This window comes from Leucoraja erinacea, chromosome 1 (genome assembly GCF_028641065.1).
Source record: "Leucoraja erinacea ecotype New England chromosome 1, Leri_hhj_1, whole genome shotgun sequence".
Classification (NCBI taxonomy): Eukaryota; Metazoa; Chordata; class Chondrichthyes; order Rajiformes; family Rajidae; genus Leucoraja; species Leucoraja erinaceus.
Genome location: NC_073377.1, coordinates 110,469,235 through 110,541,323, shown reverse-complemented (window position 1 = coordinate 110,541,323; position 72,089 = coordinate 110,469,235).

The following is a 72,089-nucleotide window of genomic DNA, read 5'->3' as shown; positions in this document are numbered from 1 at the left end:
ATAGATAGCCTTTATTGTCATTCAGACCGAAGTCTGAACGAAATTGCAGCAGTCATACATAAAATACAATAAAAACAACAATAAACACATATTAACATCCACCACAGTGAGTCCACCCAGCATCTCCTCACTGTGATGGAGGCAAAAGTCTTAGGTCTGCAGTCTCTTCCCTCCTCTTCTCCCTCTGTGCTGAGGCGATACCTCCCGGGCGATGTTATAAATCAGTCCCGCGGCTCAAACACCGCGGCCCGGGGTGGTTTAAGTTTGTGCAAGTGGTCTGTGGTTTCATACATTGCTCTGAAGATTGACACGCATGCGGGATGGCGGGCTCTTCACATAATCCCTCACTTCAACTTTTCATAAAATAAAGATCAAACTTCACACGGTAAGTTTTCGTTTAATCTTTCTATTAAACTCAACTCAAACAAAACTCTGATCATTAATAGCCCATTGCACTTTATCTGTTTATTTATGTGTGTGTATATATATATATATACATATATATATACATACATATACATATACATACATATACATACATATATATATATATATATAAAATATATATATATATATATATATATATATATATATAAATTATATATATATATAAAACTCAAATCAGTCCGCCTGCCTTTGACGCTCCGCAACTCCGAAACCGGACGCAGAATCTACGAGATATTTTCCATTTCGGTAGAGATTTCGCTTTTCTTTCTAAGTATCCGCTCCTCATTTCATTTCGTCGTGTTGAAGTACATGTTTTTAATCAAATCCTTCCCCCCCCCCCCCCAAGTATTTCAAAAATAAACAGGCTTCTCCATTTACATCAGCTTCCAACACACTTCCAAACAAAGTTGCAAGAGAGGAACACTGAACTTTTCACTGCTGCAGCAGGCAGGGATTTTTTTTAAAGAGGCAGGGCAGTGCTGGAATCTTACTTTTGAGAACGGCTTCAGTTCCATTGGAGGAGACGGGTGCATGGTGGAATATTGGGTTGGGGGATCACACCATTGGGGGAGCAGACCCAACGGGTCTGCACTTGGTCTAGTATATATCTAAAAGTCTGTTCTTGACCGGTTTTGGCCATCTGTGCTGCGATTTCCGAGAGAACGCCGCCACCTACGGCCGTCATTTTTGGCCACCTTGCTCAGAGCCCCCCTCCGCCACATGTGTGCCGAGGATTTTTATCGTCGATGAAAAATGACAGAGATATTAATGTTTTTACAAAATTCTCCATTCTCTCTGCTGCCCCCGCTGGCTATAACACCAGGAAGTGGTGCCTCACAGTCTCTTCAAGATGGAGAAAGGGTCATGTTTCTCTGAGCTGTCAATAACACAGAACACATGTCTACTCAAATGTAATTGCCCTTAGTGGTTCTAAAATGCTTGCAGAATGTGTCTATTGGTTCTAAAGCTCCCAAAAACAGTGTCTATTGGTTCTAAAGTTTGCAAAAAAATGTCTATTGGTTCTAAAGCTTGCAAACAAATGTATATTGGTTCTAAAGCTTGCAAAAAATGTCTATTGGTTCTAAAGCTTGCAAAAAGTGTCTCTATTGGTTCTAAAGCTTGCAAAAAATGTCTATTGGCTCTAAAGCTTGCAAAAAAATGTCTATTGGTTCTAAATCTTGCAAAAAAAAATGTCTATTGGTTCGGCTCTAAAGCTTGCAAAAAGTGTCTCTTTTGAGATCTTCCGTTTTCTCCCACAGGCCAAAGACGTATAGGTTTGTAGGTTAATTGGCTTGGTATAAATATATAATTGTCCCTGGTGTGTGTGGGATAGTGTGAGTGTGCGGGGATTGCCGGACGATGCAGACTCGGTGGGCTGAAGGGTCTGTTTCCGTGCTGTATCTCCAAACTAAACTAAATGCAAGGTGTGGTTGAAAAACGTAAATTAAAGGAGCCAGCGAGGACAACTCCATCAGTGAGATGAAGTTCCACAATATATTCCACAGCCTCATCAGTCAATTCCCACCTGTCATTAGGGAACAAAGATGGGTCTGAAGAACTGCTTTATACGATTCACGTCACAGAGCCTAGTCAAACAGAAGAGACTTCATCGACTGTCAGTGTCAATCGCAACCTGATTGATTGCTTTGCTATCTAACGGCAGGAATTTCTTCACTTTTGTCTGTAGTCAGCTGAAATGTTGCTCTGGATGCAGAATTGAGCCAACTAGAGAGAGGTCAGATCTGCCATCTACCGCAATGGAGACCCTCGGACTATATTTAATAGTAAGATTAAACGAGAACTTACCAGTTTGAAGTTTGATCTGTATTTTATGAGGAGTTACGATGAGGGATTACGTGAAGAAGCCCGCCCCAGGACGCATTGCGGCATACTTCAAAGCAGCGGTGTGGAATCACAGATAGACACAAGTATTTGAAGTAACATAGTAAAGACAAAGAGACATCAATTTATCAGTTTGATCCATATAATGAGGGTGGGAGCGGAGGGCACGTAATCCCTCATCGTAACTCCTCATAAAATACAGATCAAACTTCAAACTGGTAAATTCTCGTTTAATCTTACTATTTTACTTCGGAGTCACGTGAGTGACTACGTGAAGATTTCAAAGCTTCTGTGATTTCAAACCGTGTAACAGCTTTATATCACTCGCTGCCGAAGCCTTTGAGGGAGGAAGCGTGTTATCATAATCAACCAATGAATCTGTTTATAGAAAAACAATGGTATTTTTACAATAACACTGAAGAAATTTAAATGCTCCCCTTGGCTAATTTAAATATTTGCAGATTGGAATCTTTCCTGCAAATAAAAACAGGTTTTGTCAACAGTTTATAATAAATTATTTCTCTGAACGTTTTACCCCCACCATTCTGCTGTAGCCAGGATGTGGTTTACAGGCACGTCCATTCTTTTGCCGTTGACGTGGAAGCTTGTCCTGTGGAATGAAAACTTTGTACATGTTAGTTTTATCCCAGGAGCTTTAATACCTGCTTGAGCCATCTCAAAAAAGGCTTGTTACCCGACCACAAGGTTTTTTGTGACCAACCCACAAGGCTTTTCATCTCCCTCGCATAATTAGGTTGTGTCTATGTAAGGTAATAGGGTCATGGCACATTACCGTGTTTTCTGGCGGGTAAGCCCCGGTTTTATGACTGGATAAGGTGTTCCTGGTCTGGTTTGACCATTCCCTGGACAATGATAGAGATCTGGTCTGAAGCTATGAGCATGGTGTCCAGTTGTAAATAGGAGTAGTGACTGGACCCTCTGTGCTGCTCCGTGTGCCTTCAACATATGTGTTTAGTGCATAGAAGGTTCAGGTTGAGGGATCTGGCTGGTGGGTATCCCCTGAAGTATGGTTATACCACTGTGACATCCCATATATGGGTGTACCTGGTCTAGGGGTTTAGAGTTTTAATACCCTTCAAAGATTTACCACCAGCCAGTGACCCCATGGCCTGTTGTCCTGTAGCTGTTTTGAAACAACAGGCAGGGCAATTCTAGCTGTGTTGATGGTACTGTAGCCGAATCCTTCATCGTGATGAAGGTTCTCCAGGAATTCCAGTTCGTAGTAACTGTATCGGATGAGTAGGTTATCCCTGTATCCTTGCAGTACTTCTCTTGATGCTGGACAAGTGTTGTAGTCCAGTGGATGTTCAGAAGGATGCTGACATGGTGTCGATGGTTCAGTATAACAATCCCAGTCCCAGATGAGGCTTGTGCAGAATCTGCAACTCAGGAGCTTGATTTTCCCATGGCACAGTTGACTTGTGCCCGGCTCCGATTGTTAATAATTCTGGGTACTGGGAAATACCATCCAAGTTTCAACAACCATGTCATGGCGTATAGTGAACAATGGCTGCGTAAGTCCGTCAGGTACTATCAAATACCTGAAGCAGAATCCTTTTGTACTGTGCGTTGTCCTCGATTGGTGAGGCAGAAGGGAAGAAATACATAGAATTAATTTCACCAATGCAGCGCGAAACGCATTTGTCTATCAATATTATAAATACATTGTAGTGCGTGGGTCTCAAAATGAGGCAAGTAGTCCGCAGTTTGAGAAGCACTTTACTTTGTTTCCTCCCGGTTCAGGGGAAGACGAAACCAGGGAAAGATGGCACCCAAACCCTGCCTTTTATACCCTCCGGCTAAGGACCGCCTCTGGACTGCACCACTCCTGTGCCGAGGGGTTTGGCAGTATAATGGGACGACCCTTAGGAGCCGCCACAACATTCTTGAATGACAACATGACCTATAGGTCAGAAAAGTTAATATATATAGCTGACGAGTTTTCTGCTGGAACTATCTGTCCCAGAGAAATTTTTCAATGAAGATTCCACTGCCCCAGGGTCTGGTTTCCCCCGCGACATACATAGGACATCCCCAAACACCTGGTGATATAGCGTTGATGCAGATAATCAATATCAGATTCGCATTCAATTTTAATTGTCATTGTCAGTGTGCAGTACAGAGAATGAAATGCATTAATATCTGGTGCATCATATAGCTTGATAGTTTTGTTAAAACTTTATATGAAAAACATCTAATTGATGTTGTCCTTAAATTTATGTGACCTGGTGTCTGTCACTGTATTTTGCTTACCTGGCAGGTAAGTTGCTGATAGTCAAATACATCTTTGGACATACCATTGCCAAATTGTTTTGACCAACTTGTCATATGATACCGACTTTATGCTGCCCATATGGTTAATATAGGCCACCTCCGTAGTGTAGTCTATTTATACCCGTACATGCAAGTGCTTTAAAACCCATAAAATTCACCCGAACATTTTTTAGATAATTAATGCCCAGTATAAGTGGTAACCCCACCACTGTCTTTCTGATATTACTTCAGTGGGTAACTTCATGAGATGCTCAATGACAACCTATATGTTGTTTTTGATACTAAGATCTGAATCATGTAGACAGAAATGCTACCATTTTTCCCAATTACTCTGTTACTTGTCGAGTAGTTGGTAGTTTGTTGACCATTAATTTGTTGCTTGTTTGTGCCAATTCAACTATGTTGTCTCTTGGCAACATTATAGTTACGTGGACTGAATTAATATGAAACCCAAGATAGTCCAGGAAAGCGCTCTATATGCTGGTAGGAACCAGACCCACCTACCTCCATGGTTATTGGCGGTTTTGTCTTTTCTGTTTTCTGAGTGCTTTTGTTCTGACGACGTGCTGGCGACGTTGGGGGGAGGCGCATTTTCCAGGGGGTCCGCGGCGGGCCCTGATCTAAAAGATCTTTGGGGATAATGCGGCCCCAAGCGTTCACCAGTCCCATATTCTAGACGTCGACTGGTGGATGCCGTGGGGTGCTGCTGCTTGGGTATCGGAAGTCGTGGTTTGCTCGTCCCGGGGCCTGCCCTCATGATGCCGAAGGTTTTTGATGCCTCTTCCATCTCCTTCAGCTTTTTGTTCAGATCTCTCCCAAATAGCAGTGAGTCTGCCTCCGCAGCTGGGGCTTTGCTCAAGCCTGCAAATTTTGAGATTGAGGGCAGGTCTTATATTTCCCTCCGGAGATTGTTTAGTTCGAATTGTGTGGTACACCTTAATACCAGCACTTTCTGCTGGTATGTGTTCATCTTCGTTGTCTCCACAGAACGAGCATAGACTGTGATAGCTGACGTCAGGAGCCTTCGGATCCGCTGTAGCTTGAGTTTTTATGCCCGCATAAGGGCCCCCACATTCGCAGATTTTGCTGTTGAGGCTTTTTCCCCTTAAGGGCCTCACAGTTCTCTGGTGCTGTATATTCTTGCAGCACCTCGGCGAGCACCTTCTTCAGTAGAGGTTTGTGCTGGCTGCCATTTTTTGGCTCCGGCGGTGCTCCAGCCCGTGGGGTTGCTACGAAGCGGTCCACCACACCCAACAGCTGTTCCTGATCCTGCACCCCATGCATACTCCCGATTTTGTCCGCCTGCCCCATTTCCAGACCAGCCCTGCCCTGGTCACCAATGCTAGCCTCCTGCTCCAACCCGTGGTATGAGGGTAGCAAAGGGCAGTGCCTGACACGACACTATGGAGGAGGTGCCTGTCCTGTCTCGCCGGGAGCGCTGCTGTTCCCGGTGGACCTTCTCCTCCAGGAGCTGCTAATGGCAACTCAGTCGGCTTTCTCTCTTCTGTTTTGGTAGAGACATGTCGCCCTCCGACGAATCGGAGACGACCGGCCGTTTGGCTTCTTGGCCGCTTTCCCAGTCCGCCGTGCAGGCTCTGGCGAGACTGGCTTGGCTCGGTCTCAGGGATAGCGAAAAACGCTCTGCGTGCGACGCTGCCGCCGGTTGCTGCCCCGCTGGTAGAGTTGGAGCGGGGCAGTTTCTCTTTGCGAGTTTTTTGCGTTGTGTTCCTGAAACCTGCAATAAAACACAACTGCAAACTCACCTTTCCAATGCCCAAGAGCCGCTCCTGCAGCTCAGGCGGCTGTCTCTCCCCCTCCTGGGTGGAGAGACGTCCCAGTCCGATGTCGGCTCCACCGCCCGGTTTTACACACATCCAGCCCGCTGCTCAGGCGCTAGCGGGCTGGCTCGGTCGCGGTGTCGGGTTTAGCGGACCGCCCGCTAAGCGGTCCTACCGCCTGTTGCTGCCCAATGACGTTTCCTTCGTCGAGCGGGCAGGTGCAGCATTTTCCCCCCAGCCCGCAGCTAATGCTGACGGCTTGGTGCAGTGTCGGGAGCGGGGCGCTGATTAGCGGTCCTCGCTCTCTCTCTCTCTCTGCACTCGGGCTGCTGCTCACCTGCACTCGGGCTGCAGCGCACTCCACGCCAGCACTGCATAGTGGGTCCCCTTACCGGCTCCGAAATGTCGGAAGCCTCCGCCCGCCCGCCTGCCTGCCTCACCTGGGCAGTACTCGAGGGCGAGCGAGGACTGAGGGGAACCTCCAACGCAGTGCAAGCGCCGTCTTCCTGCGCTCTCTTGATGTCGCCCCTGTGGAGAGTTACCGGCACCGGCACAGCTCCCATCCATGGTCCGCCGTGAGTGCGGTCCTGGTAGCGTCTTTCCTCCCCTCCCGCGAACGGAAAAAACTCCTCCCGGAGTCCAAGGGGGCCGCTTGCATGCCCTGCGGGGAACAAGCAGACGCAAAGGGGCTGTAAAAATAAAGGTAAGTACTTACCTAAAACTTAGTTTTTCTCGTTTCTGCGGGAGCCCTGTCTCCCGCCTGCCGCTGTTGCCTGCTGAAACGTAATGCCGCAATGCGTCCTGGGGCGGGCTTCTTCACGTAGTCACTCACGTGACTCCGAAGTAAAATCAGACTTTATCTTGCACAAAATGTTATGCCCTTGATGCTGTATCTGTACACTGTGGACAGCTCCATTGTAATCATGTATAGTCTTTCCACTAACTGGATAGCACACAACAAAAAGGCTTTTCACTGTACCTCACTGCATGTAAACTAAACTAAATTAATCTAAGGTTTCATTATGAAAACTCCGTACAGACAGCACCGGTAGTCAGGATCGAACCAGGGTCTCTGCCGCTGTAGGGCAGCAACTCTACCACTGCGCCACCGTCGCCCTAGTGCAGTATAGATGGAGTCAATGGTGGGGAGTCTCGCCTGTGAAATGTACTGGACTGGGTTACAACTGCAACTTTCTGCCTTAAACCTTTGCCCTCTAGTTCTCGATTCCACAACTGAGGGATAAGGACTTTGTGCATTCACCCTGTCCATTCCCCTTGTGGTTTTATATACCTCTAGAACATCATTTTGTTACCCTTTACCCAAAACCAATACTCTTTAGTTTTATATTCCTCTGTTTAGTTTAGAGATACAATGTGGAAACAGGCCCTTCGGAAAACTGAGTCCACGCCGACCAGCGATCCCCATACACTAGCACTGTCCTACACACTAGGGACAATTTCATTTTTTTACATAAGCCAATGAACCAAACCTGTACGACTTTGGAGTGTGGGAGGAAACAGGAGCACCCGGAGAAAACCCACATGGTCACAGATAGAACGTACAAACCCTGTACAGACAGCACCCATAGTCAAGGTCCAACCAGGGTCTCTGGAGCCATAAGACAGCAACTCTCTCGCTGTGCCACTGTGCCACCCTATGCTAATATTTGTCTCATTATAATCTTTTGCCTTATGTTGTTGCCAAGGGAAATGCCAGCATAGTGGTTGAGTTATTGAACTGGAGGTTTCTCTGTGATTGATAATGACCCCATAATTGCTGGCACAGTCAGGAGGGCAGTTTGAAGGAGATGTGCGGGGCAAGTTTTTATATACAGAGAGTGGTTGGTGCCTGGAACGCACTGCCAGGGCTGGAAGCAGCTACAATACAGGTCCACCACTGATTTTCCGGCAACTCATAGTTCGGCACTTCCTTTAATCCGGACAAAATCAGGAGGGCGAACTTGAAATCCCCCTCCAAAGCCTCTCAAAAATATGACGCCTAGGTGGGGTGAGGCGGCCGATCCAGACCTCATCGGGATCTCCGCGGCCAATCGGCGGGTCGAATTTTCCCCCTGCTGCCGGGACTCTGGAACTCCGGCCCGGCCAGAGCCGCCAGATCCGTTCCCATAGCCAACGTCCCAGGCCTACTTCGTGGGCCGGCCTCTTGGCTCCCCGGCTGCCTAGGCAGAACATTCCAGTACCGTTGGACTCCTCGCGGTTGCCGTGACCTTTATTGGTCCGGCAAAATGGATAATCCAGAAAGACACTGGAAACAAGGGTGCTTGGAAATTGGTGGTGGACCTGTAGTGGTGTTTAAGAAGCTTTAAACACGCACATGGATATGCAGGGAATGGAGGAATATGGGTCACATGCAGGCAAAGGAAATTAATTTAACCTGGCTTCATGGTCAGCAGAGACATATGGGTAGAAGGACCTGGTTCCGTGCTCAACTGCTCTGTGTGTGTGCATTTAGAAACATAGAAACATAGAAAATAGGTGCAGGATTAGGCCATTCGGCCCTTCGAGCCTGCACCGCCATTCAATATGATCATGGCTGATCATCCAACTCAGTATCCTGTACCTGCCTTCTCTCCATACCCCATGATCCCTTTAGCCACAAGGGCCACATCTAACTCACTCTTAAATATAGCCAATGAACTGGCCTCAACTACCTTCTGTGGCAGAGAATTCCAGAGGTTCACCACTCTCTGTGTGAAAAATGTTTTTCTCATCTCGGTCCTAAAAGATTTCCCCCTTACCCTTAAACTGTGACCCCTTGTTCTGGACTTCCCCAACATCTGGAACAATCTTCATGCATCTAGCCTGTCCAACCCCTTAAGAATTTTGTACATTTCTATAAGATCCCCCCTCAATCTTCTAAATTCTAGCGAGTACAAGCCGAGTCTATCCAGTCGTTCTTCATATGAAAGTCCTGACATCCCAGGAATCAGTCTGGTGAACCTTCTCTGTACTCCCTCTATGGCAAGATTGTGATTCTGGGCGCATACAATGGTCTATGTGTGTAAGTACAAATGTATTTAGTTTTAGAGGTACAGGCCCTTCGGCCCACCATGTCCACGCTGACCAATAATCACCAGTAAACTACTTCTATTCCACATACTATGAAAAATTTACAGAAGCCAATTAACCTACAAACCCGCAGGACTTTGGAATGTGGGAGGAAACCAGAGCACCCGGAGAAAACTCAGGTTGTCACAGGGAAAATGTACAAACTCCGTATAGATAGGATTGAACCCGGGTCTCTGGTGCTATGAGGCAGCAACTCGACTGCCGCACCACTATGATACTGCATGTGAGTGAATTCAAGCAGGCCTGTAGATGAATCACCTAAATACCACGCATGTCTCAGGTCATCTCCACATTATCACTGCTTTTCCATTCTCATCATTCTCACAAAGAAAACAGAAAAACACTGAAACATTACTGGTAATACAGATCTCCCAGCAGCATCATCAAGGTAATGAAAATGAGTAGCAACAATCATTGCATTCCTGGATGTGTGGAGATTGTCAGGAGCCATTAACCAGCTCAGAGCAGTAAGTGCCCCTTGCAGTGTCCTGTCAAGTTGAGACATTGGGTCACTGTTACACAGTCTCTCCTGCCGCAGCTTAAAAGGGTCACGCTGAAAGTTTGATCAGGAATCTCATTAAGAAGGCAGTAAACAAGGTCAAAGAAGCCCTGTTCAGGCAAGATCCATTCATTTTACAAATTAGAATCCATGCCCCTCTATTCCACAGCATTTTATTTGCACTGTCTTTGTGTGTAGCTGTTTATTAATCATGATAAGCATGGACTTCTTTCTACATCTGTGCATGAGGCATACTGGAGATTCTGTGTGTGTACAAGTGTGCATGCGGGCGTGTGTGCCTACATGCATGCATGTGTGCATGGGTGCGTATGTAAGGGAAGGTTATACTAGGTTGAGGTTATACTAGGTGTGCGAGGTTGTGAATCAGTACGGTTTTAGTTGTGAGTGGTTGAGTGTCAGTGATAGAAAGAGAATTGTAAGTCTGTGCATTTTTGTCTGTGTGCACTGTGTCCATGTATAGAAAATAGTATGTTTGTGTGTGTGTGTGTATGTGACATGTGTGTGCGTGTATGCATGTGTATGTGCATGCGTGTGTGCCTAAGTTTGTGTGTGTATGCGTGCGTGTGTGTGAGTGCGCATATGTCTGCATGTGGATGTGCATTTGTGTGTGTGCAGTTGCGTGCGCATGTGTGTGTGTGCAAGTGCGTGTGTGTCTGTGCCTGTTTGTGTTTAGGTTTAACAGATGCTTCCAAGATGGCGACCAACCCAGGCAACTATTTGCGTGCTGGCCACAGAAGCAGATTTACAATTACATGTTACAATCACTTCACACTCATATCTATACACTGGCTCGTTTGTAATCATGTACTTTCCACTGACTGGTGAGTATGCAAAAAAAGCTTCTCAATATACCTCGGGACATGTGGCAATAAACTAAACTAAACTAAACTAGGCTCTGTTTAACACTTCATCTGCACTGAGATCATCGCAAGCATTTGACCAAAGAGGAAGCCTTTCAAATACCAGATAGCCAAACGTGAGATAAAAAGTCCTTCTAAAGTTATGGATGCAGTTCCAGTCTCCTTAGATGGAACGAGCTGCCAGGGGAGGTCTTTGAGGCAGGTACTATAGCAACATTCAAAAAACATTTGGACAGATATATGAATAGGAAAGAGTTTGAGGGATATGGACTAAATGCAGGCAGGTGAGACTAGTGTAGTTGGGACATCTTGGTCAGCATAGGCAAGTTGGGCCGAAGGACCTGTTTCCATGTTTATTAATCATTATGTGTAGACTTCTTTGTATGTCTGTGCATGAGGCAGAGATTGTGTACAGGCCCATAGGAAACTTTTCAAAAATGGAGGTGGCATGACAGGATTACAAAAAATGTGAAGTGAAATAATGTGCGCGCTGCACACATCACGAGCTCGAAGCGTGAAGTCCCTCGATGGCGGGGTCCAGGGCCCGCTTATGGGCCCCTGGAAGCTCAGGGGTTTTAGATGTTTTCTGATGCATTCTGAGCCTTATTTTGGAGCATTTTTGCATCAAATTTATGACCAATATTTCAGAAATTAATAGGAATCTGAGAGGTAGCTTTTTCACACAATGGTGGTGGGTGTATGTAATGAGCTGCCAGAAGAGGTAGTTAAGGCTGGGACTATACTACTGTTTAAGAGACATTTGGACACGGACATGGATAGGACAGATTTAGATGGATATGGGCCAAACGTGTGTGAGTGGGACTAATTTACATGGGACATGTTGGTCGGTGTGGGCAAGTTGGGCTGAAGAGCCTGTTTCCACACTGCATCATTCTATGACTAAAAAGTGAAGAAGAAAAATGCATGTAGATAAGTAAAGCATATTTGAAAGAGGAGTGAAATGTAAAGGCAGAGAAAGGTTTATGGGTGGAAAGGAAGATAGGAAAGGAGGGGAGAGAGTAGGCTTGGGCAGATGGGTGAAGGGGAAATAGACAAAACGTGCTGGAGTAACTCAGGCAGCATCTGCAGAGAATATGAATAGGTGACGTTTCACAGTGCTGGAGTAACTCAGCGGGTCAGGCAGCAACTCTGGAGAGCATGGATAGATGACATGTCACAGAGTGCTGAAGTAACTCAGTGGGTCAGGCAGCATCTCTGGAGAAAAGGTATAGATTATAGTTCGGGTCAAGACCGTTCTTCAGTAATATTCATGATGTGACATGGATAGACATTCCTGAATGTTACCCAAACCATCGTGAGCTACTTTGTTACGGTGCTTGCCATCTCCTATAACATCTCTGCTGCCTTGGGTGATGCAGGACAGGACACAAGCTTTGGGACACGGTGTGAAGCTGTTGCCATCTGTCCCAGCCTGGTAAAAACCTGGATGGAGTGGATGTGGAGAGGATGTTTCCACTAGTGGGAGAGTCTAGGACCAGTGGCCACAGCCTCAGAATTAAAAGACATTCCTTTAGGAAGGAGATGAGCAGGAATTTCTTAAGTCAGAGGGTGGTGAACTGTGGAATTAATTGCCACAGACAGCTGTGGAGGTCAAGTCAATGGACATTTTTCAGGAGGAGATTGATAGATTCTTGATTAATACGGGTGTCAGAGGTAATGGGGAGAAGGCAGGAGAATGGGTTTGAGCGGAAAAGATAGATAGTCATAGAGTGATACAGTGTGGAAACAGGCCTTTCGGCCCAGCATGTCCCATCTACACTAGTCCCACCTGCCCACGTTTGATCCATATCCCTCCGAACCTGTTCTATCCATGTACCTGTCGAACTGTTTCTTAAATTTTGCAATAGTTCCTGCCTCAACTACCTCCTCTGGCAGCTTGTTCCTTACACCGACCACCCTTTGTGTGAAAAATATACCCCTCAGATTCCTATTAAATCTTTCACCCATCACCTTAAACTTATGTCCTCTGCTCATCGATTCACCTGCTCTGGGCAAAAAACTCAACCATATCTATTCAAATCATGATTTTATACACCTCTATTAGATCATCCCTCATCCTCCTGTGCTCCATGAAATAGAGTCCCAGCCTATTCAACCTCTCCCTATAGCGCTGGCCCTCCAGTCCTGGCAACATCCTCGTAAATCTTCTCTGTACCCTTTCCAGTTTGATGACATATTTCCTATAACATAGTGCCCAGAACTGAACACAATACTCTGAATGCGGCCTCACCAACTTCTTATGCAACTGCAACATGACCTCCCAAATTCTATACTCAGCCCGACCCACTGAGTTACTCCAGCACTCTGTGAAACGTCACAGAACAGGGCAAGATTAGCAAGTTTGCTGATGATACAGAAGTGAGTGGTTTTGCAAATAGTGAAGATGGTTGTGAAAGATTGCAGCAGGATCTGGATCAATTAGCCGGGTGGGCAGAGGAATGGCTGATGGTTGCATGGTTCCTTGAAGGTCGAGTCGCAGATATATCGGGTGGTCAAAAAGTATTTTGGCACTTTGGCCTTCATCAGTCAGAGTATTGAGTATAGAAGTTTGGAGGTCATGTTGCAGTTGTATAAGATGTTGGTGAGACCGCATTTAGAATATTGTGCTCAGTTCTGGGCACCATGTTATAGGAAAGATATCAAACTGAAAATAGTACAGAGATCCCCATCCTGGATCAGTCCAATCAGGGTTGTGTCATCCGCAAACTTGAGAAGCTTGACAGAGGTATCTGTGGAGGTGCAGTCATTGATGTGGCCAGAGTAGAGGAGAGGGGAGAGTACGCATCTTGCGGTGCTCCTTTGCTGAGCATGTGCGGGTCCGAGATGTGCTTTCCCGCCTCACATGCTGCTTCCTGTCTGTCAGAAAGCTGGTGATCCACTGACAGAGGGGTTCAGGCACAGTTAACTCAGAATGTTTGGAGCGTAGTAGCTCTGGCACAATGGTGTTGTACGCAGAGCTAAAATCAACAAACAAAATCCTCGCATAGGTCCCCTGGCAGTCTGGATGCTGGAGAATGAAGCGCAGGCCCAGATTGACTGCATCATCCACAGACTGCATCATCCACGGGGAGACTAAGCGGAGGTTAGGCGATCGTTTCGCCGAACACCTCCGCTCAGTCCGCAATAACCTACCTGAACTCCCGGTGGCTCAGCACTTCAACTCCCCCTCCCATTCCCAATCCGACCTCTCTGTCCTGGGTCTCCTCCATTGTCAGTGAGCAACACCGGAAATTGGTGAACTGCACCTCATATTCCGCCTGGGTTGCTTGCGTCCGGATGGCATGAACGTTGAATTCTCCCAGTTTTGCTAGCCCTTGCTGTCTCCTCCCCTTCCTTCACCCTCGAGCTGTCTCCTCCCATGCCCCCGCCCTCGGGCTATTCCTCCTCCCTTTTTCTTTCCTTCTCCCCCCCCCCACCCCCCATCAGTCTGAAGAAGGGTTTCGGCCCGAAACGTCGCCTATTTCCTTCCCTCCATAGATGCTGCTGCACCCGCTGAGTTGCTCCAGCATTTTTGTGTACCTTCATCCACAGATCTATTGGCCCAGTATGCAATATGCAGAGGGTCCAGCAGGGGGATTGTGATATTTTTCAGCTTGGCCAGCACTAGCCTTTCAAGGGTCATCATGACTGCAGAGGTCAGTGCGACAAGCCTGTAGTCATTAATACCAGTAATCCTTGCCTTTTTGGGTACAATAACAATAGTGGAGACTTTGAAGCAGGCAGGGACAGTACATCTTTGCAGGGAATGGTTAAACATGAGTATTGGGTGTGAAGTGGTGATTGGAGTGGGGTGGGTGTAGAAGGGCCCAGTCTTTGCAGACTGAGGTCAGGCTGTGAGTGGCTGTGAAGTGTTGGTTGGGGTGGAAGAGGGTCCACTCTTTTCATACTGGAGTCTTTCCTCAAGTAGGTGTGAAGTGGTGAATGGGAAGGAGAGGGTGCAAGGTCCATTCTTTGCAGACTGGGGGTCTGGCCGTGTTTTGTTGGGAGGGGGTACCAGTGGGGGGAGTGGGGGGGGGGGGGGAGCGGGGGGCTTTCCTCTTATAGCTGGTGATTTCTTGCATGCCCTTCCAAACTGAAGAAGTCACTAGCTGAGAACTTGCTCCTCAACTTCTCAGAGTACCTTTCCTTGGCAGCTCTGATTCCTCTTCTCAGCACTTTATCGATTAAGCTATCTTTTAACTCTTTAACGATTAGGCTATCGACTTGACGCATATTTGTCCCCTCCTAAACAGCAACATCATCAACGGACTGCTGTATTACTGCAGACAGATCCATGATGAGCCTGAATACGTGCAGATTTTTGTAATATACAAATTATATTGAACATATGCTGCAAAAAGAGTCACAAACTTTGGAATTCATATTTTTCAGTATTGTTATCAAGGCAAAGAAAGCTGTTCCAATTGTTTGATATTATTTGATATTATTCATGAGGAAAAAATATAATAGCTCTAAAACCTACCTCAATTTTACAATCATTAAAGATATTCCCCCTTTCTGTCTCCCCTCCCCCATCTCTCTCTCCCTTCCCTTCCCTATCCCTCTCTCTCTCCCCCTCCCCCTCCTCCCTCTCACATCCCCCCTCATTCTGGCGGGGGGGGGTCGAAGATGAAGGTGGTGTGAGCCCAGCGGGAGTGGTGTGGGCCCAGCGCGGGTAGCTTGGACCCATTGGGGGTGGTGTGGACCCAGCAGGGGTGGCATGGGCCGAAGATGGCTTGGGTCCCGGCGGCGAGGGGAGGCGAGGGCAGCGGGCCCCACCGCAGCGGCGTCTGGTGTTGGGGTTACAGCCACTCCCGCCCAGCGACGGGAGGACGGTCCCCTGGTCGCCAGGCTGGCCGTTGGCGACGCTCCGACGCCGCGGATGGAAACCATGGACCGGGCGGGTAGACACCGCACTGCACCTCCCCCCCTCCCCTTGTGTCTGTGTGTGTGCATATGGATGTGTGTAAGTCGAGGAAGGTTGTGTGGCAGGTTGTGTGTGAATCGGTCTGCCTTTGCTTGTGTGTGGTTGTGCATTCGAGAGAGAGCGTCACACCACTCTACCACTTGGAGAGAGTTGACAACAATTGAGAATTTGAACGCTGAGCATTATTTATCCATGAATGGGTGGAGGACACCGAGGCCAGACTGAAATGAGGGAGTGGATAGCAGAACTTTGGTGACCACAAGTCTAGGGAGGCCAGAAGGAGAACGACGTGGCCATCTAATCTCACTGCCTTATGTTTCTCTCCAGCATTGCGCCAAGAACAAGTAGATTACTTCTACATATTATAGATGTGTGGGACGAAACTGCACACCGAAGATAGGCTCAAAGTGCTGGTGTAACTTAACGCAGTGAGTCAGGCAACATCTCTGGAGAAAAGGTGACGATTCGGGTCGAGACCCTTTCTCAGACTGAGAGTCAGGGGAGAGGGAAGCTAGAGATATGAAAAGGAGCAGAACAAATCGGAGCCTGCACCGGTGACCAAGGGAAGGTGAAACCCACAATGGTCCATTGTTGGCTGTGGAAAAGGTGATAATGAAGGGATACGAACAGTAAAACTAGCAGGACATTTTATAGAGTCTCTGTTAAATAAAATGATGTAGTTGCACTGAATCTTAAAAGTACCACGTTAAAATTTTTCTCCGACTGCTCAATAATGAAAACTAGTGTTATGTAGAGGAATATATTTTCACTTGAATTATAATTCTTATGGAAAAGTATCGTGCTACAAGCTTGCATCATTATATTTAATGGGGTGATTGATTAACTATGACTATGGGTAATAAATGTTCCCATTGACTTAATTTACAACTAATAATAAAACAGTCCTTTTCCACATTGGACTGCCTCTGTATCTCTGGAGTGACTGAGAGGTTGACAGTGAACCAAAGCATTGTTGGCCAATATTAATGTTGGGCCTTCGTACAACAAGAGTGTAAAGGCCATGGTGGCATGGTGGCACAGTGGGACATAGGTAGAGTTGCTGCCTTGCAGCGCAGGAGACCCGGGTTCAATCCTGACTATGGGTGCTATCTGTATGGAGTTTTTAATCCCAGAGAAAACGCATGGGTTTTCTCTGGGATTTCCGGTTTCCTGCCGCACTCCAAAGACATACAGGTTTGTAAGTTGTTTAAGAAGGAACTGCAGAAAATCGAAGGTACACAAAAATGCTGGAGAAACTCAGCGGGTGCAGCAGCATCTATGGAGCGAAGGAAATAGGCAACGTTTCAGGCCGACCCCTTATTCAGACTGATGGGGGGTGGTGGGGATTTGGCTTGGTAAGTTATTTGGCTTGGTACAATTGTAAATTATCCCTAGGCTGCGTAGGATAACGTTAGAGTATGGGGATGGCTGATCGGTTCAGACTCGGTGGGCCGAACGGCCTGTTTCCACAATGTATCTCTAAACTAAACTATACTAAAAGCCAACAATGAAACAGTCTCCAAATCTTGTAACTATTTCTCCTAAACCCCCACGGCACCCTGTCGGAAAGAGGAGAGAGTTGGCCATACTGATGGACCTGCACTTACAAACTGGGACTTGGAATTAGTGCCAAAACTGGTGACTCTGTTTACTATCTTAGTGTATTACTGATATGCACGTACTGTATCTGAGGTGCTTATCTAAGATGTATCTAAGTACTTATGTATAGTATTATGTACTGGACTGTATACAAAAATGAATTTCACTGTACCTCAGTACATGTACCATTACATGTACCATCACCATCTTGTACGCACGTGATTTCCTAAGCATCCCATCAAGTCTCTCATTGACAATGAGCATGTGGCCATTGCAAAGGATGAATTCTGCAGCCATTCTGCGCATGGTGGATCCGCCACAAGACAATAAACCTCCTTCAAATTTACTGTATAATTAAATGCCTGGGTAGAGTGGATGTGGCGATGAGGAGGAATTTCTTTAGTCAAAAGGTGGTGAATCTGTGGAATTCATTGGCACAGATCGCGAAATCATGAGGTGAGCAGATTGGGTGAATGCACACTTTTACCCCAGCTAGGAGAATCAAGAAGTGAATGAGTTGGGCCGAAGGCCCTGTTTCTGTGCTGTTTGACTATGACTGGTGGATGGGTGGCAGAAGTAGAAGATACGCTTCGGGTATGCGTTGGAGAGGATTCAGGAGAGGTTTACTGGAATGCTGCCTGTATTTGAGGGTATTGACCATAAGGAGAGGATGGTTAATTGGAGGTTCAGTATTGATGTGGATAGAGAACTGGCTGGCAAACAGGAAGCAAAGAGTAGGGGTAAACGGGTCCTTTCAACAATGGCAGGCAGTGACTAGTGGGGTACCGCAAGGCTCAGTGCTGGGACCCCAGCTATTTACAATATATATTAATGATCTGGATGAGGGAATTGAAGGCAATATCTCCAAGTTTGCGGATGACACTAAGCTGGGGGGCAGTGTTAGCTGTGAGGAGGAAGCTAGGAGACTGCAAGGTGACTTGGATAGGCTGGGTGAGTGGGCAAATGTTTGGCAGATGCAGTATAATGTGGATAAATGTGAGGTTATCCATTTTGGTGGCAAAAATGGGAAAGCAGACTATTATCTAATGGTGGCCGATTGGGAAAGGGGGAGATGCAGCGAGACCTGGGTGTCATGGTACACCAGTCATTGAAGGTGCAGCAGGCAGTAAAGAAAGCGAATGGTATGTTAGCTTTCATTGCAAAAGGATTTGAGTATAGGAGCAGGGAGGTTCTACTGCAGTTGTACAGGGTCTTGGTGAGACCACACCTGGAATATTGCGTACAGTTTTGGTCTCCAAATCTGAGGAAGGACATTATTGCCATAGAGGGAGTGCAGAGACGGTTTACCAGACTGATTCCTGGGATGTCAGGACTGTCTTATGAAGAAAGACTGGATAGACTTGGTTTATACTCTCTAGAATTTAGAAGATTGAGAGGGGATCTTATAGAAACTTACAAAATTCTTAAGGGTTGGAGAGGCTAGATGCAGGAAGATTGTTCCCGATGTTAGGGAAGTCCAGGACAAGGGGTCACAGCTTAAGGATAAGGGGGAAATCCTTTAAAACCGAGATGAGAATAACTTTTTTCACACAGAGAGTGGTGAATCGCTGGAACTCTCTGCCACAGAGGGTAGTTGAGGCCAGTTCATTGGCTATATTTAAGAGGGAGTTAGATGTGGCCCTTGTGGCTAAGGGGATCAGGGGGTATGGAGAGAAGGCAGGTACGGGATACTGAGTTGGATGATCAGCCATGATCATATTGAATGGCGGTGCAGGCTCGAAGGGCCGAATGGCCTACTCCTGCACCTAATTTCTATGTTTCTATGTTTCTAGGATGGACAAACTTGTTTAATTTTTTCTCTGAACCGACATGTTGAGGGGAGACCTGATAGAGGTATTTCAAATTATGGGAGGCAAAAATAGGGTAGACAGACCCTTTATTTCCAGAGTGGAATTATAAAGGCACAGATTTGAGGTGAGAGGGGCAAAGTTTTAAGAGATATGCAGGGCAAGTTTGTTACACAGAGGTTGGTGAGTGCTTGGAACCGTGTGCGGACGTGGCACTGACAGACGAGAGGCCGAAGCAAAGAAGTCGAAGCCAAAGAACCGAATGTAAACGAGGCCAAAACGCCAATGAACCAAAAGAGTCCGAAGACAAAACGCCTACTAACCGAAAGGATGGGACACCTAAATGCAAACTAACCGAAAGAGCGGGACGCCTAAAAGCCAACGAACCGAAAGGATTCGTCGCCTAAAAGCAAACTCACCGAATGGCCGCTCTGTTGAAACGCCATCTACCCGAAAGGCAGCGTCGCCTACAGGCCAAAGTACCAACTGCCGCTCAACAGAAAAGTCTAATAATGGACATGACGTTGCCGGGGGGCGGGACTTGTCAGCGATTGGTCCAGCCCCCGCGTCCATCACATCACCATGAAGGCATGAACATTGTCGCAAACCTCCACTCCACCCGACTCGCAGCCCGTGGAGGGTGGCCGTGGGAGAGTGGGGGCTGTCCCGAGGATGCACACCTTCGGCCGCTTACAACTTGGTGTTTGGATTCAGATTGCCCAGTCACCTATGGCTTGTGTGGGAAAATGAACCCCAGGCTCCCGTCCCCCACTTCTCTCCCCCTTCTCTCTCTCCTCCGTCTCCATCTGCGGGAGGGTCCCACAGTCACTGACCATGATGCACCGCCATCGGACCCCAACCTCCACACCAGGGTGATCGCCCGTCCACCCCCGGACCCTGACACCCACTCCGGGCGATTCACCCGGCCATGGGAGACAGATGTTTTCTGGAGAGAAGGAATTGGTGACGTTTCGTGCTGAGACCATTCTTCAGAGCAAAGATCCGCTATAGGATCTTTGCTTCAGAGTGTGTCTGAAAGGTCTCGACCCGAAATGTGGAGACGGAGGAGAGGGAGAAGGGGGAGAGAAGGTGAGACTGGGCAATCTGAACCCAAGCACCAAGTTGAAAGCAGCCGAAGGTGTGCATCCCTCGGGACAGCCCCCACTCTCCCACGGCCACCCTCCGCGGGCTGCGGGTTGGGTGGAGCGGAGGTTTGGGACAATGTTCATGCCTTCACAGTGATGCGATGGACACGGGAGTCTAGACCATTCGCTGACAAGTCCCGCCCCCCGGCAATATCAAGTCCGTTATTGGACGTTTCTGTTGAGCGGCAGTCGGTCCTTTGGCCTGTAGGCGACGCCGCCTTTCAGGTAGGTGGCGTTTCGACTGAGCGGCCATTCGGTAAGTTTGCTTTTAGGCAACACAGCTTTTCAATTAGTTGGCTTTTAGGCATTTACGAGGCTTTTAGACAGACACATGGATATGCTGGGAATGAAGGGATATGGATCATCTGCACGCAGAGGAGATTAGTTTAACGGCATCTTGTTCATCACAGGCATTGTGGGCCGAAGGGCCTGTTCCTTAACGGTACTGTTCTATATTCATGCTTTTTGTCACCAGATGTGCACCCGCTTCCCAAAATGTTTCTTTTAGAAATGCAGCATGGAAACAGGCTCTTCGATCCACCAAGTCCTCGCAGCCCATCACTCACCCATTCACACTCATTTTGTGTCATCTCAAGTTTGCATCCTTTGCATCAGGAGAATTTATAAGCCAATTAATCTACAAACCTGCACGTTTTATAGATCTTATAGAAACGTATAAAATCATAAAAGGACTGGACAAGCTAGATGCAGGAAAAATGTTCCCAATGTTGGTGGAGTCCAGAACCAGGGGCCACAGTCTAAGAATAAAGGGGAGGCAATTTAAGACTGATACGAGAAAAAACGTTTTCATCCAGAGAGTTGTGAATTGGTGGAATTCTCTGCCACAGAAGGCAGTAGAGGCCAATTCACTGGATGAATTTTAAAGAGAGTTAAACAGTCTAGGGGCTAGCGGAATTAATGGATATGGGGAGAAGGCAGGCACGGGTTACTGATTGTGGATGGTCAGCCATGATCATAATGACTGGTTGTGCAGGCTCGAAGGGCCAAATGGCCTCTGTGCCTATTTTCTATATTTCTATGTTTCCGTGTCTTTGGAATCCGCGTGACCAGCGACCAACCTGTACACTACCACTATCCTACACTCGAAAATATTTTACAATTTTAATAAAGTCAATTAACTTACAAACCTGTATGTCTTTGGAGTGTGGGAAGATACCGGAGCCTCCAGAGAAAAGTCAGGATTGAACCTGGGTCTCTGGCACTGTGAAGCAGTAATGCACCTGTCCCACAGGAAACCTGAACGGAAACTCTGGAGACTTTGCCCCCCACCCAAGGTTTCCGTGTGGTTCCCGGAGGTTTTTGTCAGTCTCCCTACCTGCTTCCACTACCTGCAACCTCCAGCAACCACCTGCAACCTCCGGGAACCGCACGGAAACCTTGGGTGGGGCGCAAAGTCTCCAGAGGTTTCCGTTCAGGTTTCCTACGTGGGACAGGGGCATAACTCTACCATTGCTGCACTGTGCCGCCTTAAAGGATAAAGGATACAACATTTAGTTCAAATATATATTGAAGTCCGATAAACTACAATTAAAGACAGTACAAAAGTTCCCAATGAAGCAGGTGGGAGGTCAGGTCTGCACTCTAGCTGGTGAGAGCACGGTTCAGTTGTCTGATGACTGCTGGGAAGAAATTGTCCCCGAATCTGGAGGTGTGCAGGAGATGATCTGTCTTTAGCTGGGAACACTTTGGTAAAACAAAGTAAAGCTCATTTCACAGGAGAAAAGAACGGTGGTATAATGGCAGCATTGCATTGGGAACTCACTGGAGCCTGAATTATGCATTAATTTAGATGGAATTGCAAAGTCCCATATAAATTTCTGAATTGGAACCAAAGATAATGCAAAATAACTATTGGAAAGGTCACTCTCTCTTGCAAATACAGGCGCTTTGCATTATTGCATTGCACGCAGTTTTTACTTTTAACCATGAGAAAGGGGAACACAAGATAACGGCCTGGCCAACTTCGGCAGCTCCAGCCATAGCAATTAAACTGTTTGCTTTAAATTCACATATAAGGTCATAAGTGATAGGAGCAGAATTAGGCCATTCGGCCCAACGTCTAAACTGCCATGGCTGATTTATGTATCCCTCCTAACCCTATTCTCCTGCCTTTTCCCCATAACCCTTGACACCCGTACTAATCATATTGCAAATTAAGAATAATTTTAGGTCTGACTCGGTGCATCCCCCAAACACAGGGGATCAGGTTGGTGTTGCTTCTTGCATCCTTTTGAAACATTTTTTGATTAGTTTTAGTTCTAGCTTTAGAAATACAGCGTGGAAACAAACACTTCGGCCAACCAAGTCCGTGCCGTACACTAGTTCTATGCTACACACTAGGAACAATTTGCAGAAGCTAATTAACTTACAAACCTGTATGTCTTTGGAATGTGGGAGGAAACTGGAGCAACCGGGAAAAACCCACGTGGTCACGGGGAGAACGTACAAACTCGGTACAGACAGCACCCGTAGTCAGGATCGAACCCGGGTCTCTAGCGTTGTAAGGCAGCACTACCTCTGTGCCACTGTGGCGAAGCTTAGAAGAAGATCCTTCGGCCCACTAAGCCCATTCTAATCGTTAATTCATTTTTATCTGCACATTCTCTGTAATGCTATATTTTACAAATATGTTTATTTTGCTTTGGCACTACTAAATGTTCTCACATATCATATGAAAAAGAAAATAGTTTGCTCATTTGCTCATTTCCTGAGCTCAGTTTTTAAGAAGGAACTGCAGATGCTGGAAAATCAAAGATACACAAAAAAGCTGGAGAAACTCAGCAGGTGCAGCAGCATCTATGGAGCGAAAGAAATAGGCAACGATTCGGGCCGAAACCCTTCTTCAGACATCGGTGAGACCAAGCGTAGGCTTGGCGATCGTTTCGCTGAACACCTCCGCTCGGTCCGCATTAACCAACCTGACCTCCCGGCTCAGCACTTCCACTCCCCCTCCCACCGGAAATTGGAGGAACAGAACCTCATATTCCGCTTGGGGAGTCTGCATCCTGGTAGCATGAACATTGAATTCTCACAATTCTGTTAGTCCTTGCTGTCTCCTCCCCTTCCTAGATCTCCCTCAGCCCTCGGGCTCCTCCTCATTTTTCTTTCTTCTCCCCGCCTCCTCCCAGCCCCCCATCAGTCTGAAGAAGGGTTTCGGCCTGAAACGTTGCCTATTTCCTTCGCTCCATAGATGCTGCTGCACCCGCTGAGTTTCTCCAGCATTTTTGTGTACCTCCTGAGCTCAGTTATTGGTTGACGCTGTTTATTTTTAATTTAGTTTAGAGACACGGCAATGAAACAGGCCCTTCGGCCCGCTGAGTTGAAGCCGGCCGTCGATCACCAGTTCACACTAGTTCTATGATATGTCACTTTCTCACCACTCCCTGCACACTGAGGGCAATTTTGCAGAGGACCAATTGACCTATAAACCCAATGCCTTTGGGATGTGGAGCACCCGGAGAATGTGCAAACTCCACACACAGACAGCGCCAACGGTTAGGATTGAACCCAGGTCTCTGGCGCTGTGAGGCAACAGCTCTACCAGCTGTGTAGATTTATGTGAAGGTATTGTCTGATGCAACATCATGGGTTCAATGCGTGTAACCATATAACCATATAACCATATAACAATTACAGCACGGACACAGGCCATCTCAGCCCTACAAGTCCGTGCCGAACAATTATTTTCCCCTAGTCCCATCTACCCGCACTTAGAATATAACCATATAACAAATGTAAGGCTGGTTTGCTTTGCAATGTGGACATGATGGAGATGGAAAAACGTTTCCACCCAGAGAATTGTGAATCTGTGGAATTTTCTGCCTCAGAAGGCAGTGGAGGCCAATTATCTGGATGGTTTCAAGAGAGAGTTAGATAAAGGTCTTAAAGATAGCAGAGTCAGGGGATATGGTGAGAAGGCAGGAACGGGGTACTGATTGTGGATGATCAGCCATGATCACAGTGATTGGCGGTGCTGGCTCAAAGGGCCAAATGACCTACTCCGGCACCTATTGTCTATTGTCTATTGACATCAAGTTGGAAGGCATGGACCTTATCAAGTGATTGATCAGATAACAACGTACACTGGCAGAGAGATGTTTAAGAAAGAACTGCAGATACTGGAAAAAACGATGGTGGACAAAAATGCTAGAGAAACTCAGCGGGTTAGGCAGTATCTATGGAGAGAAGGAATAGGCGACATTTCGGGTCGAGACCCTTCTTCAGTCTGAAGAACGGTCTCGACCCGAAACGTCACCTATATATAAGGAGTAGGTGACATTTCGGGTCGTGACCCTTCTTCAGACTGAAACGTCGCCTATTCCTTCTCTCTACAGATGTTGCCTCACCCGCTGAGTTTCTCCAGCATTTTTGTCTACCTGGCAGAGAGGTTCGCTTTACTTTCCCGCTCCCTAATTACATGGGTCTTCCAACATGCTTCTTCTTATTCATTGATAGTTTGGGCGGCACAGTGGCGCAGCGGTAGAGTTGCTCCTTACGGCGCCAGAGATCCAGGTTTGACCCTGACTACGGGTGCTGTCTGCATGTAATTTACACGTTCTCCCTGTGACCCTGTGGGTTTCCTCCAGGAGCTCCGGTTTCCTCCCATGACATACAGGCTTGTAGGTTAATTGGCTTCTGTAAAAAATTGTAAATTGTCCCTCATGTGTTGGATAGTGTTAGTGCACGGGGTGATTGCTGGCCGGTGCAGACTCAGTGTGCCTGTTTTCACGCTGTATCTCTAAAGCCTAAAAGATTGAATTGATCGAAACAGGCCCTCTGGCCCACCGAGCCCACGCCAATGATCGCTACCCCTGTTTACATTAGTTCTTGTTATCCCACTTTCGCTTCCATTCCCTACACACCAGGAGTAATTCACAAAGACCATTTAATCCCAATGTCTGAGGGAGTTATCATTAATGATCAATACAGTTACAGTTGGGTCAAGATCCTTTTTGGGGGCTTAAAAAGGGCCAACTTCAGTGACAAAAATAGACACAAAGTGCTGGAGTAACTGTGTGGGTTAGGCAGCATCTCTGGAGAACATAGACAGGGGATGTTTCGGGTCGGGACTTTGTTATTGCAACTTCAGTGAAAGGTAGACTGAGCAGAGTGATGTGAGCAGGTAGGAACTGCATCATGTGATAGAGGTGTTATAAGGATATTATAAGGCACTGGATGGCTGTGAAATAGTTTATCGTGGAGTCAGCCGACACTGAGGAGATGAACTTTACACTTGACCCACCAAGCAAGGTGCTTAATCTTCCTGTTATCAGTGTAAAGGTGATCTGAGGCTTCAAAATACATTGCTTAGTCACAGTGATTTGTTCTTTAGCAAGATATTTCTTTGGAACTACAGACTTGTTATGCTAGCGAGTGGTTTTAGAAGTAAATGTCACGATTGCAAAGCAAACCACTTTCACTTGCATCAAACCCGAGGCATGGTGTGTGAGGTCTTCACTAGTACATAGGGCATAAAACAATGCACAACCCACAATGTCCCTGCTGAACATGATGCCACGTTAAAGCAATCTCCTCTGCCTGCATGTAATTCATACCCCTCCATCCCCTGCAGAGCCATGTGCCAATCCTAAAGATCTTAAATACCACTATGACATCTGCTTCCACCACCACCCCTGGCAGTGAATTCCAGGCACCCACCACACTATGTGTAAAAAACCTGCCCGGCACGTCTCCTTTACTTTGCCTCTCATCATCATCCTTCCTTCCTTCCATCCTTCCTTCCTTCCTTCCTTCCTTCCTTCCTTCCTTCCTTCCTTCCTTCCTTCCTTCCTTCCTTCCTTCCTTCCTTCCCTCCTTCCTTCCTTCCTTCCTTCCTTCCTTCCTTCCTTCCTTCCTTCCTTCCTTCCTTCCTTCCTTCCTTCCTTCCTTCCTCCCTCCCTCCCTCCCTCCCTCCCTTCCTTCCTTCCTTCCTTCCTCCCCCTCCCTCCCCACCCCTCCCTCCCTCCCTCCCTCCCTCCCTTCCCTTCCCTTCCCTTCCCTAACTTTCTTCCTTCATAGAAACATAGAAAATAGGTGTAGGCCATTCGGCCCCTCGAGCCTGCACCGCCCTTCAATATTATCATGGCTGATCATCCAACTCAGTATCCCGTACCTGCCTTCTCCCCATACCCCCTCAACCCTTTTGCCACAGGCGTGGCTTCCTTCCTTCCTTCCTTCCTTCCTTTCCTTCCTTCCCCTTCCCTTTCTTCCTTCCTTCCTTCCTTCCTTCCTTCCTTCCTTCCTTCCTTCCTTCCTTCCTCCCTTCCTTCCTTCCTTCCTTCCTCCCTTCCTTCCTTCCTTCCTTCCTTCCTCCCCCTTCCTTCCTCCCTTCCTTCCTCCCTTCCTCCCTTCCTTTCTTCCCCTTCTTCCTTTCTTCCTTTCTTCCTTCCTTCCTTCCTTCCTTCCTTCCTTCCTTCCTTCCTTCCTTCCTTCCTTCCTTCCTTCCTTCCTTCCTTCCTTCCTTCCTTCCTTCCTTCCTTCCTTCCTCCCTTCCTTCCTTCCTCCCTTCCCTCCCTTCCTCCCTCCCTTCCTTCCTTCCTTCCTTCCTTCCCTCCTTCCTCCCTCCCTCCCTCCCTCCCTTCCCTCCCTTCCTTCCTTCCCTTCCCTAACTTTCTTTCCTTCATAGAACACTAGAAAATAGGTGCAGGAGTAGGCCATTCGGCCCCTCGAGCCTGCACCGCCATTCAATATGATCATGGCTGATCATCCATCTCAGTATCCCATCCCTGCCTCCTCTCCATACCCCCTGATCCCTTTCCTTCCTTCCTTCCTTCCTTCCCTTTCCTTCCTTCCTTCCTTCCTTCCTTCCTTCCTTCCTTCCTTCCCCTCCTTCTTCCTTCCCCTTCCTTCCCTCCCTCCCTTCCTCCTCCTTCCTTCCCTTCCTTCCTCCTTCCTCCCTCCCTCCTTCCTTCCTTCCTTTCCCTCCCTCCCTCCTTCCCTCCTCCTTCCTTCCTTCCTCCCTCCTTCCTTCCCCTTCCTTCCTTCTCCTTTTCCTTCCCTCCTTCCTCTCCTTCCTTCCTTCCTTCCTTCCTTCCTTCCTTCCTCCCTTCCTCCCTGTCTTCCTTCTTTCCTTCCTTCCTTTCTTCCTTCCTTCCTCCTTTCCTCCCTTCCTCCTTCCTTTCCTTCCTTCCCCCCTCCTTCCTTTCCTTCCCTCCCTCCTTCCCCCCCTCCCTCCCTCCCCTTCCTTCCTTCCCTCCTTCCCTCCTTCCTTCCCCTTCCTTCCTTCCTTTCTTTCCTTCCTCCTCCTCCCTCCTTCCCTCCCTCCCTCCCTCCTTCCCCCTCCTTCCTTCCTTCCTTCCTTCCTTTCCTCCTTCCCCTCCTTTCCTTCCCCTTCCTTCCCTCCTTCCTTCCTTCCCTTCCCTTCCCCTCCTCCCTCCCCTCCCTCCCTCCCTCCTTCCCACCTTCCCTCCCTTCCCCCTCCCCTTCCTTCCCTCCCTTCCTTCCCTTCTCCTTCCCCTTCCTCCCCCTTCCTCCCCTCCCTCCCTTCCTCCCTTCCCCTTCCCCTCCCCCCTTCCTTCCTTCCTTCCTTCCTTCCTTCCCTTCCTTCCTTCCTCTCCTCCTTCCTTCCTTCCTCCTTCCTTCCCCTCCCTTTCCCCCACGCCCCCGTTCCCCCCTTCCCCCTAAACTGTGGAATTCATTGCAACAAGTCTGCGGAGGCTATGTCAATGGATATTTCTAAAGCAGAAATAGATAAATTATTGATTAGTAAGCGTGCCAGGGAGAAGGCAGGAGCATGGGGGTCGAGAGGGAAAGATTGATCAGCCATGATGGAATGGCAGAGTAGACTTGATGGGCCGAATGGCCTAATTCTGCTCCTAGAACTTATGAACGTATAAACTGAACTAAGAGCAGACCATTCGTGTAAGGCATGCACCGTGACAGCTCAACTGGTTAACTACTGGCAGCAAGTGACCCGATGCAGACAACAAGTCAGCTAGATGCCTTCTATCTGTGCTGATTAATTGAAATGACCTCACACACACTCACACATTCACTTCAATTAGATTTAATTTTCTTTATTCTTTTGTGCATATTAATCAACCAATAAAGCACAGAGAATGGTCATGTTCATTAAATAAATGTACAAAGCTTATTAATTATTGTGTCAGATTCACTGAGGCATGCAATGTATGCCAGGATTTTAATTTTTTATTGGGGTCACATTTAGGAATTTTGTGTTTTGCAACTCTTTAGGAGATAGGACCCAGTCTTAATCCTAAAGAAGTTAGGGCAAGGTTTACCCCAGGTGTCATAGTCATAACAAAGCCCAACTTTCCCATGCCGTTCAACATGCCCCGTCGAACATCAGAATGCTTAAACACAAAATGTGTAGGAAGGAATTGAAAATGCTGTTTTATACCAAAGATAGACAGTCTGAAGAAAGGTTCTGACTCAAAATGTCACCTATACTTTTTCTCCAGAGATGCTGCCTGACCCGCTGAGTTACTCCAGCATTTTGTGTCTATCTTCATGCTTAATCACAATCCAGATTTGGTGGAAGAATAACACTGGAGGGTATACTGGAACTTACTTTAGTTTAATTTAGAGATGCAGGTCGGAAGCTGGCCCTTTGGCTCAATGAGTGCACGACTAACTATTACGCCGTACACTAGTTCTGTCCTACACACTAGCGATAATTTGCAGAAGCCAATTATCCAACAAATCCACGTCTTTGGGATGTGGGAGGAAGCTGGAGTACCCGGAGAAAACCCACGGACCAGAAAGATGTGTAGGTCTCTGTAAATTGGCTGCCTAATCACCCCCCTCCCCTCATTCCTGTGCATAGGGAGTTCATGTGAAAGTGGGATAACGAAGGATTAGTGTGAATGCGTGATCGATGGTCAGCGTGGACTTGGTGGGCTAAATGGTCTCTATCTATGCTGTATCTCTAAAACTAAATACTTAATAGGAATTAAGTGTTTCGCAACTCTGAAGGGATTTAACTGAGTTTTAATCCCAACGAGATTTGGACAAGGTATCATGAATCGGACTTATCTCATAGTCATACAGCGTGGAAATAGGTCCTTCAGCCCAACTTGCCCACGCCGACCAACATGCCCTATCTACACTAGTCCCACTTGCTTGCATTTGGCCCATATCCCTCTCAACATATCCTATCCATGTATAAATGCCTTTATTTAGTTTAGTTTTGTTCAGTTTAGTTCAGTTTTATTTAAAGATACAGCGTGGAAACAGTCTCTCCAGCCCACTGAGTCCACGCCAACCAATGATCACCCATAGACTATTTCTATCCTAAACAATGAACCTACAAACCTGCATGTCTTTTGAATGTGGGAGGAAACAGGAGCACCCGATGAAAACCCACGGGGTCACAGGGAGAACGTTCAAACAGCACCCTTAGTCGGGATTGAACCCACTGCGCCACCGAGCCTTTGTATTAGACAGCAAGTCTGCTTGTCTTAATTACGTACAAACAGCTAACAAAATCAGAGCATGATTTTTGAAATGTCATGTTGACATTTGGGAAAAAAAAAATCCTTTCAGTAATATAACCCGTATATATCTTTTCAGCAGTTTGCATATCAAGAATTGTGTCCACCCAACTGTGAATCCAATATCTCTGCGAGTCAATGCAATTTGAGATTAACTAGATGTTCCTACCGGCATTAGCATCTCATAATCTGCTCGGGTAGTTTACAAACCAGCAGTATGAACATTGAATTCTCCAATTTGAGTTCACATCACCCCTAACCCCCCCCCCCCCCCCCCCCCCCCCCCCTTCACCCTTCCCCCGTCACACCCATTTTCAGAAGGTACAGAACAGCCCACTCACTGTCAATATTCTAGAGGCGCTGTTTCACACTCCCAGCTGCAGTTGGCCACAAGGCCCGTTGCAGCCGTCGCCCCTCTCCTTGCCCGGCCACCTTCAGCCCTTGTACCCCGGAGGTGGGGTGTGCCTCCCGCAGCCGATCTTGAGGGCGTGGAAGGAACGACTCGCGCCCCCCGGGTTCTTCTCACCAGGCCTTTTATCCAGATCCACTGCCGTCTCCCTCCTACCCTCCTCTCCATGGCTTCCATCGCCAGGCAGCTTCCCGGTTATGCGGAGGGCAAGCCCGGTCTGCCGTTGGGATACGGCTGGGGCTCACTGGGATTCCTTTCAGCAGAATTCCCTGCACCACCCACCACTCCCTCCCTACCATGTCCCTTTCCACCTATATCCCTCCCTCTGCCATTACATTCTACTCCTCTCATCGAATATTGGCCACATTAGTATGTTCACTTACTTCCTTCAGCCTAACCGACCGCCTTCTGAACTCAAACTCATAAGACCATAAGACATAAGGGCAGAATTAGGCCACACCTCCAGATTCAGGGATAGTTTCTTCCCAGCTGTTATCAGGCAACTGAACCATCCTATCAACAACTGCAGTCCTGACCTCCCAGCTACCTCATTGGAGACCCTTGGACTATCTTTAATTGGACTTTACTGGACTTTATCCTGCACAAAACGTTATTCCCTTTATCCTATACCTGTACACTGTGGACAGCTTGATTGTAATCTTGTATAGTCTTTTCTTTGACTGGTTAGCACATAACAAGAATCTTTTCACTGTACCTCAGTACATGGGACAATAATAAACTAAACTAACATTTGCAAGGCTTTGTACAGGTCCCACTTTTTTTCCAGCTCCTCTCCCCCACCTCCCCAACTACAATCAGTCTGAAGAAGGGTCCCCGACCCGTCACCTATCCTTTTTCTCCAGTGGTTCTACCCAACCCGCTGAGTTACTCCAGCACTTTGTGTCTCACAAGGTAGAGGTGTTGGGGAGGGGCAGTGAGGAATAGAGGCAGATGACTCTTCTTCTCAAAGGAGGAGGAGAGGAGTTACCGAGTCACAGTGAGATCCAGCACACAAATAAACTCATTGAGGGGATGATGAGGAATTTATTTAGTTAGATGGTTGTGAAACTGTGGAATTCATTGCCACAGACAATTTTGGAGGCCAAGTCAATGGAAAATTTCAGGGCAGAGATTGACAGATTCTTGATTAGTACAGGCATCCGGGGTTAAGGGGAGAATGGGGACGAGAGGGGAAGATATATCAACCATGATTGAACAGCGGAGTAGACTCGATAGGCTGAATGGGCTAATTCTTCTCCTATAATTGAGTTTATGGATATTGGCCCACTGAGTCCACACTCACCATCAGCCACTAACCCAAAGTTAATGCAATTACCTGCTGGCCTATAACAATACTGCATAGGTCTACACACTCCCAGTCCACCAAGTTGAAACTTCCAATGATGTTCCAACAATCAATTGATGCAAGAGTTTTTTCAGGTCTTTAAATGTGTTAATTTGCAGGTTGCTCTTACTCCATTCATTTATTGATTAGTTGGTTTGCCTGCTGGTTTGTGAATTGTGTGGATCGCTATGCACTGGATCTTAATTGGGCGAGAGTTTGTATTCCTGTACTCCATCGATTAATATATAGCTTTGTTGTCTGCCCATGAATTCATTTATTCACTCATGTCCACGGTCTCCTTGCTTGCCTCATATCAATAACTTCATTGATAGTTTGCTTTCTGCCGTTTCACCGCTTTATATTAGAATTGTAAATCAATCCATTGCTTCCATCATAACTTGAGCACTTTACTTGTGAATTGTGGTTCAAGTTGAATGCTATCAACATGCAATGTCAATTTGTCAGCTCTGAATCTCCATGGACTTTAACATTGAGTGTACCAGAGGGGTGTTTGTGCTAGTTCGGCACGGATTTGTAGGGCCGAGATGGCCTGTTTCCGTGCTGTAATTGTTATATGGTTATATGGTTATTGAATTAAAAAAGTTTACCCTTAATTTTTGATTTTGCATCTTTGTTTCATCTCTCTCTCCCTCTCCTCTCCCTCTCCCTCCTCCTCTCCCTCTCCCTCTCCCTCTCCCTCTCCCTCTCCCTCTCCCTCTCCCTCTCCCTTTTCTTTCTCTCTCTCTCTCTCCCTCTCCCTTTTTTTCTCTCTCTCTCCCTCTCCCTCTCCCTCTCCTCCTTTCTCTCTCCTCTCTCTCTCTCTCTCTCTCTCTCTCTCTCTCTCTCTCTCTCTCTCTCTCTCTCTCTCTCTCTCTCTCTCTCTCTCTCTCTCTCTCTCTCTCTCTCTCTCTCTCTCTCTCTCTCTCTCTCTCTCTCTCTCTCTCTCTCTCTCTCTCTCTTCTCTCTCTCCTCTTCTCTCTCTCTCTCTCTCTCTCTCTCTCTCTCTTCACCTCTCCCCCACACACACGCTGTTCACCCTCTCGCGCCCTCCTCTCTCTCTCTCCCCCCCCCCCCTCTCCCTCTCTCCCTCCCATCTCTGCCTCTCTCTCTCTCTCTACCTCCCTCCTTCTCTCCCTCCCTCCCTCCTCCCTCTCTCCCTCCATCTTCCCCCTCTCTTCCTCTCCCCCCCTCTCTCTCCCTCTCCCTCTCTCTCTCTCTCGTGCGGGAGGAAACCGGAGCACTTTGAGAAAACACATTCATTCACAGTGAGAACGTACAAACTCTGTACCATCAGCACCCGTAGTCAGGATCGAACCCAGGTCTCTAGCACTGTAAGGCAGCAACTCTACCTCTGCGCCACTATGCCACCCATGACACAGTCATTGTGGGCCGAAGGACCTGTTCCTGCACTATGCTGTTCTATCGAAGATAGACACAAAATGCTGAAGTAACCCAGCGGGTGAGGCAGCATCTCCGGAGAGAAGGAATGGGCGACGTTTCGGGTCGAGACCCTTCTTCAGACTGTATTGTTCTAAGTTCCGTCACTGGCAACAAGAAGACACACTGAGCAAATACTTGTGAGCAGAACAAGTTTTACCCAATTAATACACTTGACCTGCGATCATGTGTATCTGGCGATGACAGCCAATAATGAGAAGCAGAAGGCATCTATCACGTCAAAGTACAAGACAACATGAAAATTGTCGGATTAAATATTAAAAAGATAGAAACGGTGCAAACATAAATGCAAATTAGCAAGCCCTAATTGCTGGCTTTATGCATCATCTTTATAAGATGGAACACTATTATACTAAATCAACTTTAAGAATAATATAAAAGGCAATGAGCCATAAACCAGACTAAGCGATAGAGTGAAAAGATGCCTAATAGCTCCATCCAATGTCATTGCATCTTCCCTTCAGATTAAAGCTTTCGGACTAGGATTTTAAAATATTACCAGTGGCGCAGTGGTGCAGCGGTACAGTTGCTGCCTTACAGCTCCAGACACCCCGGTTCGATCCTGACAATGGGTGCTGTCTGTACCGAGTTTGCACGTTCTCCCTGTGAATGTGGGATTTTCTCTGGTTGCTCCAGTTTCCTCCCATATTCCAAAGACGTACAGGCTTGCAGGTTAATTGGGCTTCGGTAAGAATTGTACAAATTTTGTGTAGCATCGTGTTAGTGTACAGGGTGAGCACTGGTCGACGAGGATTATGTGGGCCGAAGATCTCTCTTCTAACCTCTGGTAGGTTGAGTATTCAGGAATCCATGTGGATACGGATCACGTACAGGGAGATTAGATTAACTTGGCATTATGTTCGGCACAGACATTGTTTCCAAACCAAAGGCAACACAGCTTTAGCATTTTCAAACTATATTTTCAAACCACATTAAGGGCACTGACAGGTCTGTAAAACCACTCACAGTTTAGGAGACATGTGTTCAGTGTTATTCACTGGTATTCACAAGTCTGAGAGACGTGACCCTCTTGCTCCCCCATCTTGCAGAGACTGATTGAGGCACTCAACACTTCCAGGTTTTATAGTCCCTCCGGAAACAAGTTTTATGGTGAAGATTACTTATTATTTAATTTATATCTGATTTACTTTAAATAGTTGGATTTAAGGATCCCCACTGCTAAGATTTAAACTCATTCCTCTGAAGTAGGGTTTGACCCAAAACGTCACCCATTCCTTCCCTTCCGAGATGCTGCTTGTCCCGCTAAGTTTCTCCAGCATTTTGTATCTACAGTATCTAATATAGGTGATAGATACATTAATATCTATATTACTAAAAGTCTGATCTTGACCACTTCCTGTTGTTCTATATATTGATTTAGAAAAAGCGCTGCCATTTATGGCTGTGATGTTTGGCCATCTTACTCAGAGTCCCCCTCCGCCGCGCAGGACAAGAAGATTTTTCCCATCGATTAAAAATAAATAAGTTATTAGTGTTTAAAAAAAAAGGTGAGATTCACTTTCCTGAAGGCCACGCCCCTTTCCGGAGGGACTATAAAACCCGGAAGTGTTGAGTGCCTCAGACAGTTTCTGCAAAATGGGGGAGCGAGCGGGTCATGTCTCTCAGTCTGACCTGTGAATAACACTGAGCACATGTCTACTAAACTGTGAATGGTTTTACAGACCTGTCAGTGTCCTTAATGTGGTTTGAAAATATAGTTTGGAAATGTTAAAGCTGTTTTGCCTTTGGTTTGGAAATGCTAAAGCTGTGTTGCCTTTGGTTTGGAAATGCTGAAGCTGTGTTGCCTTTGGTTTGGAAATGCTAAAGCTATGTTGCCTAATTAAAGTTTCCTTGCCTAATTAAAGTTGCCTTGCCAAATTAAAGTTGCCTTGCCTAATTAAAGTTGCCTTGCCCAATTAAAGTTGCCTTGCCCAATTAAAGTTGCCTTGCCTTCTATATAATTAAATGTCTAATCTTGAACACTTCCTGTTTGCGCTTTATATTGATTTTAGAAAAAAATGCTACCACGTACGGCTGTGATTTTTGAAGATCTTACTCAGAGTCCCCCTCTGCTCATCAGGTGCCGAGGATTTTTCCCATCGATAAAAAATAAAAGAGTTATTAGTGTTTTTAAAATGTTGAGATACTCTCTCCTGTCAATCATGCCATGAAGGCCACGGTCCTTCTGATGGGAGGGGGGGAGGAATATAAAACCCCAGAAGTGTGGGCATGGCTCAGTCTCTGAAAGATGGAGGAGGGAGAGGTCATGACTTACTGTCTTTAATTACCTTGCACCCTGCTTGAAATGGTATGAAACTGCACTTGAATTTGGTGGCCTTGCCGTGAGTCAACTGCCAGCCCACCAGCCGTGAGTGAGTGAGCTGCCAGCACAATGGGCTTGAGTGACTGAGCCACCAGCCCAAGAATCCGTTTGGCCCACAATGTCCATACTAGCCCTCTGGAAACCAGTCCCTTCAGCCCACAACACCCATACTAGCACTCCAGAAATCCCCCTCCCCACTGGCCACCAATATTGGAATTGGTGGAGAGGTGGAATATTGCTTTGGGGTACCAGCCCTCCCGTGTGATGCTGGGACCCAACGGTCCCACTTAGTCTAGTAGATTACTATAAGGGTCTAGTAAGTAAGAATTTCATTGTTCCATTTCGGGACAAATTACAATAAAATACTCTTGACTTAGATTTCTCCACTGTCTTGCTGAGATTTGAACTCATATCCCAACCCAAAACGTCACCTATACTTTTTTTCCGGAAATGCTGTCTAACCCACTGCATTACTCCAGCACCTTGTGCCTATCCCCTTTATCAAGGGCCATTAGTTGAGCATCGATCACTTTGCCACTTCCCCCGGGGGTGGAGGGTGGGCAGGACACAGTGTACAACTTGCTGCCAACTGTTCTTCACCTTTGGGAACAATGCAGGGAATCATTCAAGCTTCGCTTCCCGCACATGTACATCAACAGTTTCTCAGTGGTCCTCCTTTCAAAGTGGTTGCCAAAACAAAAGAGTGGAAGATTACTCAATCAGCTGCCCAGACTCAGCTAACTGGTAAATTCTCAAAATGGAGCTCAGGCTGAAGTTAAGCAGGACTTTAAGATAGACACAAAATGCTGGAGTAACTCAGCATGTCAGGCTGCATCTCTGGAGGGAAAGGTGATGTTTCGGTTCGGGACCCTTCATCAGACACCTGAGCGTTTGACTGTACTCGCTGCAGTTTAAAAAGATGAGGGGGATCCTCATTGAAACTTACCGAAGTGAAAAGCCTGGATATGGTAGTCATGGGGAGGATGTTTCCACCAGTGGGAAAATTTAGACCAAGAGGGCACAGTCTCAGTATAAAAGGACATACACTTAGAAAGATAAGGAGGAATTTCTTTAGTCAAAGGGTGATGAATATGTGAAATTCATTGCCACACTGACCAATGATCATCCCGCACAATAGTTCTATTCTACACACTATCTGTAATATGATTTTACTGGATTGTCTGCAAGCATAGAATTTCACTGTAACTAGGTACATCGGTACATGTGACAATAAAGTATCATCATCATCACCCATCATTCCTGCCTCTCTCCGCTAGCATAGTTTAGGTTAGTTTAGAATTTAGAGATGCAGCATGGAAACAGGCTCTCTGACCCACCGAGACCAAGCCGACCCGCGATCACCCACCCACTAGTTCTAGCCTACACACTAAGGACAATTTACAGAAACCAATTAACCTGCAAACCTGCACGTCTTGAGTGTAGGAGGAATCCAGAGCACCCAGAGAAAACCCACGCGGTCACAGGAAAAACGTACAAACTCTGTACAGACAGCACCCGTAGTCAGGATCAAACTCGGTGCAGTAAGGCAGCAACGCTATGGCTGCATCACTGTGACGTACTATGCTGCATGACTCCATGAGTAGTGTTATGATTGATGTTGGGACTGGTGTTGAGCTTTGTGACGTTTCAAATCACCAGGTTCAGACTGTGGAGTGGAGATTGCTTATATATAATTCCCTTTCATACAGGATAGAAAGGTCCAATTCAGAAAAGGGGGGGGGGGGGAGTTGAAGGGCTGAGCCACTGGGAGATCAGGTTGGTTATTGCAAACTGAGCGGAGGTGTTGGGCGAAGCGATCCCCAAACCTACGCTATTGAATTTTTGTTTTGCATTAGATGTCTTCCAGACCTTAAACAAACAAAGAAAAACATTCCATTGATTTAATGTTTATTGATTTCTGAGCATCTCAGTCAGAAACTGTTACACTGTGGAAAATATAAGCATATTACAGTCCAACAAATTTATAAATATCAGATACTTATGTTTACTGATGTTGATTGAGGAGTATTTTGATGTACAACATCGTGAGAGGAATAGAATGGGTAAATGCAAAAGACCGACAAGCATTTTACGAGGATGTTGTCAGGACCCAAGCACCTGAGCTATAGGGAATGGTTGAGCAGGCTAGGACTCTATTCCTTGAAGTGCAGGAAGATGAGGGGTGATCTTATCAAGGCGTATAAAATCATGAAAGGAATAGATCAGGAAAACACACAGTCACTTGCCCAGAGTTGGGGAATCGAGAACCTAAGGACATAGCTCTGAGGTGAGAGGAAAAAGATTTAATATTAACCTGAGGGGTATCTTTTTCACATTAATGGTGGTGGGTGTATGGAAAGAGGAGGTAGTTGAGGCAGATACTATCTCAACATTTAAGAAACATTTAGACAGGTACATGGATAGGCAGGTTATAGTGCCAGAGGCCTGGGTTTGATCCTGGCGATGGGTGCTGTCTGTACAGAGTTTGTATATTCTCCCCGTGGCCACATGGGTTTCCTATTGGTACGCTAGTTTCCTCCCACACTCCAAAGACGTAGAGGTTTGTAGGGAATCGATGATCAGCACAGGATCAGTTAGCCATGTCCTCTTTCTGCACTGTATCTCTAAACTAAACTAAACTAAATTAAAACTACTTTCTGACAAGCTAATGGCCAAGGTAAATTAATGTGGAGGGGATATTTCCCCTAGTGGGAGAGTCTAGGACCAGAGGCCATAGCCACAGAATAAAAAGACTTACCTTTAGAAAGGAGATGGGATTTGAGGAAGGACATTCTTGCAATTGAGGGAGTGCAGCATAGGTTCACAGGGTTAATTCCCGGGATGGCGGGACTGTCATATGCTGAGAGCAGCTGGGCTTATATACTCTGGAATTTAGGATGAGAGGGGATCTTATTGGAACATATAAGATTATTAAGGGTTTGGACAAGCTATAGGCGTTCCCGATGTTGGGGGAGTCCAGAACGTGGGGCCACAGTTTAAGAATAAGGAGTAAGCCATTTAGAACGTAGATGAGAAAACACTTTTTCACACAGAGAGTTGTGAGTCTGTGGAATTCTCTGCCTCAGAGGGTGGTGGAGGGTGTTGGGGGTTATGTAGCGAAGGCAGGAGAAAGGGGTTGAGAGGGAAAGATAGATCATCCATGATTGAATAGTAGACTAGACGATGGGCCGAATAGCCTAAATCTGCTCCTAAAACTAATAAACATGAAATTATCACACAATGATTGTCAATATAACTGGATTTTGTACTAGATATGGGTGTTAGTAATGGATGGGGGGTGCGTAAAGGGTTAATATATGAGAATTCAATCATTTGAAGCAAATGAACCAGCATAAATGTGAAAATATCCTTGTTTAATTACTTTGCTGTTTCATTTGTAATTTTATTTAATTACGTTGCTTTTTTGATGTCTCCAGCAGTGGAGGTAATGTTCTCCCTCTCTGACCTTGGCTTGGACTATTATAAGCTCTGTCGGAAGCTTCACAGTAAAAACATAGCATTTTGGTAATAATAACAAATAAAGAAAGGTCTAGACATATACTTCAATCAGACTTGACAAAATGCTGTCTTAATGTAGCTGAAAGGCAATTGTAAATTAATGTAGCTTAAATTTAAAGACTACAATCTTCAAATCCAGCTGGATTTTCATTCACTTTGTCTTTCTGCACAGCGAGTGCATTATCCCGACCCGCAGACACTTCCGAAGTGCAATGGCCAGGCTGTTTAAATGTTCTGTAAAGCACAATTTCCTAGGACCTGCATGTTCCGCTGTACTGCTGTGAACTGTGGGTTGCTATTTGGCAGCGGTCTTGTTCAGTTCATGATGTTACTGCTCGGTGGTTTAAAGCAGAAACAAATGTTTTATTTTTGTGGGGCAAATGCTGAGTTGTTGAGGGTAGAGTGGGTCAGAGGAGAGGGGGGCAGCTTAGGGTCCACAGTTAATGGTTCGATGGTCCATTGATTCAACGCTTCAATGATTCAATGATTCAATGGTACTTTATTGTCACATGTACCCAGGTACAGTGAAGTTCTCTGTTTTTACAACAATGTCATAAAGCACGCAAAGAGATGCCACGTGTGGGCCACGACAAAGTTACAAAAGCACTCACTCTAGTTCCGATGGTTCCTCTTTGGTCTCAGCACCACCCCCTCCCAAATGAGTCCTTCTCTGTTCTCAGTCACCATTCCCATCGGGTCTCTCTTTGTTCTCAGTGACCCCCCCCTATTCTCAGCGCACCCAGCCCGCCAGGGCCTTCTTTGTTCTCGGCGGCCCCTTGTCCTTCGCCCAACCACCTCTCCCCTTCATACAGTTTGCCAGCAGGTTGTCCCTCTCCTCTCCGGTCCTTTATTCTTGGTGCCCCGGGGGTGGCCTCCTGCAGCCAACCTTGAAGGTTCAACCTTGAAGCCGACCTTCAATGGTTCAATGGGCCTTTATTATCACGTGTACCAAGGCACAGTGAAACTCGTTTATGCACACGGTTATTAAACAGAACAACCTCAAAATTACATAGACTTTGGGGCATAATTTTTGTCATACCAGTATTATTCTTTATTTATTTGTTTATTTTTAACATATACGCACACACACACATATACGCACACACACACATATACGCACACACACAAACACACACACACACACACACACACACACACACACACACACACACATATACATACACAAATAGATGCACAAACATATATACAAACACACACATATATTCATATACACAGACAAATGTACATACACACACATATACACACTCACACACAAATATACGAACACACACATGTGCATATATATATGTGTGTGTGTGCGTCTGTATATATATATGTTTAGTAATATATATATATATTATACATATATGCGCACGCACATATATAGTGATTTATATGTGTGTGTATATGTGTATGTGTATATACACACTAAACTTAAGTTTACGTATGTTTCAATTATGTTGTGCTGTTGCAAGTAAGAATGTCATTGTTCTGTTTTGGGACGCATGACAAGAAAACACTCTTGGCTCCCTGTTGAAAAACACAATGTAATGGAGGAACTCAGAGGGTCAGGCGGCATCTGGGGAGGGAACTGTCTAGTCAGTGTTTCAGATCAGAACCCATCTTCTCCAGTCACAAACGTTGTCCGTCCATTCCCTCATTGGATGCGGCTTGACTTGCTGAGGTCCTCCAGCACGTGACTTGCTGAGGTCCTCCAGCACGTTCTGCTTTGTTCAAAAGATTCCAGCATCTGCGGTTTCTTGTGTCTCCGTAGAAATGTATGCTTTTCCGGAACTTTCCTACACATTTCAGTTCATGTGCGTGACAGCAACACTCCACAGAGTGCCTGTTATTATTTGAATGACACAGAACATTGGTTCATAGTTGTAGATTAGGGAAAACATACGTCTTATCATAATGTTTATTATGCCGGAGGGGGTTCTCCCCAGTTGCAAAGAAGGAAGAAAGACTTCCTTCTTTCCAAAGATTAACACTCATTCCCGTCAAGAATCTTCAGCAAACATCCAGCTTGGATTTACTGCGAGGGGCGGCACGGTGGCCCAGCGGTAGAGTTCCTGTCATAGAGCGCCAGACCCGGTTCGATCCTGACTGCGGGTGCTGTCCGTGTGCAGTTTTTACGTTCTCCCTGTGACCTTGTGGGTTTTCTCTGGGTGCTCTGCTTTCCTCCCACTCTCCAAAGATGTGCAGGTTTTTTTTTGTTTTGTTTTTTTTTAATAATATTTACACTACAATAAAACAATCCAGAGTCCACCACCATAATACAATACAAACATATAACCATAGTAAGCTATTATACAGTTAAGATACAATCCTTATTGAGGATACATTCTACACCCTGCGGAGCCCAGCGGTCCCGGAACTCCCTCAGGCGTATTCCCTTTCTAACAGCACCCGGGGATGGACGTATCCCCGGAAAAGGGGCAAGAGAGACATGCAGGTTTGTAGGTTAACTGGCTTCTGTAAATATTTTTATTGTCCCTAGTGCGTTGGATAGTGCTAGTGTCCTGGGTGATCGCTGCTCGGCCCAAATCAGTGAGCCAAAGGGTCTGTTTCCACGTTGTATCGTAAAAGTCTAATGTCTAAAGTCTAAATAAATTTGTCACCACACCAACCAGACAGTCTGGCCTCGGTGTTTGTGTGTCCATTTGGATTGTCCCAGAGCTGGCAAGGTTCTCTGCTGTTCCCTCCAAGGTTTGAACCAAGGCTTCTTTGTTCTGTGACTCAATAAGTCAAAAACACTCTGCACAAGATGAAAACCTAGGACTGTTATCAGGCTTTTGGGGATTGAGGTCCACAATCCTGCCCATTCATAAATTAGACCCATTAGTTTACAGTCACAGATGAACACAAAAGTCCGTTTTTATTTTATGAGATCGCTGAGTGTTTTACTGGTGATTTGGGAGATAACATTTCGTGACTGTTGATTTTTCTGTTCAGTGCCATAAATCTGTGTGATATTGGCCATCACACCTCTCTGCGGCTTTATTCCTTTGGCATCCACGGCATTACAAGAGCAAAGAGTAACCTGATAATCGGTTCCTCACAATGTAAAGGTCGTGGAGAAGATGGAGTGATTGAAGGATGCAAGGAATTGCAGAGTTGCAGAGGCAGCCCGGACCATCATGTAGAAGGGTCTCAACCCGAAACATCACCCATTCCTTCTCTCCAGAGATGCTGCCTGTCCTGCTAAGTTACTCCAGCATTATGGTGTCTATCTTCAGTTTAAACCAGCATCTGTAGTTCCTTCCTACACCTCATGCAAACCAACCTGCTCGCCTGCGAGGACCGGGAACCCGAGAGGAAGGTGGAGGGAGTCGGCAACGATGGCGGACACTTGAACAAAGGGCCGGTAAACTTACTTTCCGCGCCCACAGGGTTGGCTGCGGGCAGCGACCCCGGGGCACAAAAGCTGAAGGTTGCCGGGCGAGGAGAGTGCCAGCGACGGTCAGTGCCCACAAGAATGTCATCGTCACAGAGTCATTCAGTGTGGAATCAGGCCCGCTGGTCCAAATTGCCTATGCCAAACAACATGACCTATCTATACTCGTCCCACCTGCCTGTATTTGGCCCATAGCTCTCTAAACCTATCCTATCTATATACCTGGTTAAATGCTTCTTAGCCATTGTGGTAGTACCTGCCTCAATTACCTCTCTGGCAGATCATTCCATATACCCACCAAGCTTTTGTGTATAAAGGTTACCCCTCAGGTCACTATTAAATCTTTCCTCCCTCATTCTGGTTCTTGCTTCCTGTAGTCTGGGCAAAAGACCCGATGTAATCCTCCCATGATTTTGTACACCTCTACAAGCTAACCCCTTATCCTCCTGAGCTCCAAGGAATAAAGAACTAGTCTGCTCAACCTCCCCCAATAGCTCAAGTCCTCGAACCCTGTCAATCCTTGTAAATTTACTCTGCTCCCCTTTTCCAGCTTGACAACATCTCTCCCCTGACATGGTGCCCAGAACTGAACACAATACTCTAAATGCGGCCTCACCAATGTCTTATACAACTGCAACATGACCTCCCACATTCTATACACAATACTCAGACAAATGAAGGCCAATGTGCCAAAAGATTTTTTTGACCACCTGCGACTCCATCTTCTGGGAACAATCACCTGCACTCCTGGATCCCTCTGCTCTACAACACTCCCCAGAGGCCTACCATTCACTGTGTAGGTCCTGCTCATGTTAGACTTCCCAAAATAGAACACCTCACATTTCTCTGTATTAAATTCCATCAACCTCATTCCTCAGCCCACCTACGCAACCGATCAAGATCCTGTTGTAATTATTGACAACCATCTTTCCTATCTACAATACCACCCACTTTTGTGCCATCTGCAAACTTGCTAATCTTGCCATGTATGTTCTCATCCAAATCAGGTAGAACAGGTGCCAGCATGTGTGGCTCCCATTCTATTAGATATTGCCCATCTCACAATATGGCCTTTTAATTCCTATACAACAGAAGTGTGAGCATGGTTAGTGTGCAGTTAAGTGGGCACCGTTATAGGTCAACAGGAGAGAGGTATGAACAGTTCTTATGCAAGACCACAAAATCACATTCTGAAGAACGCTGATTCATTTCCCAACAATTGTATAAATGAATAGAGTCTCCCATGAGAAGCATAATCTCTGGTATTTGGAATATAACAACCCCCAAGAGTTGCATTCACTTTCACACAAAAAAACAGGCCCAGGCAACACAGAAGATCTTTGTTCAGCAGTGAACCAGTAATCATAATTCTAATAGATGTAAGGACCAGTGACCGTAATTAGTTTAGTTTAGTTTTTTAGTTTAAAGATAAAGACTATGGATCGAAGGATAGTCAAGACGGAACTCAGGTCCCTGGTGCTGTAAGGCAGCAACTCTACCGCTGCACAACTAAATTCTATTAGTTTTAAAGTAGTTATGGAGAAGGGTAGGAGCAGTAGCGGACTGGAGCTAAAAATATTGGTTGCCAGGAGACAAAGGGGGCCCACTTTTCAGGGGCCCACTTCATCAGGGGCCCACTTGATATAAGGGGCCCACTTCATCAGGGGCCCACTTGCCATTGGGCAAGCTAACACCCTGGCCAGTCTACCACTGGGTAGGAGGAGCCCACAAGTTAATGTCCTAAAATTGTCCTGGTCTTGGAGAGAGAGTTCAGAGGTGGTTTACAAGAATGATCCCAGGGATGATTGGGTTAACATATGATGAGCGTTTGAAGACACCAGGCCTTTGTTTTCTGGAGTTTAGGGGGATGAGTGAACACTTCATTGAAACGTACCAAAAAGCCTGGATAGTGTGAATGTGGAGAGGATGTTTCCACTAGTAGGAGAGTCGAGGACCAGATGTCACAGCCTCTGAATAAAAGGCTGTACATTTGGAAAGGAGATTTGAACTCCTTAGGTGGAGATTGTCAAATTTGTGACTAGTAAAGATGTCAAAGGTTATGGGGAGATTACAGGAGAATATGATTGAGAGCGAAAGAAAGATCAGACATGATTGAATGGCGGTATAGGCTAAATGGGCTGAATGGGCTAATGCTGCTCCAATGACCTCTGAATTTATGAACATGATAAATATATATCCTTCCTTGAAAATTCAAGATGGTGGCGGTGGACGCAGGGATACCACAGTGCCAATAATTGGAATGGGTCCTTAGCTCCCATGCCCTCAACAATGTTCTGGGTGCTACGAGGTCGGCTGCTGGGGCACGATGACTGAATGGTGGACATGTGAGGTGAGGTGAGGGGACAATGGTTCGTGGGACGATGTGTCTATGGAGTCGGCTGCTGGAGGCCCTACAGCAGCCTGGGGCACAACTGGATTTTCATGACAATGGTCAGTAAGGCATTTTTCACAGATTCATAGACTTATAGAAACTGGCCCCTTATTCCCAAAGCGTTCATGTCAATAGTAACATCTATCCATGTTTATCCCATTTGCCCCACAGTAGACGGGAAACCCTCGACAGCTTTCTGAACCAAGTCCCATTGTGTATATTTAGTGATCTCCATCTTGAATTAGAGGGCCTGTGATTCTCAGGGGTCAGTCTAATAATACCATGAGACAATAAGATATAGGAGCAGAATTAAGCCATTCAGCCATCAAGGCTGCTCTGCCATTCGATCATGGCTGATCCAATTTTCTCTCTCAATCCCATTCTCCTGCCATCTCCCCATAATCTATGAAACCTTTATTAAGTAAGAACTGCTGCACCATTGTACTGCACACGATATTGTGTCTCTATCTTATGGGAGAACTGTTCAGTGGAAAGGATCTAAAAAAATACTGACCATAATGAAGAAAAACTTACACTGAGGAGCAGCTAAAAAGCAGAGTTAGAAACTTAGCTTGAAGTTCAGAAGATGCAAGGGATGTAAATTGTCAGCACAATGTATATTGAGATGTGCACACGATACGATAAACTTTATTCATCCCTGGAGGGAACTTGGTCTGCCGACAGTCACAACACACAAGGTACACAAAAACTTGAAATTAAAAGTGCCAACAAAAAGATAAAGGACAAGCGACTGTTGGGTGGCTGCCGTGTGCACAGAGCCTTCACCGGAACAATTCAACAAACAGACAAGCGCAGGCTTATCCCCTGGGCAGACAATTCTAAAATAATGTGCCCCCGCTCCCCCACACGGGGTCCCCCTTTGTTCTCCCACCATCCCTCACGGCAGTCCCCCCACGCCGGACCCCATTGCCTTCCCCTCACGCTCATCGACCGCTGATCGCGAGTCGATTGCGATGCCCCACCACCACCGAGGCTTCCTGCTGCCGCTGAGGCCCCGCCACCGCTGAGGCTTCCGTTGCTGAGACCCCGCCACCGCTGAGACCCTGCCACCGCTGAGACCCTGCCACCGCTGAGTATCCCATTGCCGCTGAGACTCCCGATGCCACTGCAACCCCCCGCCGCTGAGACCCCACCACGGCTGAGGCTCCCGTTGCCGCTGAGGCTCCTGTCGCCGCTGGGGCGCCTGTTGCCGCTGAGGCTCCTGTTGCCGCTGAGACCCCACAGCCGCTGAGGCTCCTGTTGCTGCTGAGGCTCCTGTTGCCGCTGAGGCTCCCGCTGCCATCGAGGCTCCCATTGCCACTGAGGCACCTGTTGCTGCCGAGGCTCCCATCGCTGCCAGACAGGCCTCGCTGCCCGGCTTCACTGCAGTCCCCTGGGAGGCTTGTGGGGTGAGTCGGGCCTACTGGGGTGCCTTCCAGTCGGCGGCGCGGTCGTTCGGCGGTGCATTGAGCCCGCGCGGCTCCCTGAGATATGTTTGTACCTGTCTGTTTTGCCCAGTTCTATGTATTTGTTTGCCTAACTGCCTATCAGACCATCAATCTCTCTCTCTCTCTCCCCCTCTCCCTAAAATATATATAAAGCGTTCCCATTTAAACTGTAATTGAGTGCAGGTGTGAGTGTATAATTAAATGTGAGATACAACGTGTGTTTTAATTTCAATTTTTTGCCAATTATGTGTACTGTGTTTAACCTTGGGCCAGTTTTCAGTCCAGAATGCTTCGATCAGTTGGTGGGCCATAGGTTCCACTGTCTTATCAACCTGCCAACTCGACCCGCTGTTACATCATTTTTTAAAAATTGAGTTGAGTTTATTGTCACGTGTGCCAAGGTACAGTGTAAAGCTTCTGTTGCGTGTTAACCTGTCAGCAGACAGCCAATACATGATTGCAATTGATCCATTTACAGTGTATTGCAACATGATAAGGGAATAACATTTAGTGCAAGGTAAACCCGGCAAAATCCGATCAAGAATAGTCTGAGGGTCATCAAAGAGGTAGATAGTAGTTCAGGACTGCTCTCTAGTTGTGGTAGGATGATTCAGTTGTATGATAACAGCTGGGAAGAAACTGTCCCTAAATCTGGTGGTGTGCATTTTCACACTTCTATGAATTTTGCCTGATGGGAGAAGGGACGAGAAGGGTGCGACTTGTCTTTGATTATGCGACTGGCCTTGCTGAGGCAGCATGAGGTGTAAATGAAGTCAATAGAAAGGAGGTCGGTTAGTGTGATGGCCTGGGCTGTGTCCACAATTCAATGCAATTTCTTCCTGGATAGAGCTGTTCCCAAACCAAGCAAGGATGCATCCTGATAAACTGCTCTTTATGGTACATCCGTAGAAGTTGGTGAGAGTATAGGGGACATGCCAAACTTCCGAAGGTCTAAGGAAGTAGAGGTGTTGGTGTGCTTTCTTGGTCATTGCTTCAATGTGGGAGGTCCAGGAAATGTTCTACTTTGGCACCATCAATGCAAACTGGGGTATGTGTACTGCTTTGTTTCCTGATGTTGATCACTATCTCCATTGTGTTGCTGACGTTGAGAGAAAGGTTATTGTCACGACACCAGGACATGAGGTTCTCAATCTCTTTCCTGTACTCCGACTCATCATTATTTGATATCTGGCCCACAATGGTGATGTCGTCTGCGAATTTGAAAATTGAATGAGATTTGTACATGGCTGCACAGTCGTGGGCGGACAAAGAGTAAAGAAGGGGGCTGAGAACGCAACCTTGCGGAGCCCCTGTGTTGAGGATTATCGTGGAGGATGATTTGCCACCTATCCTCACTGAGTGGGATCTGTTGGTCAGGAAGTCGAGGATCCAGTTGCAGCGATGAGTGCTGACACCGTTCCACAAGTTTGATGATGACCTTAGATGGTACAATGGCGTTAAAGGTAGAGCTGCAGTCTATGAATAGGGGTCTGACATACGTGTCTCTCTTCTCCAGGTGCTCTAGGTATCATCCACTGGTTCTCTGGCTCTCTGTCCGTCTGTCTGCCCACCAGTCTACAGGGGTCGTAGACCAGGAAAGATGGCTGCACAGACCTCAACATGATAACGTCAGCATCTGCATCTGAATCTGGCCTGGTCTGCCACCTCCGTCCCAGCGGGCCACTTATGTTCATAAGTCACAGGATCAGCATTAGTCCATTCGGCCCATCACGTCTACTCCACCATTCAATCATAGCTGATCTATCTTTCCCTCTCAACCCCAATTTCCTGCCTTCTCCCCATTACCCTTGACCCGTTCTAATCAAGAATCTGTCCTTTTCCACCTTAAATATACCCAATGACTTAGGCTCCATAGCTATCTGTGGCAATGAATTTCACAGAATCACCACCCTCTGACTAAAGAAATGTTGCTTCATCTCCATTCTAAAGGTACATCCGTTTATTCTAAGGCTATAGGCCTCTCGTTCTAGACTCTCCCACTAATGGAAACATCCTCTCCACATCCACTCTAGCCAGACCTTTCACTGTTCAGTAAGGTGCAATGAGGTCACCCCTCATCATTCTAAACTTCAACGAGTCATGTCTATGGTCCAACTCTGGCATGTTTTAATCCCTGGTCTTTGTTCCAACCATCTGTTTATCAAACCCCCTCCCTCGCCTGTTTCCAACTATTATCTACCAGGCTTTGTCCTGCCTCTCCTCTCTTCCAGCTATTTCTCCACCCATTTCCATTACAGTCTGAAGAAGGCAGAACCTGACCAGAAACGTTGCCTATCCATGTTATCCAGAGATGCTGCCTGACTCCGGCACTCTGTGTGTCTACCTGATCTATTCCTCTCAATATTTTATACATCTAAGATCACTCCATTCCAAGGTATAGAGTCCCACCCTGCTTAACCTCTCCGCGAGTTTGATGATGAGCTTTGATGGTACAATGGTGTTAAAGGTAGAGCTGCAGTCTATGAATAGGAGTCTGACGTAGGTGTCTCTCTTCTCCAGGTGTTCTAGGTATCATCCACTGGTTCTCTGGCTCTCTGTCCGTCTGTCTGCCCACCAGTCTACAGGGGTCGTAGACCAGGAGCGGTGGCTGCACAGACCTCAACGTGATAATGTCAGCACCTGCATCTGAATCTGGCCTGGTCTGCCAGTTCTGCCCCAGAGGGCAGCTAAAGGTTCATAAGTCACAGGACCAGAACTAGGCCATTTGGCCCATCAAGTCCACTCCGCCGTTCAATCATGGTTGATCTATCTTTCCCTCCCAACCCCATTGAGGCTCAGACCTCAATTCCTGGCAACAGCCTCAAAACCTTCTTTGTAGCCCTTTCCAGCTGGACAGCATCTTTCCTATAACATGGTGACCCAAACATTTGTGTAAACCAGCATCTGCATTTCCTTGTTTCTACATCATGGCACATCTTTTTGATCCTTGCGATATTATGTGCCTGTTCAAACAGCTCTTGAGTTCCTATATTAGTGAAAGAGTTTACGCCTTCAGAAGAGAGGTATGCATTTTATATTTCAGTGTGAAGTGAAGATCGCTCTAGCAGTAACTATCGGAAGCTTCCAGTAAATAGCTGATAAGTGTTGAAATAAGTGTGACATAATGAATAACAATGTCAATGGCTGTAAATCTCCTGATTTTGCATCAATGCTAGCGTTTCAGATGATTTACTGTCTATTAAATCCTACATTACTATCACAATGTGGGATTTACCCAGATTCAACTACTGAAGAATATAGTGTAACATTGTCATTTAAACCACATCAGGTATGTTGTGATAGATTCAAAGTAATGATATTTAAATGCAAATGTTGACACTCTTGGTAAATTCTCCCCCTTCCTGCTATAAACCAATTATTTCTCCAACTGGAACTCTATCTATGTTTGTGACCTGACATTTGATTAGTTGATCTGATTACAAAGGTAATTATACTGTATGAGGTCAGATCTTTGAGTTTAGTGTAGAGATACAGCATGGAAAGAAGCCCTTCAGTCCAACCAGTCCGCACCGACCATTGATCACTTCAATGTCTCTGGAACTGATGCGGTACAATGCTGAGAACTATATTCTGCACTCTGTATCTTCCCCGTTCCGCTACCTTAACTGCCTTGTTTGGAAACGTTGCCTATCTCCTTCGCTCCATAGATGCTGCTGCACCCGCTGAGTTTCTCCAGCATTTTTGTGTACCTTCGATTTTCTGGCATCTGCAGTTCTTTCTTAAACACTTCTTCATACTAGTTCTATGCTATTCCACTTTCTCATATTGTCACGTGTATACAGGTAGAATGAAAGCTTTGTATTGCATGCTATCTAATCGGAGATAGACACAAAGTGCTGGAGCAACTCAATGGATCAGGCAGCATCTCTGAAGAGAAGAAAAGGATGGGTGGCGTTTCTTTAGATTGACTGCACAGATAATAGTGAACATAACTCCAATCAAGGCAGTTAAGGTAGCGGAACGTGGAAGATACAGAGTGCAGAATATAGTTCTCAGCATTGTATCGCATCAGGTCCAGAGACAAAGCCCAATGTCCGCAATGGGGTAGAGGTGAATTGGACAGTACTCTAGCTTATGGAAGGACTGTTCAGAAGCCTGATAACAGAGGGGAAGAAGCTGATCCATTCACCCACCACCCACCACCCTCTGGGTATCAAAATAACTCCACAGGAAGCTGAGGGGTGATCTCATTGAGGTGCATAAAATCTTGAGGAGAATAAAAGGGTGAATGCAGAGTCTTTTACCCAGGATAGCGGAATCAAGAACCAGAGGTCACACTTTTAAGGTGAGTGTGTAAAGATTTAATAGGAACCTGAGTGTTTTCTTGGGTGAAGATTTAATAGGAACCTGAGTGGTTATATGGAACAAGCTTTCAGAGGAGGTAGTTGATGCTGGTACAATAACAACATTTGAAAGACACTTGGATAAGAAAGGTACACTTGGACAGGTACATGGATAGGATCTCCATATGAATCAATGGAGCTTGTGAATAAACAAAGATACCAGGACACTTTAACTGTGTAGAAAGGAACTGCAGATGCTGGTCTACACCGAAAAGAGACACAAAATGCTGGAGTAACTCAGTGGGACAGGCAGCATGAAGAAGGGTTTCGACCTGAAACGTCACCTATTCCTTCTCTCCAGAGACGCTGACTATCCCGCTGAGTTACTCCAGCCTTTTGTGTCACTCTTTAACTGTGCTCATTCATACCATTCAATAATCCTTTTAGTGTGTAAGATTGCTAACAAGGCTGGCATTGTGGAAATTAAATCTTTCCATTCATTACACTATTTCCCAGCAAATACAAACTGTCAGTGCTGATTTAAGTACATTGGGAATCAATTGTGCTTATGAGCAATGTTCCTTCCAATAGGACAAAATACTCGTCAGTCACATCATAACTACAAGCCTCCCTGTCGTACCTCATCAAACGAGAAACTCTCTACAATTTATCCTTCTGGGATTAGTCTGAAGAAAGGTCCCGACTTGAAACTTCATTTGTGCATTTCCATCCACAGATGCTGCCTGATCCGTTGAGTTCCTCCAGCACTTTGTGTTTGGATCAATATACGAGCATCTGTAGTTCCTTGTATCTATCAACGTTCTACAGTTGAATATTGCTTGCAATCATACGTCACTACCTCATAGTGATACAGCACATAAACACGCCCTTTGGCCCAATGTCCATGCCCACAAAGATACCCCTAAGCTGAGCCCATTTGCTCACATTTGGCACATTTCCCTCTTAGCCTTTCCTATCCAAGAGTCTCAACTGCCTCCTCCAGCAGCTCATTTCATACACCCAACTCCCTCTGAGAGAAAAGGTTGCCCCTCAGGTTCCTATTGGAGCAGCACAGTGTTGCAGCGGTTGAGTTGTTACCATACAGTGCCATACACCATATAACCTATATAACCATATAACGATTACAGCACGGAAACAGGCCATGTCGGCCCTTCTTGTCCGTGCCAAACACTTACTCTCACCTAATCCCATCTACCTGCACTCAGACCATAACCCTCCATTCCTTTCCCGTCCATATACCTATGTGTGTAGGTTAATTCACTTTGGGCAAAAGTTGTAAATTGTCCTTAGTTTGTGGGATAGTGTTAGTGTACGGGAATTGCTGGTCGGCACGGACTTGTTGGGCTGAAGGGCCTGTTCCTGCGTTGTATCTCTAAAAAAGCAAGAAAGTGCAGGTGTTGGTTTATAAAAAATGACACAATGCGCTGCAGTAACTGAACGGGTCAGGCAGCATCTGTGGAGGAAAAGGATAAATGTCTTTTTGGGTCAGGACCCTTCTTCAGAATGATTTGTGTTTCCATTCTGTATAACTTCGCGACTGTATGACTCTATGATTAATAGGTGGGAAGAGGCTGGAAGAGAGGTGAGACTGAGGGCGAGGCAAAGTTTGCCTTGTGATGGGTGGATACAGATGAAAGGGGGGGGATTGGCAGACGGGTGGACAAAAGCCAGAAATGAAAAGACAAAAAGTAGTACAGGTCCACACCAATTATCCAACACCTTTGGCTCCAGAGCCTTTCTGGATTAACCATTAAGCTGGACCAACAGAGGTCACGGCCTCAGAGAGTATCCGACGTACTGGAACGGTCCGCCTAGGCCGCTGAGGGCGTGAGATACCGTTCCGCAAATTTGGCCTCGGAAGTGGGCTATGGAAATGGATCTGCCGGCTCTGGCCGGGCTGGATTTCCAGAGCCCCTGATTGGCTGCAGAAGTCCCTATGAGGCCAAAGATCAGCCGCCTAACCCGGCCTAGGCACCACATTTTCAGGGGGACCTCCCGAGGGGAATTTCAAGTGCGCTCTCGTAATTTTGTCCAGATTAAAGGAGGTACTGGACCACTAGTAGCCGGACAATGGGTAGTGGAGCTGTCTAAGGAGAGAAGAAGCAGGAAATGTGAAGCCAGAGGAAGGAATATTGGTGGAAAAGGACAGGGGGGGTGGGAAAGGAGTTGGGATTGTTGGAGAAATGGGTGCTCATCCAGGTGGGGTGCGGGAAAGCGAGGAGGTGGAGGAGGGGAAGGAGACATATGTTTAAGGTGAGACGGGCAAGATTTAATAACAACTTGAGGGGCAACATTTTCATTCAAGAGAGTGGTGGGTATATGAAAAGAGCTGCCAGAGGCGGTATGTGAGGCAGGTACTATAGCAACATTTAAAGGGCATTTGGACACGTACATGGATAGATTTAGAGGGATATGGGCCAAACGTGGGGAGATGGGACAAGTGTAGATGGGGCATGTTGGTCGATGGGACATGGGCAGGTTGGGCCGATGGGCCTGATTCCGTGCTCTATGACTCCATGACTTTAAATCCCGGATGCGGAAGGGATTGATACAGATCAGACAATCAATCATAAGTAATGTCTGCTACTTTATATATTTTGCAATTGCAACGAGCAGATTGTGTATCAGGCACTAAATCGGAGTGACGGTTCACCGGTACAATTGTCCCACTTGGTAAGCAGTGTCTTATAGGTTAATTGAAAAACAACAATCTGCATTAATGGAATGCAGACAGCAATCTCAAGCCAGATGCTTTGATGGGATAGCAAAGGAGGAATCTGTAGCAGGTTCAGCATACCAAAATGAAGGCTCATCTGTCTGAATTCAATCCTGGAACGCAGTTTACAAATTTACAGTGCTTAACAGGGCTTGAAAACCCCACCTGTCCCCATCATCTACTGCACTGCCCAAGGTATGGAACTCTGATGCAGGTTAATTACTACCTTGTCCACTGTTAGCTGGCTGCACAGCCATGCATTTGAGTGTCATTGGTTGTGAAACATCAACTCAACAATCTGTTAATTTTACTTGAGTAAAACTATGCAGGGAACAAGACACGGTGGTGCGTTTAAGAGGATTTTGGAGAGGCTCCTGGATATGCAGGGAATGGAGGGATGATATGTGCTGCCAAGGATAGTGGTGGAGGCAGATGCAACACTGATATTTTGTAGAATGGGCTGTTTAAGAAATAGGCCCTTCGGCCCACCGAGTCCATGCCAACCAGCGATCACCTCATAAACTAGCACCTCATAAACTCAAAGGACCGAATGGCCTACTCCTGCACCTATTTTCTAAACTAGCACTATCCTACACACTAGGGACAATTTACAATGTTTTACAGAAACCAATTAACCTACAAACCTGTACATCTTTGGAGTGTGGGATGAAACCAGAGCACTCGGTGAAAACCCACATGGTCACAGGGAGAATGTACAAACTCTGTACAGACAGCACCCGTAGTCAGGATCGAACTCAGGTCTTTGGCATTGTAAGGCAGCAACTCTACCGCTGCGCGACTGTGCCGCACTTAAGAAGCTTTTAGATTGGCACATGGATATGCAGGGAATGAAGGGATATGGGCCATATTTTTTTACATGGAGGGTGGTGGGTTCTTGGAATGCAGTGTGTTTGGTGGTGGTGGAGTCTGATGTGATAGTGGTGTTTAAGAGGTTTTTAGATGGATGTACATGGAGTGCAGGGATACGGACCACAGAGACCCTTCTTCCTGAATCCGGGTGAGATGCTGATTCCACTTCCTGATTTATCCACAACAACCTTTAATATAAAAACCAAACGACTTTCTCCCATTATTAATATTTACAATCTGGCATTCAACAAGGAGCTGATTAAATTGCCTGTCAGCTGATTGCAAAGGGATCGGTCACATAATGAGAGCCAAATGTCTCTCAGATCTGCTTCAACAATGTTGCATTGATAGTGAGGCTGCAGCAAAATGGATTTAATATTCAGTATAAAAGTTCAACCTAAGACAACAGATGGAAGTTGCGGGGAGATAGTTGGTTCAACTCATGTAATGGTGGTGACGGAACAAAGAGATAAAGGTGCTCCTTTGATGTGAAAAGTTGACAAATGACAATTACTCTATATACTTCAGAAAGCTTGCTTTTATGCACCAGCCTTTGTATTTAATTCCTATTTTATCTTGTGCAAAAATAAAACAATCCTCAATTTAAGCCAAAAGCTATTGAGGTTTGAAATTGCGCTCGGCACACACACACCAACATGCACGCTTGAGAAAACCCTTTCTTCCTGCCCCCTTGTAAAACAGCAGTCAAAGCAATAAGAACTCATTAATTATTTGTAGCACCTTGCTAAGTGCTGGGGTAACTCAGCGGGTCAGGCAGCTACTCAGGAGAAAAAGGACGAGTGACGTTTCTTCAGACACGAATATTCACCCATCCTTTTTCTCGAGAGATTTTCTCTCGACCCGAAACGTCACGCATCCTTTCTCTCCATGGACGCTGTCTGACCTACTGAGTTCCTCCAGCACTTTCTGTCAAAGGAGCAAAATGAGGCCATTAAGCCCATCAAGTCTACTCCGCCATTCAGTTAAGGCTGATCTATATTTCCATCACAACCAGATTCCCCTGCCTTCTCCCCGTACAGCATGGAAACAGGGCCTGGCTTTGGCCACCGGGTCTGTGCCGACCAGCAAATCCTTCCCTACATATGTGGCCCAAAACTGCTCACAATGTGTTCTCATTGAGCTCCCCAGTCAGTTTATCTTTTTCTTCCACTTATAAAAGTAGGGTAACTTCACCAGAAAAAGTGCTGTAAGTGGGAAACAGCTGTCTATAGACAGAAGGTGATATGAATCTCAATCATTTGTAGCTACTCTGGTACCAAGCTGCATTGATAGAGAAATTATTCATTCATATCTTTCAGGGTCCCTACCTGGTCGGAGAGGCAGCTTTTCTCCGGGCTGCAGCTTCGACCCGTCCTCGCGGCCTACCAGCGGGCCTGGAGCGGCGTTTCCTGTCGGGGACCGCCCAGAACCTCGGCTTCGGCGGCGGCACATCGCTGGAGCGCTATCGTGGAGCGGGCGATGCCTAGCCCGGGTCGCCGCGTTGGAGCTCCGGTGAGCTGAAGATCGCTGAGGAAAACATCGCGGAGCTGCGGGACTGTGGAGCGACCAGCTGCGGGCGGCGGCGCTGAACTTTACACCGGGAGCCTGGGATCTCTAGATGAGATTGCCAGTTGTGGAGCTCCAACCGGCACGGCCTTGTTGGCTTTGGAAGCCGTGGCCTCCAGTACGGAAGCGGCCATTCCAGGGTTCCCAAGCCGCTGAGAGGACTTTCCCGACGCCGGAGCAACATCACCCGGCGAGAACGGCCTGGAACATCGGGCCTCCGTAGAGGCAACTGTGGAGGCCTCAATGGGCCCGACTATGGGTGAACTGGGGTTGGGGACTGGACTTTGTGCCTTCCCTCATAATGGGAACCATTGTGGGGGGATGTTCTTTATGTTTAAAACTCTTATTAATGTTATGTCTGTATTCCTTCTTTATGTGCTGCAAAATGGCAAGAAGCATTTCATTTCACTACGCCTGTGAATACATATGTGAATGTGACCAATAAAATACCTTTGATACCTTTGATATTTAATCCCACTGGCTCCAGTTCAAACTACAAATAAGCTAAGAATGTATTTCTGATCTCTCATTCACTCCTTGCAAGCTCTTGCAATTTTTAATGGTTCAACGGTGCTTTGATTGTCACATGTGCAAAGTGCAAACGCACAGTGAAATTATTCCTCTGGCAACTTGTTCCATATACCCAACACCCTCTGCATGAAAAGTTGCCCCTCATGTTCCTATTAAATATTTCCCCTCTCACACTAAACCTATGTCGCCTACTTCTTAATTCCCTTATTCTGGGTAAAATAGTCTGTGCATTCACCCTATCCATTCCCTTCATGATTTTATACACCTCTATCACATCACCCCTCATCCTCCTGCACTCCAAAGAATAATGTCCTACCCTTCCCAACCTCTCCCCATAGGTCAGTCTTTCAAGTCCTGGCAACATCCTCATAAATCGTCATAGGCAGAAAAGGTTTAGAAGTATAAGAAGCAAACACAAGCAAATTGGACTAGGTTAGACAGGTTATCCTGGTCGACATGGTTGAGTTGGGCCAAAGGACCTGTTTCCGTGCTTTATGACTCTATGAATAGGAACATGGTCTTCCCCCAGGATTGTAACAGAGCCTGTCTGCATGACCCTCTCCGTCATTTTCATTACCCCCCCTGTTGATGGTGAGTCTTGCCCTACTGCAATCAATATCGGGGTGGCACGCTGGTGCACTGGTAGAGTTACAGCCAGAGACCCTGGTTCAATCCTGACTATGGGTGCCGTCTATACTGAGTTTGTACGTACTTCCCGTGCTGGCGTGGTGTCTTCGGGTTCTATGGTTTCCCCCACATTCCAAAGACGTGCGGGATTATAGATTAATCGGCTTCTGTAAATTGTCCCCAGTGTGTAGGATAGAACTAGTGTATAAGTGATCACTGGCCGGCGTGGACTCAGTGGGCTATGGGGCCTACTTCCACAATGTATCTCTAAACTAAACTAAACTAGGCTGAAATCTAGTGTGTACTTGGATGGGCTCCTTTCCTACATAAAGTGCAGTTCATCCCAAACTTTACAACCTACATCCTCCCTGTCACTGTGCGCCATTCATCCATCACCCTCTGTTGACTGGACTATAATGACCCCTGCACCATCAAAACAATTCCCCCATACATGCTCAAATATTCCCTCATCTTTACAACACAGGGTGGTAAATCTGTGGAATTCATTGTCGCAGATGGTAGTGGAGGCCAAGTTATTGTGTGTTTTTATAGCAGAGATTAACAGGTTCTGGATTGTCAGGGGTTATGGGGAGAAGGCAGGAGAATTTGTGTGATGCGCGTTGATGGAACTGGGCCTGTTCTCACTGAAGTTTACAAGAATGAGGGAGGACCACATTGACACTTACCGAATAGTGAAAGGCCTGGACAAAGTGGATGCGAAGAGGATGTTTCAACTTGTAGGAGACTCTAGGACCAACAGGCACAGCCTCAGAATAAAAGGACGTACATTTAGAAAGGAGATTAGGAGGAATTTCTTTAGTCAGAGTGTGGTGAATCTGTGGAATTCATTGCGACAGACGGCTGTGGAGGCCAAGTCAATGGATATTTTTAAAGCAGAGAATGACAGGTTCATGATTAGTAAGGATGTAAAAGGTTATGGGAGAAGGAAGGAGAATGGGGTTGAGAGAGAAATATAGATTTTACTTCGGAGTCACGTGAGTGATTCCGTGAAGAAGCCCGCCAGCCCGCATGCATGTCTCACGACTGGCTGGCAGGCACGTCGCACCTCCAGCGGTAAGTTTCAAACCCTGCAGGTAAGCTTTTGAACTTATTTTCAGGTTGTGTTTTTGCTTGCAGGAATCTCTTTTACAGAGTTTCCTGCTGGATATGGAAATACGGGGCGAAATCAGGACGGTCCGCGGGGAAACCAGCTACGGACCGCGGAAGAGCGGGTAGCCAGTGGCCGTCAGGTTCGCAACCCGAGTCGCTGACAGTGCAATCAGTGACTTCAGACTTCGGCAGCCCCGAGAGGGTGTGGAGCCAAGTGGGTGTGGAGTCTGAGAGGCCTGGACTGGGACAAGTCAGGCCAGGAGGGTTCCCCTCCGACGTACATGGGTACGTCCTCGGACGTTTAACCCAGATGGACCTCAAAGGTGATGCTCCATCCTGATATGGTCCGTGTAATGGGGCCATCTCAGCGCAGGTCTCCCCGGGGACCTGCAGCTGTGCCTGTTTCAGGGCTGCATACAAATCTCCGTGGAGGGGAGTGCGAGGGGTTAGTGCGTGACTGACTCCAAACTCGGAAGTATGTCCGTGGAACATACTGGAGTACTTGCGTGAGGTTCAAGAATTGTCTGTCATGGGTTGCGGTATCCTCGCAAACGAAGTAGCCTCTGCAGGAAGAGTTGGCTTCCAGCCATTGGCAGAAAACCCGGAGGGGGCCAGAGTTCCCCTCACGTTACAAGCTTTGCAAGCATCAGCTACCTCACATCACATAATTACAGGAACAGGTGACGGCTGTAAGATACCATACACCTGTAAATTGTTCATTCCTGAAAGTGCCGGCAGTGAACAGCGCCATCTGGGGTGACATTGGAGGGGGCATCAAAACCCAGGAAATGAAGCTCCAACAAATTGTAAAAATTACTGGCCTCAGGCATCACGGCATTTGCCAAACCTGTGGATGGCGGGATATCGGACGTTCAGCTGGATACCCTGGCGTTGATGTGCAATGCACTCTTCGAAATGAACTGCTTTCAGAAGAATGTCATCAGACCTGCCTTAGATCCCAAATTTGCAGGCTTATGAAAGGCCCGCAAAGTCCAGCCGCCGAATCTTCTCTTCGGGGAAGTCCTATCCAAACAGGTAAGACCTGGATGAGGAAGCAAAAGCTGTCGGACTAATCAAGGTACCAACGACGAGCAAAGCTTCATCGTTTCGGCACAACACACCCTACGCCTCCATTGGCCATAAGCGGTTCACTGAAGCTGGTGGCAGTTTGAAAGCTGGGCAGAGGTCTTTCAGGCCAAGGCCCAAGCCGGCCCTCAGGAAAAATATGGAATCCACGCACCCCAGCAGTCCTACTCTCCAAATCAAGGACGGAAATAGAACCCGCATCAGGGGCCTTTCGGCTTACCATAAGACCACCGGTAACCATGGAGGTAGGTGGGTCTGGTTCTTTCCGAAACATGGGGTATGTGGACCATTTACAAGTTGGTAATAGTTTACACTTGCTTTTTTGTATGAATGACAACGGATAACTATGATAACATGAGATCAGTTTATACTGCACAATATACAAGGGTTCCAAGCAGGCTTGGAATTGTGGCCAGAGTTGTCTTTCGAGGCAGGCTCAGAATTATGGCTGGAGTTGCCTTTCGAGGCAGGCTCGGAATTATGGCAGGCATGGCCTGTTCATTGTGAAAGATAGAGGATGTTGGATCATCCTTGATTTAACTCGCAAGTGCAGTATAGACATTTTATAATGGGAAACTTCATTACTGTCTAACAACTGATTTCCATAGGATGCTTTATGGCATGCATCAATCTCAAAGATGCATTCTATTCAGTTCCCATTCACAGGGATCACTGGAGATATTTGAAATTTAGCTGGATGGGGCAACAATTGCAGTTAAGCGTTGCAAAATGGGCTCCCAGGTTATTTACCAAATTACTAAAACCGGTGCTTGGGCTGCTCAGAGCTCAAAAACACTTGTTATGGCCTATCTGGATTATATTCTAAACGCTGTATTTTGCTAAATTAGCTGTTTCAACCACAAAACTATTTTGAGAAATTGGGGTTTCCCATCCATCCAGTTAAATTTAAGTTGATACCAACTAGAGTTATTGGTTATTGGGATTTACCTTTAACTCTATTAATTGGTCTGTGACTCCGCCCTGGGGCAAGAGATTAGAATTAATAGAAGCCTGCAACAACCTTGTTGTTATGAAGCAGCCTTCTATTCATCAAGTGGCCAGTGTAATTGGCAATATAGTGGCTGTGTTTCAGCAGAGCAATTTTGGCCTTTGCATTATCAGAACTTACAACGTGCAATGGAGCAAGCTCTCAAGTACCATGTAGGTCATTGTTAACAGACCTATCGTATTACCAGCTGAAGCTATCAAAGTCACAATGGTGAATGAACAGTATTCAGCATTGCTCCAGTAACCTTTTGGTCAGTTATCTTCAGTTATATTACAAACTGATGCTAGTGCTTGAAGATGGGAAATTACTAATGCCATTTCTAGTTACGGATGTGGATGGGATTTGCATGAGCTACCAATTCTTCAGTTTTATAGTATCAACTGCCTATAGACACCAGGTGCATTCTATGGGTTAAAGGTTTATTGTGCGAATATGCATAATCTGCATGCTCAACTCCAAGTTGATACACTATGGTGGTGGCATATGTTAATCACATGGGTGCAATTAAATCAGTATCCTGTGATAGTTTACCTAACCTCATTTGGCGCTGGTGTATCATCACGAAAAATCAATGACAACACAGAATGGATGTTGGATCACAAAGTATATAATGACATTGTGGCTCGATGGAACACCAAATATCGATGTGTTTGCATCCAGGCTCAATCACCAGTTGGAAAAATATGTGGCATGGCAGCCACATCCAGGGGCAGTGGCGATAGATGCATTCTCGCTACACTGGGGAGGAATGTTCTTTTATGTCTTTCCTCCAGTTTGCATCCCGACGATAGATTTTCTCTGATCCCTCCGTCCCCATTGTTTAATTATTCTGTATTTCTTGATTATTCCGTATCTTCCCTCTTTCTATTTTTTTTGTTTTCTTTATGTACAACTACTACGGACTGACGCAAAACTGCATTTTGTTGTACTGATACTTGTATTTGTGCGATGACATTAAAGTTGAATTGAATTGAATCATCAGTCGGGTCTTGCACAAAATTTAACAAGATCCCACTTCAGGCATTTTAGTAGTGCCTTACTGGCCAATGCAGCATGATTCCCGCTGATGTTGGGAATGATAATAGAACCTTATATGGTTATTTCTAAACACAAAAATTGCTGGTTCATCCCGTGACTCGTGAAACCATCCTGCATGATAAAATCAATTAATTAACTTGCAGACTCTGAGAAGACCGTTCCTGCGGTCAGACCGAACCATGGACGTGCTCACTGCAGATTGTAGGTATAGCACCAAAAAAGCAGTACATTTCCTCATCAGGAGATGGGAAGTGTTTTGTTTAAATACTAATATTACATATAAAACGGCACGGATAACTGAAGTCTTGGAGTTCATTTCAAATGTGTCTCTGACAATAAATTAAGTTATAGTGCCATTAGCTGTGCCAAACGTGCATTCTCATCATATTTGCTGCAGGGAGCGGGACCCACTCTGTTGGGTCTCATCCTCTGATATCCAGATTTATGAAGGATATCTTTTACACAAACTCTCCCAGGCCCAGGTACACGGAAGTATGGGGTATTAACATTGTGTTAACTCTACTTCGCGGGTGGGCTCCAGCTACATCCTTAACTTTGGCCCGGCTCTCATATAAGGTAGTTATGCTCATGGCGCTGGTTCAGCGCAATGCATCCAGTCGTTGCATAAGCTACGGCTGAACAAAATGGTTATATTTACCAATAAATAACATTCTATGTAAATGAGTTATTAAACTAAGCAGACCGTTGGTTCTATAGCTGGAATTCTTGCATATCCTATGGACCATAGATTGTGTATTCTCACACATATTCATCAACATTTTAAGGCTACTAAGAACCTTAGGAGGCGCTGAGCTGGCACTGTTTGTTAGCCACAAAAAAAACACACAAGAAGGTTTCAGTGCAGACCATCTCCAGATGGCTTAGATTTGTATTGGCTTGTGCAGGAGTAAGCTCTGACGTTTTAAATCTCCCTCCACCAGGGCTGCGATAACATCAGCAGCAAGGTTCATGGAGGTTCTGCTGGACCGCACCCTAGCGATAGTAGGATGGCCAAATGAGTGGACTTTCCAAACCTTTTATAATAAACCGATTGCCAGGTCGGGTTTGTTTGCCGACTCAAGTTTAAGTTCTATTCAATAATTTGCTTATTATTGGCTTATTATTAGCATCAGCATGTTTTAAATCTATGTCATGTCTGAAAGCATTGTTATTTTTTCACTCATCTTTGGTCAACTGATGCAGTGTGTTGCATGGACTCGTGTTCACGGCATGAAATCACAGAGCTTTGAAATCTTCATGGAATCACTCATGTGACTCCGAAGTAAAATAGGAAGATTAAACGAGAACTTACCAGTTTGAAGTTTGATCTTTATTTTATGAGGAGTTGTGATGAGGGTAAGTTCTCATTTAATATTCCTATTAGCCATGATGGAATGGCGGAGTAGACTTAATGGACCAAATGGCCTATATCAAGCTGGGAGTGACTGATTCTTGATTAGTGGAGGCCGTCCAATTAGGGATGATCGCTGGTTGGCGCAGACTCGGTGGGCCGAAGGGCCTGTTTCCACACTGTATCTTTAAACAAAACTAATCAGAATTCAGTGCCATTATTTTGCAACCATGCAAACAGCAGCCTTTTAAAGATATTCCGCAAAATGTTGTCATGCTGAAGATTTATTAGGGCAAGTTATTGGGCATTTTCCTACATCAATAATGCAATTTGAAATTTGATTGTTTATAAGAAAATATAATGGACTTTAATCGGCAATAGCTGTCACTGATATAATGGTTGGATGATTGACTAATTATTGGTCTGGCATGCTTTTTAAATGAGGTGGCATATTTTGTGCACACATTATACTGATTGCAGATGGATACGCAGATGTAAGGAAGAGATGGATTAATTCTCTCTCATTTGATGTAATCTCTGGAGTAGACAATGATTACAAGGAGGTGTTAATCTGCTAACTATATTACCTGGTTCAACGTTATGACAGCACTTCCTACATTTCGAGCACAACACATAATAAAATGTGCAGGAAGGAACAGCAGATGCTGGTTTACACAAAAAGCTGGAGTAACTGAGTCGACGGCCGCACAGCGGTCGGCTGCCTGCCCCTTTCCGGGGTTACGTCCGTGCCCGCGTGTCCCTAGAGAGGCAACACGCGGTGTCCACGGGGACTCTGGAGGCCTTCTGTGAACGCTGGTCACCGCAAGAGGTCGAATGTATTATTGATAAAAATATAAATATTTTAATTTGATAACTTTGTTTGTAAAATGCCAATATAGGCATTCTTTGATCGTGTTACTAATTAGTATTTTTGTTTGTTCTGAATAAAATCATTTTGTATGGAAAAACAAATGCCAGGATGGAAGCCGGCCCCACGTAACATGAGTTGCCTTTCCAAGATGGCCAGCAAGCCTTTCCGTGACGCGGAGAGATGTGTACTGTACAAGTTGCTCCTACACACTCTACACTTCCTCGCCCTTGTCTTCCGTCCGGACATGCCCTGGCGGTCCGTGTTACCACCTAAAGGCGGGAGCGGTCCCCAGGGGAGGCCTTTCTATAAGGGAGTCCTCTCCCTTTACATAGGGGACCTAGGGTGGAGAGTGTTGCACAGAGCTGTGGCCTGTAATAGATACTTAAGTCGGTTCACGGACTTGCCAGCCGCTTGTCACTTCTGCGGCGAGGAAGAGACCGTGTTCCATATGTACATGGAGTGTGAGAGGTTGTAGCCCCTGTTCGACTATCTGAAGGGGCTGTTCCTCAGGTTTTGGCTGCATTTTAGCCCCACGCTCCTGATATTTGGTCTCCCAGTACAGAGGGGAGAGTGGGGGGTTTCCCTGTTGGATTGCTCCTGGGCTTGACCAAGATGGCAATTCGTGGGTCCAGAGTTGGCCACCTGTCCCTTTTCCGTCCCCCTGCGTCCATGCCCGCGTGTCCCTGGAGAGGGAACACGCGGTGTCCAAGGGGACTGGAGGCCTTCCATGAACGCTGGTCACCGCGGGGGGCCGTGTGTTTTGTTGATGAAGTTGATGATATTGTAATTTCATGACTATTGTTTTGTAAACTACCAGAATAGGCAGTATTTGATCGTGATACCATGTATGTTTGTTTGTTGGCTTGAATTTAAAAAATGGTCAGGATCGAACCTGGGTCTCTGGCTCTGTGAGGCAGCGGCTTTACCCGCTGTGCCACCGTGTTGTGGGATGGGTCAACATGCGATGCCCCGTCTTTAAAGACGGAATGGATGGATTGTTTAGCGTAGTGATTCACCGTGGAAACAGGCCCTTCGGCCCACCGAGTCCACACCGACCATCGATCACCTGTTCACACTAGTTCTAAGTTTAGTTTAGTTTACAGATGCAGCATGGAAACAGGCCTTTCAGCCCACCAAGTCCACGCCGACCAATGATCATCCCGTAAACTAGGACTATCCTACACATTAGGGAGAAATTGACCATTTTAACCGAAGCCAATTAAATCCGTACGTCTTTGGAATGTGGGTGGCCACAGGGAGAAAGTACATCTCCGTACAGATAGCGCCCGTGGTCAGGATCCAACCTAGGTCTCTGGGGCTGTGAGGCAGCGACTCTAATGGCTGTGCCACTTTGCCGCCCCAAGAAGCTGAACAACTTTCCATAAACTCTACAAAAACGAATGCTGCCCTGCAGAAAACAAGGCAATTATGCATTTCTGAACCGCCCAAGGAGCTCCACAGCCAGTGAGTTCCTTTGATGTGCTTTAACTTCTAAAACGCAGGAAATATGATTGATGATGAGCGTACAGCAAGCCCGTGCAAGCTGTGCCATCCCACTGCCAGATAATGATGGGGAAATCCAACTTAAGCCACCAGCACTAACTGCAGCTAAGTGCATTCCTTACCAGTTGAACTCAGCTTTCTATCTCTTTTTTCTTTGAAGTCATCGATGTTCTTGCTTCACTTTTGCAAAAATGAAATAAATAAAAACGTAAACAGTCCAGTAAAGGAACAGGTTCTTCAGCCCACAGTGTTTGTGCTGAACATGATACCAAGTTAAAACAAATTTCTCTGCCTGCAAGAGGCATTTAGACAGATATTTAAATGGACAAGGTATAGAAAGATAGGGACCTAATGTAGGCAATTAGGATCAGTATAGATGGACTAAACGTTTGGCATGGACATAACACTGGAACATAGAACAGTACAACATAGAATTAGGCCCATCGGCCCACAATGTCCATGCCGAACATGATGCCAGATGAACAAATCTCCTCTACCTGCGTGTGATCCATAACCTCCATTCCCTGCATATCCATGTGCCCATCTAAATCCCTCTGAAATACCACTATCATATCGTCCTCCACCACCACCTCCGGCAGCACATTCCACGCCCCCACTCTTTGTGCAAAAACCTTGCCGTGCTCATCTCCTTTAAACTTTGCCCCTCTCTGCTCAAAGCTGCGCTCTCTGATATTTGATATTTCCACTCTGGGAAAAAGGTTCTGACTGTCTCTGCTTCTCATAATTGTATATACTTTTAGCAGCTCTCCCCTCAGCCTGTGGTATTCCAAAGAAATCAATCCAAGATTGTCCAAACTGGCCTTGCACCGAATAGCCTCCAATCCAGGCAGCATTCTGGTAAACCTCTTCCATATCTTCTCAAATCTTTCTCATATATGTCGAAGTGAGGATTTATAACGGAAGGAGTGTAGAGAAGAATATGTTGCCAGGATTTGAGTCTGAGCTACAGGGTGAGGATGAGCAGGCTAGGATTTTATTCCTTGGCGCGCAAGAGGCTGAGGATTGATCGAATGGAGGTGTACAAAATCATGAGCGGAATAGATATGGTGACTGCATTGAGTCTTTTACCCAGGGTAGGGGAATAAAAAACTAGAGGACAGAAGTTTAAGATGAGAAGGGCAAGATTTAATAGAAACCCTAGGAGCAACTTTTTCACACAATATTTAAAAGATACTTGGACAGGTACATGAATAGGAAAGGTTCAGAGGGATATGGGCAAATTAGTTTAGTTTAGTTTATTGTCACGTGTAATGAGGTACTGTGAAATGCTTTTAGTTGCATGTTAACTAGTCACCAAAAAGACTTACATGATTACAATTGCGCCGTCCACAAAATGACAGCTACTTAATAAATGGAATAATGTTTAGTGCAAGATAACGTGCAGTAAAGTCCAAGTAAAGATAGTTCGAAGGTCTCCAATGAGGTAGATGGGAGGTCAGGACCGCTCTCTAGTTGGCGATAGGGTGGTGCAGTTGCCTAAATAACAGCTGGGAAGAAACAGTTTCTGAATCTGAGGATATGCATTTTCAAACTTCTGCAGGATAAAGGATCTAACATTTGGTGCGATTAGTCCAATTAAAGATAGTACAAAGGTCTCCAATGGGGTAGATGGGAGGCAAATGATTGGATGGTTAGCTTAGATGGGGCATCTTGGTTGGCATGGACCAGTTGGGCTGAAGGGCCTGTTTCCGTGCTGTGTGAGTCTAAGGCTCCATGACACTACTCGGAACCCCGACAGGTCTCCACCTGCTCTCATTCAAAGTGGTGCCATGGATGTGTTGCCTCTACTGGGGAGAACAGATGGGGCCCTGGTTTAACTCCTCATGCAGAGGACTGAAGCTGTGTTTGACCGAGAGAAGATTGCACAATTCCAAAGACTGATCCTATTGTTCTCAATTCACTTTCTACACCTGAGAAGGCAGCCCCTCAGTCAAAATCTTCACTATGATTGGAACAAAGCCACACACGGAGCAAAACAATATATATATATCTCTAGCGCAATAATAAAAGGCACATGAGTGGAAAGGAACAGATTGTTCGACTCGCAGGTAGAATAGGCGACTCAAGAGAGACTGCTTTTTGTAAAGCACTTTGAAACATTTGCCAGCGATGATGGAATGAGTTCTTTGGAGTGTGATATTTTAAAATATATATATACAGTTCGATAAGAAGCGCACTGCTGAAGGCAGCCCCACTGGAATGAGAGAAACGTGCGGCTGTATTATATGGCTGCAAATGGTTTCCTCTGCTAAAACTAGTGGGGAGCTTTATTAATAATAGATTATTCAAAGGCTGAGGAAGATGAAACTACGTGGAGATCACGAGGAGGTATCGCATTAAGTGAAATGAGTTGTAACATGAATTGAAAGGACCTGTCAAGTGCCAAACTTGTGGAGTGTGTCTGAGACACTGAAACACAAGCTGCAGTACCACTGTGTATGTCATATTCTTAGCTTTGCTTCCCAGAGCAATTGCAAAACAAAAACAAAAACAAAACGCAACCCTGTTAGTTTGTAGACGGTGTGCTGATTTGAGCTTAGTTTAGTTTATTATCATGGGGTACAGTGAAAATCTTTTGTTGCCAACTAACCAGTCAACAGAAAGACAATACATGATTACAATCGAGCCATCCACAGTGTACAGATACAGGAAAGAGGAAGTAATGTGAATGACATTTAGTGCAAGATAATGCCAGTAAAGTCCGATGAAAGGGTCTCCAATAAGGTAGATGGTAGGTCAAGACTGCACTCAGTTGGTGATAGGATGGTTCAGTTGTCCGATAACAGCTGGGAAGAAACTGTTTCTGAATCTGGGGATTTTCACACTTCTGTATATTTTCACACTTCTATACCTTTTGCCCGATGGGAGAGGGAGTGGCCGGAGTGGGCTTCAACCTGTTGTTTGCCAAACACGTGAGTGTTGTCTCGAAGCTGTGCAAGATTCACACAGCAATTCATATCCATCACACTTTATTGATCGATGAGGGAGGGGAATTAACTGTGGACCACAAAATCATGACAGGTTAGGCATAATGAAAAGAAAAGACATGGCATCTAGGTTGATAATGAGAGTATAGACAAGAGCGTTTAATTATCATCTGTAATGCAAAGAGACCAATGGAATCCTTACATGCAGCAGCATAACAGGTCTGTAAATACAGCACATATTGCTAACACAATAAACAGCAGAAAGTTTAATCAATTGAAAGAAAATACTCATGCAAAACAAAAGCCCAAAGTAGATATAATAAAAATGCAAATGCTGGCCTAGACCAAAGATAGGCACAAAATACTGGAGTAACTCAGCAGGTCAGGCAGCATCTTTGGAGAACATGGACAGGTGACGTTTTGGGTCAGACTCTTCTTCAAACTGAAGTCAGCATTTTGTGTCTGTCTTTACCCCAAGATAAAGAGATTGAAACTGATGGGATAAGGTATTAGTGGGGAGCATATTGGGCCTGTCCCACAGGCGACTTTTTAGGCGAGTGCAGAAGACTCTGCGCAAGGAGTTCCCACATTCTGGGAACTAGTCGTGGCCTTAGTGTGGTCGCCGCAAATTTTTCAACATGTTGAAAAATTTTCTGCGACCAGAAATTGGTCGCTATGGAGATAATCGATAATCCTGTAGTCATAGGTGCAGTTGTAGTGAGGTCACCATGTCCTTATGGGTAGTCGAGGTAGTCGTAGGTAGTTTTAGTTAATCACCTTTGCTGATCGGTCATTTTCATTAGCTCATTGGGGAAACAAAATGTAAGCACCAGTTTTCAGAACCAAGGATAACCGACCGGAAATGTTAAATGTCCGCCGAACTTCTCAGCTGTGTATCTCTGGCTTATTAAAAGTTGGCTGGCTTATTAAAAGTTATCTCCACTCATTCTCCCCCCCTTCTCCCCCCCTCTCCCCCCCTCTTTTAAAGGACTTACCGTACACTGTGCTAGCCGTCTTAATGACAGCGCCAACCTTCCTGTTCATCGCGGTGTGTGTCTGTATCACCTTGGTTTTGCACCGTGTGAATTTCAGAAAGCGCTCCCCCCCCGCATGCCCTGGCCCCACCTTTGCGACGTGTGTGTGTGTGTGTGTGTGTGTGTGTGTGTGTGTGTGTGTGTGTGTGTGTGTGTGTGTGTGTGTGTTCCACTCCGACAGTCGCCATTTCAGTTCCCGGTGTTTCATGCGACTGCCGGCAGTCCGCTGAAAAATCGCCTAAGTGAGACAGGCCTACAACAGTGGGCCAGGCAGTATATCTGGATAAATGGGCAGGTACAATTAGGGTCAAGACAAAGAAGAGTCCCAACCCAAAAAGTCATCTATGTATGTCTTCCAGAGACGCTGCCTGACCCGCTGCATTTAGTTTAATTTAGTTTTGAGATATAGCATTGAAACAGGCCCTTCGGCCCACCAGCAATATCCATATACTAGCACTATCCTACACACTAGAGACAATTTACAGTCCTTACCGAGGCCAATTAAACTACGTCTTTGGAGTGTGGGAGGAAACCGGAGCACCCGGAGAAAACCCACAAAATCGGAGCATCCGGAAATTGGCTTCCATAAATTGCTTCTTGTGTGTAGGAAGCAAATCTGGGATAACATGCAGTATCTCTCAACTAAGGGTCTGTTTCCATGAGTATCTCTAAACTAAATGTATAAAGAGTTGTGCACTGTGTTCCTTGTACATGTATTGTGTAGTTCTGGTCACCCTATTTCAGTAAGGGTGTGGAAGCTTGGGTGGGGGTGTGGGGGGGGTAAAGAAGAAGTTTACCAGAATGCAGCCTACAAAGATGTAGATAAAATTTACGAGGATGTTGCCAAGACTCAATGTCTTCAACTATGGGATAAGGTTGGGCAGGCGAGAGACTTTATTCCTTGGAGTGTGAGAGGCTGAGGACTGATATGAAAGATGTGTTTAATAATCATGAGGGGAATTGATAGGGTAAATACACAGAATCTTTTACCCAGGGTAGGAGATTCAAGAACTAGAGGGCGTAGATTTAAGATAAGGGGGGAAAGATTTAATAGAAACCTGAGGGGCAATGCTTTCACTCAATGGGTGGTGGATATATGAAACAAGCTGCCAGAGGAGGTAGTTGAGACAGGTTTAATAACTACATTAAAAAAAACATTTGGACAATAAATAGATAGTAAAGGTTTTGAGGGATGTGGGCCAAACGTGGGCAGTGGGGATTAGTTTGGATGGGACATCTTGATCAACATGGACGAGTTGGGCTGAAAAACCCGTTTCTGTGCTGCATAACTCTATGACACGATCACAGTTTGACATTTAAGCTTTAGAATCTAAACTGAAAATAAAAAAGGCTGGAAAAACCTAATAGGTCAGGCAGCATCTGCAGAAAGACTAACTCAGTTAACATTCACCAGATCCTGAATCTCCGAAGATTGCCAAGGACAGATAATCTTATTTGCTAAATCCCTGCAATACTATGGCGCTGCTGGTAGAGATGCTGCCTCACAGCACCAGAGACCCAGGTTCAATACTAACATTGGGTGTTGTCTGTGTGGATTCTGCAGGTTCTCCCTGTGACCGCATGGGCTTCCTCCGATGCTCCGGTTTCCTCCCACATCACAAACACGTGCACGTTTGAAGGTTAATTGGCCTCTGTAAATTGCCCCTAGTGTGTAGAGATTGAATGAGAAAGTGGGATAACATAGAACTGGTGTGAATGGGTGATCTATCGGCGACATGGACTCTGTGGGCTGAAGGGCCTGTTTCCATGCTGTATCTTTCAAACAATCAATTATATTCATCTGGTTGGTCTAATACACATTTGGCCTAACACACATACTGGTCCCACCTCCCTGGGGGAGGTGGGACCAGTACAAACAGGACGGTCTGCAGCTGGGCTGGAATGGAACCAATGTCCTTGGGGGAGTGTTTGCTAGTGCTGTCGGGGAGGATTTAAACTAATGTGGCAGGGGGATGGGAGCATGAGCAGAGAGACAGAGGGGTGTAAAATGAGGGTAGAAGCAATAGGCAGCAAGGTGAAAAGTAAAAGTGGCAGGCAGACAAATCCAGGGCAAAAATCAAAAAGGGCCACTTTTCAACATAATTGTACAAGGGGGTAAGAGTGTTGTAAAAACAAACCTGAAGGCTTTGTGTCTCAATGCAAGGAGCATTCATAATAAGGTGGATGAGTTGAATGTGCAGATAGTTATTAATGAATATGATATAGTTGGGATCACGGAGTCATGGCTCCAAGGTGACCAAGGCAGGGATATTCAATATTCAGGAGGGATAGACAGAAAAGAAAAGGAGGTGGGGTAGCTTTGCTGGTTAGAAAGGAGATTAATGCAATAGAAAGGAAGGACATTAGCTTGGAGGATGTGGAATCGATATGGGTAGAGCTGCGAAACACTAAGGGGCAGAAAATGCTAGTGGGAGTTGTGTACAGGCCACCTAACAGTAGTAGTAGAGATGGGGATGGCATCAAACAGGAAATTAGAAATGTGTGCCACAAAGGTAAAACAGTTATAATGGGTGACTTCAATCTACATATAGACTGGGTGAATCAAATTGGCAGGGTTGCTGAGGAAGAGGACTTCTTGGAATGTATGCAGGATAGTTTTCTAAGCCAACATGTAGAGGGACCACTGAGAGAGACAAGGGTTTTGAACTTACAGAAAGGTAACTTTGAGGGTATGAGACGTGAATTGGCCAAGATAGACTGGCAATTGATTCTTAAAGGGTTGACGGTCAATACACAATGGAAGGCATTTAAAGACTGCATGGATGAACTACAACAATTGTTCAGAGTCCAGCAGAGGAGGACAAAGGGCTTAATTAGGAAAGGGAAAATAGATTATGAAAGAAAACTGGCAGGGAACATAAAAACTGACTGCAAAAGTTTTTATAGATATGTGAAGAGAAAAAGATTAATTAAAACAAATGTAGGTCCCTTGCAGTTAGAAACAAGTTAATTGATCATGGGGAACAAGGACATGGCAGACCAATTGAATAACTACTTTGGTTCTGTCTTCACTAAGGAAGACATAAATAATCTGCCGGAAATAGCAGGGGACCAGGGGTCAAATGAGATGGAGAAACGGAGTGAAATCCAGGTTAGTCGGGAAGTGGGGTTAGGTAAATTGAATGGATTAAAGGCCGAAAAATCCCCAGGGCCAGATAGGCTGCATCCATGGTGTTTAAGGAAGTTGCCCCAGAAATAGTGGATGTATTAGTGATAATTTTTCAAAACTCTTTAGATTCTGGAGTAGTACCTGAGGATTGGAGGGTAGCTAACGTAACCCCACTTTTTAAAAAGGAAGGGAGAGAGAAAATGGGGAATTACAGACCAGTTAAGTCGGTAGTGGGGAAAATGGTAGAGTCAGTTATTAAAGATGGGATAGCAGCACATTTGGAAAATGGTGAAATC